General features: G+C 37.2%; 1 protein-coding gene across 2 annotated transcripts; it reads right to left on the bottom strand.

Moving 5' to 3' along the window:
• Positions 1-27,858: 27,858 nt before the first annotated feature.
• On the bottom strand, positions 27,859-46,265 carry LOC150079480 (pyridoxal phosphate phosphatase PHOSPHO2-like). 2 transcript variants are annotated; one of them, XM_090382852.1, is made up of 2 exons: positions 46,165-46,265; positions 27,859-28,799 (listed from the first exon to the last, which is right to left on the bottom strand). In XM_090382852.1, exon 2 carries the CDS (start codon positions 28,797-28,799, stop codon positions 28,080-28,082), a length of 720 nt encoding a protein of 239 aa, XP_090238978.1. In that variant the 5' UTR covers positions 46,165-46,265; the 3' UTR covers positions 27,859-28,079. The 2 variants fall into 2 exon arrangements, with proteins under 2 accessions (XP_090238978.1, XP_090238977.1); XM_090382851.1 differs by lacking the exon at positions 46,165-46,265 and adding an exon at positions 45,689-45,894.
• Positions 46,266-64,659: the final 18,394 nt, after the last annotated feature.

Raw genomic sequence — 64,659 nt, forward strand, 5'->3', positions numbered from 1 at the left:
AAATGCCCCTTTAAATCTAGAAACATTCCCATCACATATTTTTCTAAACTGTATTTTTTGCCATTCACCATTTCCTTTATGGCATCTTCAGAGGAGCTTCCTTTCCGGAAGCTACAGTCTTATGGAATATAGACCCATAATACACCTATTAGTCTTTCAAATGGTTTACCAATAATTGGCAAGAATAATACGGGTGTGTACGAGCCAGACTCCTCAACATTCTAACATGGACTTATTAGTATTTTAACTAATGCCTCTTTCCATCTTCCCGGGAACACACACACTTGTATGCGTGAGTTATATAGTCCTGTCCCAGTGCTTTCCTTTTCTCAATCCGTTTTACTGCTTTCATTTAACTCTATCCCACTGAAAGAAATCTGCTCATTGCTTCCTACATACACTTCATTCATGTCCAACTTCTTTTTTTGGCTTTCACTTCTTCGCTTTTATTATTATTATTATTATTATTATTAGCTATATGGTGCAAAGAAGCCTGAGGCTTATGCTGCACCAGCCAAAAAAAAAAAAAAAAAAAAAATTCCTCGAGTTACCCTTAGAGAGAGAGAGAGAGAGAGAGAGACAGAGAGAGAAGTAGAAGGGAATCACCAAGAAAGAGAAGGATGATGATATCCAGCTCAGGATCCTGGGTTTAGGGCTAAATGGATGTCAGATTAACTAATGAGACTTGTTTGTTATTTGGTTTTTAGGAGCATTAGCAACTAAGGCCATATTGCTCCGGGATATACGGTGGTCATTCCATGACCTTTCCGCATTCTCCATATTTGGTGGTGACGGGCTCGAACCCCGGTCTAATCAAGAAGCGTGTGCTACACACTGCTGCTCCTTCCCACCTGGCTACGGAGGCGCCTAATGAGACTTGTGCTGGAGAAGAAAAATGCATGGGATGCATATAAGTTATCAGGGGACACAGATGCCTATGGTAGATATAATATAGTCTGTAATCAAGTCACAAAGGATGTTACGTAAGGAAAGGCAGATTACAAGGAATCTTTGGCAAACGATGCAAAGAAAAACAGTAAAAACTTTATTACTTATGTAAACTCTAGAAGGAATGGGATGAATCGGATTGGTCCACTTGACATCGACGGTTTGATTGTTGATGAACCTGCTGAGGTAGCTGACAAACTGGAGTATTTTGCATCTACATTTACACATGAGGAAGTCTGTAGGAAGTGGAGGCCAGGAGCTTATCAAATTCTAGCAGGGAGCTAAATGATTTTGTAATAACTGAGAGCAAGTGGAGGAGAAATTGTTGTTGAAACTGAACATAAGAAAAGCACCTGGGGCGGATGGAATCTATCCAATTATAATAAAAAAGCAGCAAAGGAAGTAAGCAAACTCTTAGCCATAATTATGGAAACTTCCGTGGACTCAGGGAAGGTCCACGTGGATTGGAGATGAGCAAACCACGTGGACCTTCCACGTGGATTGGAGATGAGCAAATGTGTCCCCCAATTCACAAAGGGGGATCAAAGAGTGACACTAGTAATTACAGACCTGTTAGCTTAACCTCTGTTCCAAGGAAAACAATGGAGTCACTGATTATGGAAGCAATGCTTTCATCCTGCTCAGTCCTGAGGAAACAGATTACTTAATGTTCTATGTACACTCTCTTTCCAACCAACCAAAAATACACTTGCCTAGACGTCTTTATGGAAAAAAATATTTTGCCGTTTTATTTCATCTACTGCGATTTTATAGGGTAATGTATCTCTATTACCCACTTCTTCCACAAAATTTTTCCAGGTATTTTGTTTGCTACTACGTATTAATTGGACATATTCTGTTGAATATCCCTCTTAAATCGGTCTATTTCGTCTTCTATTCCTGCACGTCTAGCATTTTAAAACCGCCTTCTTAAGCTGCAAACCCTGCTGCTCTAGACTGAACTCTGCGTTCCACCACAGCACTGCATTATTATGTATTTTCTTCCTTCTCATAGCCATGCAAAGCATTATCAAGCATGTCATTTACAATCTTGGCTTTCTCCTCTGCCCCACTGCCATTCCAAATTGCTTCTTTTTCATACATCTCTTTCTTAATCAGCATTTCACTTATTCCACTTCATTGATTTAATACCATACCGATCCAACTGATATGTCGTGTGTCGACTGTCCACAATCCAAAAGGTGATACAACAATGATCACTAGTTGTCCACCCACATTGTACCTTCCAATTCTGTTTTTCTAACCAATGACTGTTACCCCGAGTAGTCTCTATAGTTTCTTCGAATAATTCACCTCTAGCATGTCTCAGGGCTATTCCATAAAATAGAATTGGAATTCGTGTCTGACGCTATAATCACCCTCTCCGAATCCAGGACAGAGCAAGCCCTTTATATATATCGCAGATACGGATCCACTTCACTAAACTGACAATATATGCTTTATATATATCGGAGATATGGATCCACAACTTCACTAAACTGACAATATATGCTGATTAAAAAAATTCTTTGTCGCATATAATTTCGGCACATACAATGTGCCGAAATTATATGCGGCACACAAATTCTGAGTTTCTTATAACAATGCAGCATGTGCATTAGATTCAACCTGCACAATCTTATAATTTAAAGGAAATCCTTTAACATCTTTCTTGACATATGGTTTCTGCATCAGAACATCGATGCAGAAACCATGTCCTTTTCCTCTATTATCTTTGTTAACTGCAAGGAGATCATACGGTCTTCTTGCATTAACTTGTAGAAATTCCACCTTTTCACTCATCGGTATATTCATCCATATTTCAATTTTTTTCTTCATAATTTCTAGCTACTTTACATTTTCAGGACACATTCTATCTTTAATAGAGTAGCGCAATCACTACTTTCCCCTTATTTTTGCAGTTAACACAGACTGACTCTCGTTCTTTTTATCACAATCTTTAAATACATGCTCCCTTCCTGTATTCTGTACGAGTATCAACATATGTATGCGCTCTTTTTGTACAGGGTTGTTAAAATTAAAGTATCCCTACGTAGAGGGCTCTGGGGCGAGTTCTAAAGCTCGTACTGAAGAAAAATTTGGACAACAGGTACAATAAAGAATGCGCTCACCATTTATTAAAAAAAAGTTACAAAATTTGCCACTGTATGGCGCGTAACTATCTTAGTTACGATTATGCAAATAACAAGTTATTTCCACAGCGCCACTACTCAGCGCTACTGTACTGTACAGGGTGATTCACTACCAGTGCGACAAACTTGCAGGTGTAGGGGGCACAAAGACAAATCGGAATCACATAGCATTGCAGGGTCCGAAATGCCTTCATCATGCAGTAGAGGACATTGAACGGGAGGTTGCGTCAACAGCGATCCCGCTGGAAGTCAGCATTTGCGAACCGGTTCCCGAGGCAGTAGGGTGGACGAGTATTTAAACGTTGAACTGGCCGACATGCACCTCACGTATGGAGCTGTGGACTGTAACGGGCGCACCGCTCTGTGCTTGTACCAGGAATGTTTCCCGCACAAGCGTGCTCCTCATATGATTTTCGCACGTGTGCACAGGTTACGTGAGAGTGAATTTCACGAGGTACCATGAATGGAGAGCGAACGACGAGGACACCAGACAATGAGGAGAATGTCCTACGTCTTGCAGAAGGCAATCCGAGTATGAGTACTTGAGCGATAGGCCATTGGGTATTTCCCAATCCACTGTATGGAGGATACTGTCAACAAACCAAATGAGTTCATACCATCTGCAACGCATCCAATCACTGGAGCTTGCAGATTATCCACTCCAGAGGACTTTTGCTACTTGGTTTCTTCAACAGAAATGGTTCGCAAATGCTGACTTCCAGCAAAATCGCTGTTCACGCGACCTCCCGTTTAACATCCTCTACCACATGACGAAGGCATTTCGACCCTGCAGTGCTATGTGATTCCGATTCATCTTTGTGCCCCCTATACCTCCTGCAAGTTTGTCGCACTGGTAGTGAATCACCCTGTATAAAAGCAAAGCAGTCTTCAAAATCATACAGTAGATGTTTGCCTGCACTACAGCAGCAATGCCAACAACATTGCAGGAAAAGGCACTATTAGTGAAGCTGTACTATCAGAACAGCAACAATGCAGCTGTGGCTATCAGAGAATTCCAGCATCAGAGGCGCATATGGCCCACATGGACCTATGACTTTGTGCTGTCTGCAAAATTTGAAGCAACAGGACATCTTGGTGTTCCACTAGGTAGACATGTATACTATCTTCTGTACAGTGGCTCCAGGAACATAAGTTCATCTCCGCCCTGTTACTCTATGATGATACAAAACTCTGTAGTGGCCAGAAACGTTTAGTGTTATGCGTATATTATGTGTTGTTTAGTTGTTTCAGGCCTCTTTACCACCGGGCAGGCAATCTCCTGGAAAGCGTGCCCGGTGCCCATCTACACGACAAGGAGGTGGGCCACAACTATATATGTCCTTAGCCAAGTGGAGATAGACCATTACAATCTTTGTCTGCCAATTTATTTACTTTCTTTACTTATGTAAACACTAGAAGGGTATGAATCATATTGGGCCACTTGATATCGATGGTTTAACTGTTAGTGATCCTTCTCAGATTGCTGCCAAACTAAATAGGTATTTTAACATCTAAATTTGCATATTAGAAATTATTTAAGGAAGGGAATGCCAGAATTTTATTAAACTCTAATAAGGTGCAAAAATGATTTTGTGACAAATGAGAGGAAAGTGAAAGAGAAATTGTTCAAGCAAAACAAAAAAAAAGTTATGGTTGGGATGGGAATCAGAAAAGCAAATGCTTGGCCATAATTATGAGAATCTTTGGATTCAGGTGAGTTCCCTGTGGATTGGAGGTGTGAACATACTGCCAATTCGTGAAGTAGAATGAAAGGGTGACATAAGAAATTAGACCTTCATTATTTTTTATTCCAGAGAAAATAACAAAATTACTGGCTGAAGACATAATGAAGGGCAATCCAAACAGGAGTGCAGTGATAGCATGGATTTGTTAAAAGGCAATTTTTTTTCTGACCAATTTGATTGGATACTATGATGCAGTAACAAAGGAACTAAATGCAAAAAATACTTTTGCTATTATATACTTGAATTTCAGGAAAGCTTTTGATACTACTGCACATAAAAGATTGCCCTACAAATTGATGCTGAGTACTATTAAGGGCAAGTTACTGTTATAGATAAGGGGATGGCTGAGTGGGGAAGACAGTGAGTTATCAATGGTCACTGCTCTTCGTGGACTTTTGTTAATAGTATAGTCCCCAAGGGTTCTCTGTTCTTTTCTGTATTCGTTAATGATATCGATGAGGGTATATCAGGTTTAATGTCTAAGTCTGCAGATAATACAAAGGTTGGTAGCGTGGTAAATTATAGTAATTGAAGTATGCTACTGCAACAAGATCTATCAATGTTAGGCAGAAAGGCTGGGAAATGGCAACTGAAGTTTAACAGGGAAAAATGCATGGTACTGTACATGGGTAACAATAAACCCAAATTAACAAACTGTGTGGTGAGACACTCGGGTAGTGGAACACGAAAAACAGCTGGGGGTAATTGTACAGCCAATTATCAAGTTTTCTGAGTAGTGCAGGCAGGCAGATAGGGCAACTCATGGGGTTTTTCAATATGAGTATTAGAGGAATTTTGTTAGTAGGGATAAAATGATTATCCCATTATATAAGTCAATAGTCAGGCAACACTTGAGTACTGCACTAATAAAATGAGGCTTGCATACAGTACCTGCATGTAGGCCTCATTTTAGGATGGAGAGCTGCTGGAATGGGTGCACAGAAATGCAACCAGTTGTATGGATTCAAGCTCATCAGCAACTTAGGCCATAATGTGCTGTATACCTTCCTGCCTAAAAGTCTGGAATTGCATTTTGTCTGACCAATTTGGGATACCATGACGCAAAAAATACTTTTGATATCATATTTCATTATGAATTTTCAGTTTTTATTGAAATAGGAGCAACTTGTTTATCAATTTTTATTAAAATATTTTCTATTATGTACAAAAATCAAAAAACTGAAATAACATTTAAGAAATATCTGGAATATTCAGTGGATATTCTAGAAAGTGGGAGTTTTTTTTTATGTGAAATACATCTATGGCAGCATCTACATTTTAGACTGAAATAAAATCAATTGGTAACGAAACATTTTCTCACAGAAATTAAGTCCCTTTCCATTAGGTGGCTGTTAGATTTTAAATGATGCAAATGACTTTACTTCCTAAATGGCACTAACGATGCTAACCAGTCACTAATGTTGATTCGGTATAGTAAGTAGCAGGCCTGAGAATAAAATATTGCATTGTTCATACTGAGACTGAAATGACGTCACTTCCTCAATGATGCTAACTCAGTCACTTATATAAGAAGTGTGTGGTAATATTATGCAAGAATCAAAGCTTCAAAGCCAACGAGAAGCCTTTCTTGTTGATAAAAGAACAAGTTCAAAAACAGAGAGTTTTTGAACTTGTTCAAAAACTGAGAGAAATAAAAAAAAAAAATGCAGTTTAATAAAATCTGCTTCTCAAGATGTTGATCAACATCAACCTTCTACTTGGACTTCTCGGCAAGAAGCTGGACATCACAAAATTGTATTCAAGAACCTCTTGAAGATTTTGATCCAGAAGATTTGAGTTCAAATGAATTACTTGAGGATTTTCAATTGAATCAGCTAGGCAGAGTATACTGCAACAACCAGCTCCGATTGCATCATTCAAAAAGAAACAAAATCATATTTCAGCTCAATCGCCTGTTGTAGACCCTCCACAGGTTTCATCAGTAGTCTAGCAGGAAGTTTTGTTACTTCTCTTAATTTCCAACTGCAGACATAATGACTATGAAGCCTTGTAATACTAGTCAAACAGCTCTCAAAAATGTTTCCATTCCAGCATTTTCAAAGAGCAATGGTTTCGTTTATCCTGCTATTACACCTCATCTGTCTAAATTGAATTTAGTCACCGAGCAGCTCATTTCTCCTCATATACCATTCATGCAAATTAGAAGACTAAGACATGGTTTCAGCCAATATGGAATTTTGGGCCAAATTATGTTCCTGTAAATGTTAGTTCGATGGTCAATCATTTTCCTCGGAGTATAGATGGCAATTATTGTGTTAATGTTCGTATCAAATGTAAGAAAATTCACAAATCGAGCATTTAATGGGCTTGGTTCATAAACGAGATGTAAAGGTTTGGTTAAGGTATCTACTTACAACTTCTTTGGTGTCTGTATGATATCGAGATTGACGGAGCATTCTTCGATAAAGACATTGGAACACGATGATGCTCCTACACGTGATGAAATGAGTGAAGCTATACCTATTGAAGAAAGATAAGTTGCTCAACAACAAACTTTTATGGAGTGATGACAAATATTTATGAATTGCTCCTGGTGAACGAAATGTTCTGCAAAGTTTACTTTTTGACGAACGTGTCGAAGAATTGTCCTTTCCTAGCATTTACCTTGGTCAGTATGGAGAGTTTACAGATAATTTAAAAGTTACACAGTTTATGATGGCACCAAGTGAACTTCATCGTTCAGAGTGTTATGGAGTGATGTTTTATCATCTCCTTTATATGGCCATGGAAATAATAAGACTAAGAACTCAATATTCATTAACAGTTGCTTTTCTTTTAAATACATCAGAAAGACATTAAGCTTACCAAAGAATAAATCCGATCTAAAGAATATTTCAATAACTGCATTGAAAATAATATAGCATTTTTGAGATTGATTCCTAATTCAACTTGTTACTAGACACAATGTAAGAGATCTCTTTGCGATGATCGGACAAATGGGTACAGTGAAACTTCTCCTAATGGACACCTCTTGTTAATGGACATCTCTCTACAACGGACATTTTCAAATTCCCCGACTCACCTCTATTGGTTTTAACGTGTTTGCAGCTTCTGTCTAGCGGACATTCTCTGTAACGGACGCGGACAGGCAATCTGCACTGTTTCGTTTAGATTAGCACTTAATTTGATCTCCCCATAAAGGACAGCGGGCAAGCTTACGGCCCTTTTTCTAGGAATTTTTCTTCCACGTATTGCCTCAACCGTGTGTTTATTTTCTATTTCCAATTCTCTGAATTTTATCAAGGTTTACGTCGCAGTTCTAAACCCTTTTTCAAGAATTTTAAGGCACGTGTAAAACTTCTGATGAATTCGGTGTGTGCAGAGGGGAAAATATGGTTGGCCTTTCGTCTTTTCAGTTCCAGTTTTGTTCAGTGTCGTGTGAAGTGCACAATGTCTTCTTGTAAACATTTAACTTTAAAAGATAAAGTCGAACTCGTTAATTCGTATGATCGGCAAAAAAATAGTGTTCGCAATCTCGCTGCAAAATTTCAAAATTGGGAAGACGCAGGTAAGCGACATCCTAAAGGAAAAAAAATGAACTGCTCAAACAATTTTGGCAACACGGAAATGATCAGGTTCAAAAATCATTCCCGAAAACTGTTGGACTTCAATTGACAATGTTACGTATGAATGATTTAGTCGCGAACGTGCTAAAAAAATTCCCATTAATGGGCCTATTATTAGGGAAAAGTCTTTGGAGGTTGCGAAATCTATGGGATGGGAGTAAATGAGTTCAAAGCTTCTGAGGGATGGCTAGACAAGTTCAAAACTCGGCATAAACTTTCTTGGAAAACCGTAAGTGGTGAAGGTGGATCTGTTGATACTGGGGTTGTAACAGAGTGGACCGTCAAATTGGAAGATTTATGTCGTGATTTTGAAGCTAAGGGCATTTACAACCGTGACGAAACAGGGTTGTTTTTTAAAGCTCTTCCTGAAAAAACAGTGTCTAAAAAACGACAAGTGCCAGGGCGGAAAAATTTCTAAGGAATGCTTGACTGTACTATTGTGTACAAATATGCTGGGAGACTTTGAACAACCTCGTTATAGGAAAACCACAAAATTCTCATTGTTTCAAGGGCATAAAGTTGAATCTTTTGAATGTTGACTGGAAGTCCAATAAAAAAGCGTGGATGACACGAGATATCATGAGCGAATGGATAAGTCACTTTAACCAAAACATGATTCGTCAAAACAGAAAAATTATTCTTTTCATGGATAATTCTGCATCTCACCACACATTGAATTGTCCAACATTCAAATCGTTTTTCTGCCGCCAAACACATCTACAGAGTGTCAGCCCTTGGATCAAGGGATAATAAAAAATTTTAAACTTCACTACAGGAAACGTGTTTTAAGACATCTCGTTGCAAACATGAACGATGTAACATGTGCGAGTGACCTTGCAAAGAAAATCAGCATCCTAGATGCAATTCAATGGATTTCCTCTTCAGTAAACGCAATTAGAAAACAAACTGTCGTGAACTGTTTTGTAAAGTCTGGCTTCTCAAACGCAAAAATTGAAGTTTTGAACAGAAATGTGGAGCACCAAGAAGAACAAGAACTTCAACATCTATCGATAATGTACGATACTTCAGCTACAAGTGACCCTGGCTACAAAGATATAGACTGGAACCTCACTACAGAAGATGGTGCTCTAGATATCAACAACATTATCATCGATATTTTTCAAGAAGTTCCTCATGAGGATGAAGAAATGGAAGGAGGTCATTCTGTCAAAGAACATATTAACGACCAATGAAAAAAGAAGAAGCGCTCATACAAATCAATTGTTTAAAAATGTTTTTAAAAAATATTTTTCACTCCAAACAAATGTTGAAAACAAAATTATCAGCCGGAAGAAGGTGCAGAAGAAAATAAGTGATTACTCATATGTATTTTTCTTAAGATAAAGTCATAATATGCATAGCACAATTGTATGTATATTATTTACAAAAATATTGTTCAAAATCTGTATATATTTTAATTTAATTAAACGTTTAATGATTTTTCTTTTTTTTCACTCCCTCAGACTTCTTGTTAGCGGACACTGCTCTCTAATGGACACATTTTTGTTCCCCATGGCTGTCCGTTAAAGGGAAGTTTCACTGTATATAAATGCTCAAAAAATAAATCTTTAAAATGTTAAACTTGTTTGGATTCTTTTCATACTAAATCCTTTTAACCTTGTCCAAGCCAAGGATGTTTTTGAATAAAATAAAACGTCTTTCCTGTGTATAGGGTACAACACGCCTTTCTTCCCCCCCCCCCCCCCCGATATTATCAATATTATAGAAGATTGCAATGATTCAAGTGCTTTCCAGTAATATAAATTGAGGAATAAGAGTCATAACTTATAAAATTGAACAACCATCATTCAGGGTGTTTGGCGGTTCATGATAAACATGGCAATAAATAAGGAACTGAGAGTTGAAAAAAGAAGTGCAGTTATAAGGCTGTATAAAAAAGGTTATTCCATGAGAAGCATTGGCAAAAGCAACACATTTTATTTAGAGGATACAAACTACCATTCGCGACTGGCAGTGTAAAAGATAAACCACAATCAGAACGACCGCACATAACAGTGAAAGTACGAGATAAGCCCATAACACTGATTTCTAAATGCAATCGACGACTTACTGCACCTGAAGTCTGAGCTGAGTTCAATAGAAACAGAGAAACTCCCGTGTCAACATCCACTGAAAAACTTCATCTTAAACAAGTAGGACTTGATGATGTAGCAGTCCAGAAACTCTTATTAAAAGGGGGAGAATCGAAACGGTTGGCTTGGTCTAAAAGCCATTAACTTTGGACAATTGAAGAGGTGGAAAAAATGCAGATTATACAGATAGTCAAACTCCCACAGACCTTAATGGCTGCCACTGGTCATCATGGGAAAAATGAGACCTGAATACAGGCCTCGTTTTTCCCATTTACAGTACTCATTTAAGTACTGCAGCCACCGCAGCACACTCAGACATTGCTGCAGTGCAGTTTGCAATGGCTACACAGTGAATGCATCGGCAATGAGCTACAGACTGCCGCAGTGCAGTTTGTTTGTCTTCTTGTACTTAGCATCTACTTAGTCAATATTCCTCCCACCACATCAATTGGCCAGCTGTTCCTGAGATATCACTCCCTTTTTTTTCAAAAATACACAGGGTAATTTATTCATATTTGCTAAATATACAATCCACAGATTAGTAAATGGGGAACAAAAGGGTGCTCCTACCAAGAAAGAGGGGCTTCAGTCCTGCAAACAGAAGCAGCTGGAAACTAAGCATCTACGAAGTGTTCTAATTGAGGTGTTTAAGGCTTTGAAATGATTGAGCAAGTTCAGTGCTGATGCCATTCTTCCTCTTACTGAGATTATGTACATGTAGGGGAAAAAATTCAAATTTAGGAAGGATGGTGCAGAAGGTTGGTTTCGGCCAGAAGGTAGTTGATTGTTGGAACAAACTTACATCTGTTGTGGAAGTGGACAGTTTGAATAAACTGAAGGTTGAACTAGACAAACAGATCAGATGAACAGGTGATGTGGGAAGGTTTTTTTTTGAGATGCTGTATAAACTTGCTTTCTTGCATCATTTTCCACTACTAACACTAATACACACCTGGTAGTTAAAATTTCAAACTAATTTTTTATTGATTAAAAAATCCCGTATTTTCTAGCAGAATCTCTTCCATTCAATATAAACTTCATATTTTTTATTGGACTGTACACAAAAATCAGATTCTGTTACCAGAGCCATGCCAACACGGTGGTGCAAGTTGTGTACTGCACCAGGGCAGCAATGACTAAGAGGCAGTAAAGACCAATGTTCTGTAAACACTAAAAGAGACAGCAAAGACTAAGGAGACTAAAAGTCCAACATATCGAAGAATAAGTTTTGTCGTATTTTTTATTAACAAATAATGAATTTTAAATTTAAAACTTTTTTTTTTTTCAATATTTCTCAGATAGTAATAGTGGCATGTGATGCAAGAAAGCAAGTGTATGAGCTTATGTAGCATCAGCCAAAAAAAAAAAAAGAAAAAAAAAAATGAAAAGCAACAAGTTCGATTACGAGGTTTCTGGACATCCAGCCGCAGCCAAGTCCATCAATGTCGATGTCCTCTAGCTTTACTACTATTGATGAAGAAACAGAAACATGTGAATTATCACCTGTCCAAGATGTTGACATTCCAATTCAACAAGAAATACTAGGTGCAAGTGAAGCAAATTCAGATGAAGAGGAAAGTGAACATCACAATAGTCGTATACAAAATCAACTAATTTCACTTAGTGATCGCGGTAAATAGCCAAATTTTAAATAATACAATAAGAATGATGCTAGTTGAAAACAAACCAGAACAATTAAAAAAAAATTAATTTTCCAAAAGATAAAGGTAATAATAGAAGAAACTTTTATACTGAATATTACACTAAAACATTACAAACCAGGGAATAACTTTCGCATAATTGGTTACTGTATTCAATTTTGCAAAATGCTGTCTTTTATTATAATTGTAAATTATTTTTAAATATACTGTTTCAGTTCCAATTCTAAATGGTGCATTCAAAGATTGGCAACATTTAACAAGACATTTTGAATATTCATAAAAAAAGCAATGTGCATGCTGAATGCACTAACAAATTAATTAATTTGTGTAAAAACTTAGAATTACAAAATACAGTAGATGTACATCTTCAAAGTCTGAAAAATCAATAAAAAATAAGATGGCAATCAGTATTAAAGAGAATTGTTCTTTGCATTCAATATTTGGAAAAACAAAATTTGCCTTAAGGGGTACTAATTCAAAATTATTCAATAACAGAAACTTTTTTCAATTAATACAAATGATTATGAAATATATTTGGATTGTGATAATAAATTTGATTTAAAAACAAAACAGTCTGTCATTGTTAAATAATATCAGATCTTTTAAATTTGTGTGCTATACTATTATTTAGTTTGACATTTTATCTAATGTAAATTTTGTGAGCAAATTATTATAAAATATGCAATTGGATATATTAACATCACTAACGCATTTAAAAAAATTAAAGGAAACAATTATAAACTTTAGGACAGATGAGTATTTTGTACGTGTACTTGAAAATGCAGCAAAAATTGATAACTACAAATTAACACTGATTTTCCAAAAGAAAACTTGATGGGAAGGAAACAAAAAATTATTTGATTATGAATCTGGAGATGAATTTGTGCCAACACCAAAAGATAATTTTAAAATAAACTTCTTTTTTGCCATTTTAAATATTACAAGAAATGCAATATATGAACATTTTGAACAACTCGAGGTTTATAATAACAATTTTAATTTTTTACAATGTTTTAGCGAACTAAGTAAAGTATCAAAAGATGAAATTTTAAAACATTATTCAGATTTATAATTACAGTTATCAGATGCCACCAATGAGGAATGTCCAAAAGATATTGTTGCTGTTGATCTTGCAAATGAAATATAAATTTTTCAAAATTATGTCCATGAATCAGACTCCACAAGAAATTTAAAGTTTTATATTCAAAAATAATTTAACCTCTACTACTTCCTGATATATTTATTTCATTAAGAATAATGTTAACAATGCCCGTATCAGTAACGAGTGGTGAGCGCTCTTTTTCGAAATTCAAATTAAGAAAAAATTAACTGCGTTTATCAATGCACCAACAAAGATTAAATAATTCAGCAATATCTATAGAAAGTGATGTTTGTGATTCTTTAGATATAAAAAATATGACTGATTTTACTACAGCCAAAGCAAGACAAGTTATATTTATATGTTTTGTTATTGTTTTATTATTATTATTTACATTTTTATTTTAAGTTTATATATAGTTTTATGTTATTGTCTGTAGCAAAAGCAAAATAAATATATTTTCATTTTTTCATTTTATTTTTAACATATTTACTTCATGTATCATATGTTATTTTGTGTTTAAAAAATAAAATTATATATTATTTTGAAAATATTTTTTTTTAAATTCCAAAAAAAAAAAAAAATATATGATACAAGAAAAATTACTGGGGGGGAGCACAGAAATAAGAAGTTTGCACCAGGGTGGCTATATAGTCTGGTGCAGGCCTGATTGTTAATAGTATCCATATATGTATAGTATACTAATAGACTGAAATGCAGGAATGGTCATTCAAATGATATGCAGAAACTATTAATTATACCAGTGCCCATCTCAACCACCTGCCTTATTCCACTGGAATCACACAAGTTTAATTCCTATAAAAAGTGTAATTTGTTCATTTATCAAATATATGTACTTAAGCCGTAGATCCTCACTTACAAAGTGGATTACCAGTGCAATTTATCAAGCCCAAAATGCCGTTTTTGGTCTGATAAATTCCACTGGTAATTAATATTTGGATTTTGGATCTGATAAATTGAACTGATAATCCACTTTGTTTACTTATAAAGTGATTACCCATGAAATTATCCCACCTAAAACTCAAATATTTATATTTAAAAAACAGCATTTTTAAATATTTAATTTTTATTTAAAAAAATTACAATAAGTAATTTTATTCAATTTTTTATTATTTATTTTACTTATTATTTTGTAATAAGTAATATTACAAATCCATTAAGTAATATTGTCTATACTCCAAGTGTCATTTAAAAAAAAAAAAAAGAGAAAGAAACCCATTTCCAAAAATTAAAAACAATGTTAGTCACCTGTCAGGTGCTGTGCTACCATTTTTGTTATAATTTGGCCATCACCTGCTGGCTTAAGACTGAGCATAACTTCTGTTTTGTCACTCACTAGATACATGCTCAAATCAGTCCAACAAAATGAAACTAATTCAAAATATTTAAGACAGGAAATACAATAACAAGAGTAGTGACATCCATCCCATAAATAAAGTTGGATCCTTTAAAATCTTCTCAATGTACGGATTAAAACCACAGCAACAAAGAAAACATTTCAAAGTTAACTTCATATTCACAATTAAAACAAATCTGCCATTCAACTGAAGAAGTAAATAACCAGATGGGGAGCCTAACCCAAAGCACTGCAAACACTTTTGGATAACTTGTCTTCAAAAAGGTAAAGAGAGATGCTCCATGGGTGTTATGCTCATGGGACATCTCATTGTAATGCTTTGGGCAGAATAGGAATAATAGAAGAAATGGAGACACAGGAAAAGAAAGATGGCTTTCTTTCCTACTAGCTTAGAAAGATAAATACATGAAGAGTTTAGTAAAGAGGACACAATCAAATAAAATATAAATTTTTCTCCTCATAAATCTGGGTGCATGTAGAGAATATTACTAAATCAAAAAAGTAAAAATGAATTTAATTTTTCAAGATTTTTTTAAATACCAATTTGTTTTTGCCAATAATTTCACTCTAATACTGAACAGTCAACTCAAACTAAGAATAAATTAATATTATAGTATTTATATAGTGTTAATTTTCACAAAATTCCACAAAGAAACTCCCTTCACAGAGCATGCCATCAATGGAAACTTGCTACTCAAACTGACAATCTCAAAAATCTCACTGCTGTGAGCCAAGAACTGTTCACCACTGGTCTATAAATGTCCAGAACTCATATGTAGAAGGGTTCAAGACTTGTAGGGTGGGGTATGAATTATAAATAATATATGTGCACCAATGGCATATTATAATTTGACTTTTTACCTGTTATGTATATTTTTCTGCAAAGTGCTCTTCTTTCTTAAGGAAGAAGGGGAAGATTTCTAGATGAAAAGCCAAACATTGAGGGAAAGAAAGATAACAGAAGATAAGTGAAAAAATACACACAGCTCATGAAATTTCAAACAATGAAAAACAGGATAAATTATTTAAATCTTAAGTAATAAAACTCATTTTTAATTTAAAAGGCTAAAAATTAAATTTTCATTAAAATAGCATCTGGTAAGTGCCATGTGATGGAGTTTGTTCCACTCAAGGCCATGATGCAAGATTAAATAAACTAACAATCTTAAGATAACAACATAGCAGCACAATGCAAAATGTTTCATGGGTTGCAACTAGCTAATAAATATTCTCATTGATTTTTTTGGAACAGCTTTTTAGAATGTTTTCTTGTTGTACCACTTTATGTAAAATAATTACTTAAATAAAAAAGATTCATATGTACATAAATGTTATTTTAAATCACCGTAACTATTAATGAATGACAATAAGGTGATGTCATCTACAAACTTGGACATTAAGCCTGATATACCTTCATCAATATCACTGATAAATATAGAAAACAACAATGGGACTAACACCAAACCCTGGGAGACTCCACTAATAACATTAGTAGACAAAGAGCAGTGTCCATTGATTACCAGTCTCTGTCTTCTCCCACTCAACCAACCCTTTACCCATAGCAGCAACTTTCCCTTGATGCCATACTGCTCAAATTTGTATAGTAGTGTTCCATGTGCAACAGTATCAAAAGCTTTCCTGAAATCCAAGTATATGATATCAAAATTATTTTTTGCAAACAGTTCCTTTGAGACTACATTCTAGTATCCGATCAAATTGGACAGACTCTGAACTATAACTAGTCTTGTCTAGATGGTCCTGTATTGCTTCTTTAACCAGTGACTCCATTATTTTACCCAGAAAAAAAGTTAAACTAATAGGTCTGTAATTACTGATGTCATCCTTTGATCCCTCATTTGTGAACTGGGGATTACAAAGCAGCCTTCCCCTGGTAAAAAAAAAAAAGGTAAAGTGCAGCCATTATCAACCCACTGCAGGATGGAAGCCTCCTCAACAATTCATGCTGAGGGAAATGGACCATAATTTGCCACGCTGGTCCAGTGCGGGTTGGCAGATCGACCATATTCAGCAGTCAGGGGCTTCAACCCCAGTCTACTCAAAGAGCGTGTACTACTGAACTCCCACTCCTGATCACTCAGCTACGGAGGCCTGGTACCGCTAGTTAAATTACACTATATACTGTTCTTTATGTACACACTGTACTCCCCAAATTCAAATTCTGCATTCCTTATATGTGTGACACCACACCTCTGATATCACAACAATATTCACCTTTGATGTCTTGACCAGCACTTCCAATTCATAAATTTATTTACTATACTGCTAGCAATGGTGTACATACACATATGCATGCACCTGTTCTAACTCCTAGTTACCCTAACACAACCCGTGTGTTTATTTGTTCCATGTTGACTCCCAGCAGTTCTTGAAATCCCCAGCACCTTGCTTTCCAGGCTGCTGCTCATTCCAATAGAAGCAGTGCAAGAATCACTTTCACCTATGCCTGCAGCTATTATTAATATATTAGTCTGTATATCCCCTCAAAGCTAGCAGTTTTCCGAGACACCTAACACTGCCTTGATAGCATCAGCAAATATTCTTGCACCCTTTCTATTTAAGTGTATCCCATCCCTGTAGAAGCAGTCTCTCCTATTAACAAGCACAGACCATTCTGTGAAAAATTCTACCCCATGATCCTTGCACAATCTCTCCAGGGTCAAATTGATTGACAAGACTCTCATCATGAACTCCCTCCTATTGTGTCTGGGGAGAATTGCAGACACTTTCAAATTTAATCCTAACTCGTAACTTTTTTCAACATTGACCTAGCATTAGGCAAGCTTATGCGGCATCAGCCAAAAAAAAAAAAAAAAAAAAAAAAACTTCCACTTCACCCCTCCATTCGTTCGAAATACCTGTCCAGCTGAGCCTTAAATTTATTTAGGCTATGAACTTCCACATCCCTTGTGTGTTCCACCAACCAACTACCCGTACTTGTACTTTTTAAGTCTGCAGATCTCCTACTCTTATTGTCATTAGTACCAACGTGTACAATATTACCTTTTCGCCCTTAAAAGATATCTGCACTACAACATCATCAACTTTTGCCCCTGGCATGCACACCCTGGTCTTATTCTAACTATCACTTTTGCACAATATATTTTCCATTTTCCTGACAACTGAGTCACCGACAATAACTGGATACTGTAGGACCAGTGCATTCTGCCTTGGGGATTGCTGCTTTGATGATTAAGTGTAAGCTCTGGCATTGATGTGGGCATCTGAGAGCTTGATGGGCCCCAAATTTAAATCCTTCAACGGCATCCACCCTGTTCTTCAAGCTCTCATAAAGGTCCATAACAACCCTGAGTTGGTACCTAACACTCTTTACATAGAGCAAGCAATTGTTGTCTGATACCCATAGTATGCTGGACCAGCAAACTGTCCTGTGATACACTGGACAGTGTGCCACAGGGAATGGTCCAGTTTTCTTGCAATTAGTATAGCACACCATGCCTAAGTTTTGAGTTGTGTTGTGTACCTGTTCCAAACTGTCTGCACCAGCAAAATTATTAATTACAGTAATTGCAGTATGTAATTTAATTAAGTATTATTTAAATTAATGAAATATGGGGTGAGAAAACACACAACTGATCTTTCATAATATTTTTGTAAAAGACTGGAAAATGTTCCACTTTAAAGAACCCAAAATTAGAGATGGTAGACAATGCATTATTACTGTGATTTATGCGATAAAGAAAGACAACATGAAACTCCAATCAGTGAATTCGTACAAGGAGCATCAAAAAAAGACCTTGGTCTTCCACCAAAAGATTGATGGTGCTGAAAGTATTATAGCAAGTGACAGATGGTTTAGATGCTAGAAAAATATGCCAAGGTATTCACAAATTGAATATTGGTGGGGAGAAATTATCTGCTGCTCTGCCTGCTGTTCAAAAATTTACAGAAGATTTAAGGTCATTTATATCAATAGAGAAGAACTGACTGGAGAAGAACTCTACAATATGGACAAAATGGGTCTAAATTATAAGATGTTACCAACAAAAATGATGGCAAAAAAAGTAGAGCCTTCAGTACTGAATACAAAAAATCCAAAGGGCTTTTGTAATCTGGTGCTAAAGGATACAAAATTGATCGATTCAACAATGTTTTCCAAAAAACAAAAGGGTAAATTTACATTTTACAATTTTAATTCACAAAAATCAGTGTGGATGGACTCTGCATTATTCAGAGAACAAGTTTTTCATGAATCTGTATCTTCTGTAAAGAAACATTTGAAGAAAATAAAATTACCTGAAAAGGCTATTCTTTTTCTGGATAAAGCTCCTTCTTAACCCCAGGGGTTCACATCTGGTGAGTATGGGCTTGGCACACCAAGGATCCTGAGATGGATATCACATCATTCTTCTCTTTCTTGGTTCTCTTCTATTGTTGACACACTCACTCACTCTCTCTCTCTCTCTCTCTCTCTCTCTCTCTCTCTCTCTCTCTCTCTCAGGGTAACTCAGGAATTTTTTTTGGCTGAAGCATAAGCCTCAGGCTTCCTTGCACCATATAGCTAATAATAAAATAAAAATATTCCAACTGTGAGGAACTCAAAGAAGTGGACATAAAGGACATGTTTTTATCACTGAAAGTAACATCCTCAATCCAGCCTAGGGATTGAAGTATTCTAGAATATCTAAATAGAAAGGGAGAAAGTTTGAGTTCAATTTTGGCAAAGAGTATAAAAACACACATATGGGTTATATAATCATTAAAAGTTGTCGATGTCCAAGATGTGCTTACAATACAGCACTAGCATGGAATGAAATTCCAAGTTCAACATCAAAAAATTTACTAAATCTTGGAGAAGACTGGCCCAAGACAGAGAGCTATGAAAAGGCCTGACCTACACAAAGATAATGAAGAACACAGTTTATTAACTGATTTCAGTTGAAGATTCCAACTGATTGAACATTCCAAAGCTTTACAACAAATAGATATAACAATATTCAAGAATTAAACAATATTTTCCAACAAATCTTCACCAATATTTGGAAAATGAAATTATGAATGACATAGATGTAACAAAAACTGATAGATCTACATATCAAGATGAGATTGATTCAAATCCAGGGCAAAAAAAAAATTGACTCAGTCGGCAAAAGTGCCCTAGGCAGAATTTTACATTATATTGAACAAATTATATTCAACAGTAAAACTATGTGCTATTTATAAAAAAGTGGAGGAACTATGCTGCAAAACATCACATTTCATCATCCAATCAGGGGAAAATTATAAATTTTAATAAATGAATGTACAAGTACAAGCAAAAGTAAAATTCTTATGGCATTATAAACTATATTATTTATTATAAACAATAAAAGGAAACCTTATACTTTTATGTAGGAACAGAATTCTCTCAACACTCACATTGGAAGGATTATGCGATTATATAATTATACAAATAAATGTCTCATATTTAATATTAAATAAAATCAATTACGAAAATTACATTAAAATTATATAAATAAATACTTATTAAAAGATTGTCATGAATTCAATTCTCATCCCCAACATAACACATCAGGAAAAGCAAGAAGTCGACAAACCAATGTGTGAATTACCGTTCGCAAATGTGCATGAACGGTAATTCACGCATTGGTGTAGTAAAAATAATTTCATATTAGGTAGTCGATAGGTTTAAGTATAAAAAAGGGTAGGTATCATTCACAAAAAACACTTTACTTCTTGTGAGCACGGAGTGTATCCGGATAAGTTTGGTCCCTTATAAGAAGTTTAGACAATTTTATGATTTTAGATATTTTAACCTATGTTTTTTAAGGATAAATCCGACAATTGTTTTCAGTTCTCATCTTAACATGCGGTATCGGTTTTGGTTTTTCGGGGGTGTTGATGGCTGTCGACTTCTCCTGGCTTTTCCTGATGCCATGTTGGGGATGAGAATTGAATGCATGACAATCAGGGCCGAATTTATAAATAAGCTAAACAAGCTAGCTTAGGGCCTCTCATTACAAGGGGCCTTGCTCTCTTAAAAAAATCCTTTTTTAATATTGTCACAGGAGAAAATCTGTAAGAGAGAAGGGCCTCATGCATGTTATAGCTTAGGACCACAACAAGTTTAATCTGGCCCTGATGACAATCTTTTAATAAGAATTTATTTATATAATTTTAATGTAATTTTTGTAATTGATTTCATTTAATATTAAATATGGGACATTTATTCGTATAATTATATAATCACATAATCCTTCCAATGTGTGTTGAGAGAATTCTGTACCTACATAAAGGTATGAGGTTTCCTTTTATAGTTTCTAATTAGGGTTCAGATTTTTATGACCTTAAAAATGTAAAAACATGATGAAAATATGTCATTAAATTTAACCAAATATGACCTTAAATATGACTAAATAATTTACCTTTACATACTGTATAAATAATATTTACTTTTTTTTTATTCTTTTAAAGTTGTACAATGACTTGTTATATGAATTTCTAAAAGTAATATAATGAAAATATCACAATTAGCAAGTTCTTTTTTGAATTATAAACATTAAAATATTTTCTTTTTAAACATACAAAACTCAAAATGTATAGGCTAAAGTACAAGGCTACTAGCACTTAAGTTGCTAAGTACTTTCCATCGCATTGCAATACCTGTATCCACTAACAAACGTTTTGGAGTTAATCTCCTATCATCTTCTAATATTCGCTTGTAAGCAGAGAAGGACCTCTCAACGTCACAAGATGTGATCGGGGCAAAATTAAATGCTTAATGACATCGGGAGCTAGAAGAAGTCCTTCAACAGCCGTATCCTCTAAAACCTTGGAAATTTTGCATATGCGAAAAGCATACCAAAGGAACCTCGTGAGGTACAGAAATTATGAAGGAAACAACACTGAAACAACAACGGAAACAAAATGGTACAGAGGGACTTTATTCAAAAATGGCAACATAGCACTGGCTGCCACGATACAGATGCATCACTGCAAAGGTGAATCTAGCAATAGTTGCGTGATTAGTTTTATCCAGAACCTTTGATGCAAGGAGATATGATTTAGATGGTTCATCTGAATCAAGCATTCCAACAATAAAATTAGCTATATCGTTCACAATCCGTGGTTTCATCAACTGAACATGGCACACTGCTGATTCCAATATGTTCGCGAATAGAATAGGTGGAACAGGACCAGAGTATGTCTGCCAGGTGCAAAGGTTGATGATGTTGTGGAGCAGATATCATCTCTTAAGGGCACAAAAGGTGATATAGTTGTACACGTTGGCACTAATGATATTAAGAGTAGGAGACTGCCAGAATTACTTAACAAGTACAGGTCACTGTTGAAAAAGAGCCAAGAATTAGGGTTGAATTTGAAAGTGCCTACAATTCTGCCCAGACACGATAGGAGGGAGCATATGATGAGAGCCTTGTCGATCAATTCGTCCCTGGAAAGATTGTGCAAGGCTCAAGGGGTAGAATTTTTTCAGCCTAGTCTGTACTTGTTAACAGACGGTACTGCTTCGACAGGGATGGGATACACTTAAATAGAAAGGGTGCAAGAATATTTGCTGATACTATCGAGATAGTGTTAGGTGGTTCGGAAAACTGCTAGCTTGGGGGGATACAAGGACTAATAGATTAACAGTAGCCACTGGCAGAGGTGAAAGTGATTCTTGCACTGCTTCTATTGGAATGAGTAGAAGCCTGGAAAACAAGATGCAGGATATTTCAGAGACTGCTGGGAGTCATTGCGGTACAAGTAAACACATAGGTTGTGTTAGGGTAGCTAAGAAAAAAAACAGGTGCATGTATACTTGCGTATACACCAATGCTAGGAGTTTGGTAAATAAATTTGATGAATTTGAGGTACTGCTCAAAGCATCAAAGGCGGATATTGTTGGGATATCAGAGACGTGGTGTCGCACAGATATAAGGAATGCAGAACTGGAATTTGGGGAGTACAATGTCTACAGAAAGGATAGACAGGATAGGAAGGGAGGAGGGGTTATGCTGTTAGTTAAGAAACACATAAAATCCAAGGAAGTGAAGACAGTCGACATCGCTGGACAGTGCAGTGTAGTCAGTTTGGTGTGACATAAGCACTGGGAGATCAAAATTGAGAGTAGGAGTGTGCTATAGGCCTAATGACTCTGATGAGTATAATAAGAAACTGTACAGGGAAATAGAGTGGGCCAGTAAATCAGAGAGTCTTATAATGGGGGATTTTAATTTCCCAAATATTGACTGGAATTTGTGGGTTGGTCACTCACACACTAGCAAGGCTTTTGTGGATTTATTGGATGATAGTTTTCTACATCAACATGTTCGGGAGGCAATTAGAGGGAGTAATACTCTTGATTTGATTATAAGTAGTGATTCTTCATGCATTAAGAATCTGCAGATAGAGGAACCACTAGGTGACAGTGATCACAGTGTGCTGAAGTGGGATTTACTCAAAGAGGTAACTACCTCTTTGAGTAAATCTTTACCATCAGGGGTAAAGGGAAGGGTTATTGCTTTCGTAAAGGCGAAAGCAATAACCCTTCCCTCCCATCGAAAGCATTCAAAGAACTTATCTTGGAAGCTACTAGGCTTTACATACCAACTAAGAAATATTGTTCAAGGTTTAGGCCTAAATGGATGTCAGATGAACTAATGAGACATGACAGAGAAGAAAAATGCTTGGGATACATATAAATTAACACGTGACACAGAAGCCTATGATAGATATAAGTTTATCTGTAACCAAGGTACAAAGGAGGTTAGGCAGGCGAAGGCAGATTACGAGAAATCTGTGACAAAGGATGCAAAGAAAAACAGTAAAGAATTCTTTTCTTAAGTAAACTCTAGAAGGAAGGGGATGAATCAGATTGGTCCACTTGACATCAATGGTTCAACTGTTGATGATCCTGCTCAGGTAGCTAACAAACTAAATGAATATTTTGCATCGACATTCACACATGAGGAGTTATTCAGCGAGGGGAATGCCAGAGATGTATTCAACTCGGGCAGTAAGCTAGATAATCTTGCAATAACTGAGAGTAAAGTGGAGGAGAAATTGTTGAAGATAAACACAAGAAAGGCATGTGAGGTGGATGGGATCTATCCAGTTATATTAAAGGAGGCAGCAAAGGAGTAGTGCAAACCCTTAGCCATAATTATGAGAGCTTCCTTGGACTCAGGGGAGGTACCCATAGACTGGAGATGTGAAAATGTGACTCCGATTCACAAAGGAGGATCAAAGGCTGACACAAGTAATTATAGACCTGTGAGTTTAACTTCTGTTCCAGGAAAATTAATGGAGGCACTGGTTAAAGAAGCACTGCAGGATCATCTAGACAAGACTTCAGTTACAGCTAGAACACAGCATGGTTTTGTTAAGGGGAAGCCTTGCCTGACCAATTTGATTGGATACTATGATGCAGCCACAAAAGAACTGGATGCATGGAATAACTTTGATATTATATACTTGGATCTTAGAAAGGCTTTTGATACTCTTGCACATGGAAGACTGCTACACAAATTGGAGCAGTGTGACATTGGAGGCAAATTGCTGCTATGGATAAAGGGGTGGTTGAGGGGGAGAAGACAGAGTGGTAATCAATGGACACTGCTCATCGTGGACTAATGTTATTAGTGGAGTCCCTCAGGTTCAGTGTTGGGTCCATTATTGTTTTCTGTATTTATAAATAATATTGATGATGGTATATCAAGCTTAATGTCCAAGTTTGCAGATGATACAAAAGTTGGCAGGATTGTTAAAGACACTACTGATGCTATGCTGCTGGAACAGGATCTGGAAAGGTTGAGCAGATGGGCTGAGAGGTGGCAAATGAAGTTTAACATTGACAAATGTAAAGTACTACATATGGGAAACAGGAACCCCAGAGTAACGTATCAACTCTGTGGTACTACACTGACAGTGGTAGAGAATGAAAAGGACCTGGGGGTAATTGTGCAGGCAGATATGAAGTTCTCTGAGCAGTGCAGACAGGCTGCAAGAGTAGCTCATGGTGTCTTATCAATGATATACAGGAATGTTTCTAGCAGGGATAAGGAGATTATTATTCCCTTGTATAAGGCAATGGTCAGGCCACACCTAGAGTACTGTATACAGGTCTGGAGGCCTCATTTCGAGAAGGATGTAGAGCTGCTGGAACAAGTACAGAGAAGGACAAGGTTAGTAAATGGAACAAAAGCCTCTCTTACAAAGAGAGGCTTAAGTTTTGCAAATTACAGTGTCTGGAGACTAGGCACCGGCGAGGTGATCTGATAGAGGTGTATAAAGCTTTGAATGGTTTGAGCATGCTCAATGCTGATGGGATTCTGCCCCTTGCTCAGAATAATCACCTGGGAGGGCATAAATTGAAATTGAGGATGTAGGATAGATGTCCGGATTCAAACAGATGTAGGATAGATGTCCGGATTCAAACAGATGTAGGATAGATGTCCGGAAATTTGTCTTTAGCCAGCTTGTAGTTGGTTGGTGGAACAGACTTCCATCCTTTGAAGTTGATAGCCTAAATAAATTAAAGGGTCAGCTGGACAGGTATTTTGAACGAACGGAGGGGTGAAGTGGAAATTTTTTTTTTTTTTTCTGGCTGATGCTGCATAAGCTTGCTTTCTTGCATTATATGCCTCTACTAATGCTAATGCTAATATATTTTTTAGACACTGCAAATAAGTAAGTAAATAAATAAATAAACTAATTAAAATATAGCCTACACAGCGTTCAGTCTTTTGGATTTTATTAAATAATAAATTATTTAATAAAATCAATAAGAGCATACCGATTTATAGCAGTCCTCAAGGTAATTTTTCCATAACATTGATTCGTCAGGAATTTTTCGGGAGCAGTATTTTCCCAAAAAGCTTTTGAAGACCCGACTGTTCACTTTGTTCCAAGGAATGTTTGATGTAACCATTGCTTGGCATAAATCGGCAAAGAATGGATCTAGTGTTTTTTGGTTTTCTGCAGTAAGCAGCAGCTTTGCAGTACGCACACCTGAAATTCTCCTTACGTTTGCTTCATGCAAAGCAGTAACGTTATACTGTTGTAATTGGGATACTTTCGCGCACAGAACCTTAAAAATGTATTTATATATTTATTTAAGATTATTTATAAAAATTATTATTATTTTCTGATTTATACGAAAAATTGTATGAAAAAACTAAATATGCATATGCATTAAATTTGGAATGTCCATAGATGGAAGCATCCAAAAATAAAAATTCACATTTTTACATGATACATCTATTACCAGGTAATTAATTAATTTACTTAAATAAACTAAATGCAACAAGGCATAATATTGAAGAGTTTAAGATTCTATATAACATCAGTGTAGATACACCATAGATAACTCTTAAAGAACAACTACGATAGTAGTGCAAAAGGCATCATTTCGTCTGTATCTCATATTGTGCTCTTCTTTCACGAGTTGCCATGTATTGCACTACCTGGAAAGAGTAATGCTTAACTAATAGAGAAGACTGTTGCTTGTCTTACCACCACCCACCGATGAAAAGCCAACTAGCTTTGAAACGGTGCCATCTGGGTGGTGATACTCACTGAGAATAAGTAACAATAGTCGTCTCTATTAGTGAAACGTTACTTATTCGAGGTAGTACAATACATGGACAACTCTTGTGAAGGAAGAGCACAATATGAGATAGAGATGAAATGATGCCTTTCCCGCTACTATCATAGTTGTTCTTTAAGAGTTATCTATGGTGTTCCTACACTGATATTATATTTATTAATTAATTTCCGTACCTCTTTATTGCACGCATTGCAATATATTATTTTTCCATCTGTTTGGTATGTGTCTTTAGACTCTTCTACAGAAGAAATCCATTTTCTAAAAAGCTCAATTTTGGCTTCATTTCGCCAACAGCTGAAGTTTCTACTGTATAAAATAAGTTAAACGAATAATTAGTTGAACTCGGTATAAGGCGAAACTACTGTAAAGTTTTAAATATAAGCTAAGATTACACTACTATGTGGTTGTGAGTGAGTAAAGAGCCAATCAAAATAACTTCGGGATTTAGTTGCTCATGCCCGCCTACGCTGGAATGTGAAATGATTAAATGTAAATTAAATGTAAAATGTAAAATTTTAGAAATATATTTTAAATCAATTTGATAAATAATTTGTCGATTATTGTAAGACGAAATATGAAAGTTTTATGTCAACAAGCACTGCACTGGTCTATAAAATATGCTATTGAATATGATATTTCATATTTTTTTTGAAATTATGACCTAATGTGTAAAATATGATGAAATATGAAATTATAAACATGCTTCTTTATGATCCTCAGACCATGTAACATGGACACACTAAGTTTCATGCCGTTATGTAAACGAAAAATGAATATGATAATACATAAACATCCAAACCCTATTTATAATAATAACATTAGTAGGACACATTGAGCTCTATCGCTCTTACAATCTTAATAATTACGGTATATACGCATACTTCTTTATGATTCCTCACTTAGCCAACCAATTACTATCCAAAATCATCGGATAAAATTAGGTTTTTCAAAAGTGAAAAGTTACATTTTAAAAATTAAGAAACAAAATTTAAGAGGGGTTTTCAAAATGAATCTAAAACTGCTTCTAAAATAATAATACATAGCCCATTTTTCTGTTACAAGCAAAACGTTGCATCATTGCATAATATGCATGGATATGAAACAGAAATTTCATTTGCCAAAATAGTTCAACGAAAAGATGAAACAGTTCAATTAGCAAATTAAGAAGCACACAAATTTTAATCTGCATAACGTTTAATGTCAATACAAATTCAAATTAAATAATTATCATTAGAACTTTCAAACAAACAAGTATAATACAATACCTACCATAGTTAACACAAGGGCTATTATGAAAAATTTTGAGCTCAACTGTCCAGATTAGAAAATGCAATTTTGCACTCCCCACACACTGCTCCTAAATAAACTCAAAAGGAAATTAACAGACATACATAATATATTGTCCTTTGCTATGAGAATATACTTTCATTCACATTCAATATGTATAAAAAAAGAGTAATATCATCTCGTTTCAAGTTATTCTGCTGGGTTTCCCCAGTGTTTCAGAAACTATATTTAGATAGAATATATTTTAGCATTTACCTATTAAACTTCTACTTAAAGAGGTTTATCAGACAAATTTTTGTTCATCAATAAGACGGCAAACTATGAAGCTGAGTATTTAATGCCATTTTGAGAAATAAGCCTAAAAATATAATATATAACATAAACAATAACCTTGAGACAATAAGCTCGTAGCACATATCACCGAATATAACATTTGATCTCGTAATTTCACAGTTAAATATATCCAATCTTTAAATCTTTTTAGAAACTGAGCTCATATAAATACTATACATCATAAGTTAAATTAATTTTTAAAAATTTAGAGTAAAATATTTACTACATCAAAACCAGTCTCCCATGGAAATACAGTAGCCTTCACATCTTTTCGATTCTTTTCCAACTTCTTTAATAAGTTAAACCCTTTACGAGGAAACACATAATCTTGTAAACTCAGTTTTAATGATGGGCACAGATCATTACTACCATCACCTACATATGATGTTCTTGTAAAGTGTACACCTTCAGTTTTTCGAGTCTGCTTGTAAGACTCTAAAACCCAACCTTTACAAATATTACGAGCACATATCGAACACCAATCCTGAAAGTGAAATTCTTTTATCTGCAAACACCCATCTGAATTAAAAGTTGCACTATTTGTAAAGACTTTCTTTACTGTTTCTAAAACTCCTGCATTTTTCAAAACATAATTTATAAACACAGAATTGGCATCTGATAGAATAATCACTTCAAAATTAGGCCTTTTGTGTAAAGTTAACAGCAATTCCTTCATTCCAGAAACAAGAGGAAGTTCTGATAAACACTGAAAATAATCTTCTGCAGTTATTTTATGTTGATGAAGGTAACTAAAGATACTTCTCATATATGATGTCCATCCATCAGGATCATCAGCAAGCTGTTGTTTTATATGTTGTGGAATTTTCTTTTGAGGGGCAAGCTTAGTAATAAAAGTATCACTATTACCATCTACCAGAGTATGATCAAAGTCTATAACTACCAGCTCTTTCTGTATGAGAGACATCTGAAAGGACAACAAATACAGGTGAGAGAAGCATACTTAAATTTTATTCATTTTGGTATACACATATACAGTAAAAGCTCATATTTTCTGACTTTGGATACAATAGACAGCATCCATTGAACCAGACTTTTCATCTGTAGAGGTCTCTATGGCATGACTGTTGCCTCGATATGATGGTATTTCCCATCACTTAAAATATTTTAACCATAAGTCAAATTTAACTCATTACTAATGACAAGGATAGCCTTAACTTTTTTTTTATTACAACAGTATCAAACGGAAAAACCAAAATACTGTATAAACCACTTCTGCTCTTTTTTACAAGCACTGAAATAACTTGTAGATCAAATACTATACCTAGCTCATGTTGATAGTTCTTACTGTGAAGAAACTGTAAACAAGTCGAAATTCATGACATGAGAAAATATCCCATTAATAAGTGAAACTTGTGCACAAGTTGAGTTTTTTTCTTCCACGAGTGTGGTGTAGAATTCTGTCCAATACACCATCTTCAAGCCAAAACTATTAAAGGTCAGAGTCACTGGATACAATCATACTTCATTAGTTTGTCTTCGTATTCTTAATTACAACCTTATTAACTTAAAACACTTTCCTATAGATTGGAAACTTTTCCATGTCTATAGCCTTTATAATATCTACTTGACTACTGATTCACATCAATACTGAGTGCCAGGTAGACAGAATTTTCCTTACCACTATTACCCTTTATCAGCCTAGCAAGCATGTCAGTCACAGTAAGGTGTCACTGAACTTCCAGAGAGGAGCAAGAACTTGCCAGACTCTGAAGACTTGGAAAGAATCACCACAATGCAACAAAGCAAAATTTTAAGCTCTTTAACTCCACACAACTGTTAAGTGCAGTAAAATACAGTATTACATTTTTAATGATTTTTATTTCACAGAATAGCAGTTTATCCTAATATTCTAGTAACTTCAGAGACCAGATGTATTTCTTTTGAGTTTAATGGACAATTAGCATTAGTGGATACTTTTTACTCTTATAGTCTGTTAAATTGAGATTTTACTGCATATAATAAAATTAATATTAAAAATAATTCTTTATAAGCATTCATATTTACAGAGGTTTGGGAAATACTACAGTTTTGATACTTCAAGTAAAGCTCTCATTGGTCAGTTGCTAAACGATACAGTAGTTCTTTGAAAGCTGAGCAATGAGAGCTCTATACTTGACGACATACTTAGATTTCAGTGAAGCTTTTGATACAGCACCATATTAAAAATTGCTGTTGACTATTGATCCACTTTCATAACAGATTGAAGTCTGTTCCAACTAGCTCTAGCCGAAGGCAACCTTCTGCACATCTATCCTGCAACCATCCTTCCTCAAACTGAATTTATGCCCCCTCACTTGTGTATAGTGTCAGCAGGAGGAGGAATATCATGAACATTGAGCTTACTAAATCCATACAAGGTCTTAAATACCTCAATCAAATCTCCTTGCAAAGGATAAAGATTGCTGTAAACACTGGAACAGTGTAGCATTCGTGGAAACTTACAACTATGGATAAAACAGATTGTTTGAGTAACAAGAGATAGAGGGTGGTTATTAATAGGACCAGAGGCTCACATCTGATGAGTATGGGCTTGGCACACCCAGGATCCTGAGCTGGATATCATCATTCTTCTCTTTCTTGGTGATTCCTTTCTACACTTCTGATTTTCTCTCTCTCTTTCTCTCTCTCAGGGTAACTCAGGAATTTTTTTGGAAGGTGCAGCATAAGCCTCAGGCTTCCTTGCACCATATGGCTAATAATAATAATAATGTGTCAGGGGAAAAACAGGGTGGTGATATTGTAAAATAAAAACTATCATCTTTTAAGGACACAAAGATGAAATTGTTGTGCATGCTGGTATTAATGATGTTAGACAGACTCAGATGAGGCTTTATTTAATAAGTCTGAGACGTTGAGAAAAAGCCAAAAGTTAAGGCTGAATTTCAGAATATCTGGAATTTTGCCACAACACAAGAGGAGAGAGTTTATGATGAGAGACTTGCCAATCAAACAATTCAGCCATGCCATAAAGAGATTGTGCAAGGCTCAGGGACTAAAATTTTTCATAGCACGGTCTGTTCTTGTTAACAGGACTTTTTTTTATAGGGATGGGATACACTTAAATACAAGGGGGTGTCAGAATATTTGTTGATGCTACTGATGTGGTGTTAGGTTGGAAAAACTGCCAGTTTGTAGGTGGGATACACAGACTAAAAATTTAGCAGCAGCCTCAAGCAGAAGGGGGAAGCATTACACGGACTGCTGGGGTATCAATGTGGAACTATTGATACCCCAAACAGGCACATGTTTACTTAATTGCACAGTAATTCTAGGAGCACAGTAAATAAATTTGATGCTTGAGTCTGTTAAAGGCCAAATGACTGCAATGTACTGTTCTTGATGTACTGTACCAACTTGCAGCCATTGTATAGCATCGATACGGAACAGCATTACGTATATCTCGAACTTGATAGTGTAAGGCATAACGTAAAACTAGATAGTGTAATACATAGGACTGTAGTAGAAATCTGTTAGCTTAGTATAGTATTGGCAATTAATTAATTAAATTTATAAATCCTTTTAATTTTTATTGTTAACTAAATTGTATTTAAACGGAAATCATGCCCCAAGACTAGAGCAGCAAAGCAACTTGCGCTAAGTAGCGAAAGTGCTGTGGTTCGCGGGAGAACCATAGGGGACGATTCTCCAACGCATCACAGTCTAAAAAAATATGCAAAATGCGACATGTTTACGGATCTCTCTCTCAAACAAGACATGATCTAGCCAAGGAGGACGTCTCTGTGTGTGTGTGTATGTGCACTAGGTGCAGAGAATGTGAAGAAATTAGGCGCCAACTCAGCATTCTGATGGGCATCTATGAGAGCTTAAAGAGTCCAGTGGATGCACTCAAAGAAATTAAAATGGGGGCCCATCAAGTTCTTAGCTGCCCAACTCAATGCCAGAGCACACTCGTATGCACCAGGCAACACAGTGGAAACCTTCAGGGCAGAATGCGCTGGTCCCAAAGGAGCTAGTTATTGTTGGTGACTCAATTGTCAGGGAAATGGGAAATATACTGTGCAAAAAGGATAGGTGGAATAGGACATGGGTATGTCAGCCAGGAACAAAAGTTAATGACATTGTACAGCAGATATCTTTTAAGGGCACAAAAGGTGATATCGTGCACATTGGCATTAATGATATTAAGTGTAGGAGATCTGTGGATTTACTAAGCAAGTACAGGTCAATGCTAAAAAAAAGTCGCAAGTTAGGGTTAAATTTGAAAGTGTCTGCAATCCTGCCCAGACACGATAGGAAGGAGTATATGATGAGAGCCTTGTCAATCAATTCGGTCCTGAAGAGATTGTGCAGAGCTTATGGAGTAGAATTTTTCTCAACATGGTCTGTGTTTGCTAACAGGAGAGTTGCTTCTACAGGGATGGGATACACTTAAATAGAAAGGGTGCAAGAATATTTGCTGATGCCATCGAGGCAATGTTAGGTGGGTCGGAAAACTGCTAGCTTGGGGGAATTCACAGACTAATAGGTTAACAGTAGAGGCAGGTAGAGGTGGAACTGATTCTTGCACTGTTTCTATTGGAATGAGCAGCAGCTCAGAAAGCCAGTTGCTGGGGACTTCGGGAACTGCTGGGGGTCATGAAACAAGTAAATACATCAACTGTGTTACAGTAACTAAGAGTAAGAACAGGTGCATGTATACTTGCATGTACACCAATGCTAGGAGTATAGTAAACAAATTTGATAAATTTGAAGTGCTGGTTAAGACATCCAAAGCAGATATTGTTGGGATATCAGAAATGCCTATCCTCATTTTTGCTTTCCCAGTGGTTATGCTGTTAGTTAAGAAACACACAAAAAAAATCTAAGGAAGTGCATCCAGTTGACATAGATGGACAGTGCAATGTTGAGTCAGTTTGGTGTGACATAAGCACTGGGAAAGCAAAAATGAGGGTAGAAGTTTATTATAGGCCTAATGACTCTGATGAGTACAATCAACAATTATACAGAGAAAAGAGTAGGCCAGTAAATCAGTGTCTTATAATGGGAGATTTTAACTTCCCAGATATAGACTGGAACTTTTGGATTGGTCACTCATACACTAGCAAGACTTTTGGGGATTTATTGAATGAATGTTTTCTACAGCAGCGTTAGAGAGGCAACAAGCGAGAGTAACACTCTTGATCTGATTAGCAGCAGTGAGTATTCATGCATTAAGGATTTACAGATAAAGGAACCACTAGGTAGCAGTGATCTCAGTGTACTGATGTGGGATTTACTTAAAGATGTAACTACCATCAAGGGTGAAGGGATGGGTTTTTGCTTTGGTAAAGGCGAGTACGGTGGTCACAGAGATTTTTTAGGTCCTATACAGTGGGACCAACTGACGATGTTACCAACAGCAAATTCTAAATGGGAAGCATTCAAGGAAGTAATCTTGGAAGCTACTAAGCTTTTTGTTCCAATTAAGAAATACTACTCTAGGTTCAGGCCCAAATGGATGTCACACGAATTAATTGGACTCGTGGCAGAGAAGAAATCTGCATGGTATGCACATAGATTGTCAGGCGACACAGAAGCCTATGCTAGATACAAGCTAGTCTGTAATCAAGTCACAAAGGAGGTTAGGCAAATGAAGGCAGATTATGAAAAATCTTTGGCAAAGGATGCAAAGAAACACAGCAAAGACTTCTTTACTTATATAAACTCTAAAAGAAAGGGGATGAATCAGATTGGTCCACTTGATATCAATGGTTTGACTGTGGATGATCATTCTCAGATAGCTGCTGAACTAAATGAGTATTTTGCCTCTACATTTACACATGAGGAGTTATTGTAGGAGGATAGGGCCAGATGTTTATCAAACTCTAAAAGGGAGTTAAATGATTTTGTAATAAATGAGAGCAAAGTGGAGGAGAAATTGTTGAAGTTAAACATAAGAAAGGCATCTGCAGTGGATGGGATCTATCCAGTTATATTAAACTGGATAGATCCCATTAAGGGGACCTACCTTAAATAGGAGGCAGCAAAGGAAGTAAGCAAACACTTAGCCATAATTATGAGAGCATCCTTGGACTTGGGGGTGGTCCCCGTGGACTGGAGATGTGCAAATGTATCTCCAATTCACAAAGGGGGATCAAACGGTGACACAAGTAGTAGTGGCATGTAATGCAAGAAAGCAAGTATGAGCTCATGCAGCATCAGCCAAAAAAAAAAAAAAAAAAAACATCACACCATTCCCTCCAAATATTTGTACAGTTCCTCCTTAAATTTATTTAACCTATCAACTTCCACAACGACAGATGGAAGTTTGTTCCAGCAATTAACCACCCGCTGGCTAAAAGAAAAATTTCCACACATCTATTCTACATCTGTCTTTTCTTAATTTCAATTTATGCCCCCTTGGGTTCGTAATCTGAACAAGTGGAAGGATCCCATCAGAATTCAGCATGCTCAACCCATTCAAGGACTTATACACCTCAATCAGATCACCGCACAGGTGCCTAGTCTCCAGCCACTGCAATTTGCAGAACATAAGTCTCTCTTGGTAAGAGGATCCCTATATTCCACTCACCAATCTTGTTGCCCTTCTCTGTACACGCTCAAGCAAATCTACATCCTTCCTAAAATGAGGCCTCCAGACCTGTACGCAGTACTCAAGGAGTGGCCTGACCATTGCCTTATACAGTAATTACAGACCTGTTAGTTTGACTTCTGTTCCACGTTAAATAATGGAGTCACTGGTTAAAGAAGCATTACAGGATCATTTCGACAAGGCTGCAGCAATAATTCAGACAGACCGTGGATTTGTTAAGGGAAAGTCTTGTCTGACCAATTTGATTGGATATGATATGATGTGGTCACTGGATGCAAAAAATAATTTTGATATCATATAAGTTGGATTTCAGGAAAGCTTTTGATACTGTTGCACATGGAAGACTACTGTACAAATTGGAGCAGTATGGCATTAAGGGTAAGTTGCTACAATGGATAAAAGGATGGTTGAGTGGGAGAAGACAGAGTGGTGGCCAATGGGTACTGCTCTACATGGACTATTGTTATTAGAGGTATCCCTAAGGGTTCGGTGTTGGACTCATTGTTGTTTTGTAGATTTATCAATAATATATATTGATGAAGGTATATCAAGCTTAATGTCAAATTGTGCAGATGATACAAAGGTTGGCATGGTTATTAATAACAGTAATGACAGTATGCTGCTGCAACAGGATCTGGAAAAGTTGAGCAGATGACAGGGCCGTGCCGAGCCATTTTAGTACATGAGGCAAGAACAAAAAATTGCGACCTACTGTTAATCATGGCAACGTTGGCAATTATTTAATCTTTCTTTTGGCGTCCCCCTTTCAGCTTTTAATCTGAGGTGGGAGCCTCGTTCACCTGACCCTCAGCACAGCTCTGACAGATTAGCATTAGTAGCATTAGTAGAGGCATACGATGCAAGAAGGCAAGCTTATTCAGCATCAGCCCAAAAAAAAAAAAAAAAAAAAAACCCTCTCCCATTTCACCCCTCCGTTCGTTCGAAATACCTGTCCAGTTGAGCTTTAAATTTGTTTAGGCTATCAACTTCAACAACAAGTGATGGAAGTCGGTTCCACCAACCAACCACCTGCTGGCCAAAGGCAAATTTCCGCACATCTATCCGACATCCGTCCTTCCTCAATTTGAATTTATGCCCTCTGAGGTGATTATTCTGAGAAAGATGAAGAATCCCATTGGCATTGAGCATGCTCAAACCATTCAAGGCCTTATACACCTCTATCAGATCACCTCGCCGGTGCCTAGTCTCCAGACTCTGTAATTTGCAAAACTTAAGCCTTTCTTCGTAAGAGCAACCCTTTGTTCCATTTACTAATCTTGTTGCCCTTCTCTGTACCCGTTCCAGCAGCTCTACATCCTTCTTGAAATGAGGCCTCCAGACCTGTATACAGTACTCAAGATGTGGCCTAACCATTGCCTTATACAAGGGAATAATCACCTCCTTATCCCTGCTAGAAAAATTCCTGTATATCATTGACAAGACACCATGAGCTACTCTTGCAGCTCGTCTGCACTGCTCAGAGAACTTCATATCTCCCTGCACAATTACCCCCAGGTCCTTTTCATTCTCCACCACTGTCAGTGTGGTACCGCAGAGTTGATACGTTGCTCTGGGGTTACTGTTTCCCATATGCAGTACTTTACATTTGTCAATGTTAAACTTCATTTGCCACCTCTCAGCCCATCTGTTCAACCTTTCCAGATCCTGTTGCAGCAGCATAGCGTCAGTAGTGTCCTTGACGACCCTGCCAACCTTTGTATCATCTGCAAACTTGGACATTAAACTTGATATCCCATCATCAATATCATTCATAAACACCGAAAACAACAACGGACCCAACACTGAACCTTGAGGAACTCCACTAATAACATTAGTCCACGTTGAGCAGTGTCCATTGATTACCACTCTCTGTCTTCTGCCACTCAACCATCCCCTTATCCATAGCAGCAATTTGCCTCCAATGCCACACTGCTCCAATTTGTGCAGCAGTCTTCCATGTGCAACAGTATCAAAAGCCTTTCTAAGATCCAAATATATAATATCAAAGTTATTCCCTGCATCCAGTTCTTTTGTGACTACATCATAGTATCCAATCAAATTGGTCAGGCAAGACCTGCCCTTAACAAAACCATGCTGCGTCTGAGCTATAACTGAATTCTTGTCTAGATGATCCTGCAGTGCTTCTTTAACCAGTGCCTCCATTAATTTACCTGGAACAGAAGTTAAACTAACAGGTCTATAATTACTTGTGTCAGCCTTTGATCCTCCTTTGTGAATTGGGGTTACATTTGCACATCTCCAGTCTATGGGTACCTCCCCTGAGTCCAAAGAAGCTCTCATAATTATGGCTAGGGGTTTGCATACTTCCTTTGCTGCCTCCTTTAATATAACTGGATAGATCCCATCCACCCCAGGTGCCTTTTTTATGTTTATCCTCAACAATCTCTCCTCCACTTTCCTCTCAGTTATTACAAAATCATCCAGCTCACTGCCAATGTTTACTTTACCTACATCATTCTCCTTCCTGAATAACTCCTCATGCGTGAATGTAGATGCAAAATACTCGTTTAGATTGTTAGCCACCTGAGCAGGATCCTCAACTGTTGAACCATCAATATCCAGCGGACCAATCTGATTCATCCCTTTCCTTCTCGAGTTCAAGTATGTAAAGAACTCTTTTCTGTTTTTCTTTGCATCCTTTGCCAAGGATTTTTCGTAGTCTGCCTTTGCCTGCCTAATCTCCTTTGTGACTTGGTTACAGACCAACTTATATCTATCATAGGCTTCCATGTCACCCATTAATTTATATGTATCCCATGCATTTTTCTTCTCTGCCACATGTCTCATTAGTTCATCTGACAACCATTTAGGCCTAAACCTTGAACAATATTTCTTAGTTGGTATGTAAAGCCTGGTAGCCTCCAAGATTAGTTCCTTGAATGCTTCCCATTTTGAGTTTGCTGTTGGTAACATCATCAGTTGGTCCCACTGTATAGAATTTAAATACTGTCTCAGACCATCATAGTCGCCTTTACGAAAACAAAAACCCTTCCCTTTACCTCTGATGGTAGTTACCTCCTTGAGTAAATCCCACTTCAACACACTGTGATCACTGCCACCTAGTGGTTCATTTATCTGCAGGTTCTTAATGCATGAAGAGTCACTACTGATAATCAGATCAAGAGTATTGCTCCCTCTTGTTGCCTCACGAACATGCTGGTGTAGAAAACAATCATCCAATAAATCCACAAAATCCTTGCTAGTGTGCGAGTGACCAACCCACAAATTCCAGTCAATATCTGGGAAATTAAAATCCCCCATTATAAGACTCTCTGATTTACTGGCCCACTCTATTTCCCTGTACAATATCTTATTATACTCATCAGAGTCATTAGGCCTATAGCACACTCCTACTCTCAATTTTGATTTCCCTATGCTTATGTCACACCAAACTGATTCGGCACTGCCCTGTCCATCGATGTCGACTGGCTTCACTTCCTTGGACTTTATGTGTTTCTTAATTAATAGCATAACCCCTCCTCCCCTCCTGTCCTGTCTATCCTTTCTATACACATTGTATTCCCCAAATTCCAGTTCCGCATTACTTATATCTGTGTGACACCACGTTCCTGATATCCCAACAATATCTGCCTTTGATGTTTTGAGCAATACCTCAAATTCATCAAATTCATCAACTCATCAAGATGTGCTGAGAAATGGCAATTGAAGTTTAACATTGACAAATTCAAAGTACTGCATATGGGTAGCAGTAACCCTAGAGAAATGTACCAATTATGTGGTGTTACACTCAGGGTAATGGAGTATGAAAGAGACCTTGGAGTAATTGTGCAGTCAGATATGAAGTTTTCCGAGCAGTGCAGACAGGCTGCCAGAGTAGGTCATGGGTCTTGTCAATGACATACACGAATTTTGCAAGCAGGGATAAGGAGCTGATTATCCCCTTGTATAAGGCAATGGTCAGGCCACACCTTGAGTACTGTATACAGGTCTGGAGGCCTCATTTCAAGAAGGATGTAGAGCTGCTGGAACGAGTACAGAGAAGGGCAACAAGATTAGTGAATGGAACAAACGGTTGCTCTAACGAAGAAAGTCTTAAGTTTTGCAAATTACAGTGTCTAGAGACTAGGCACCGGTGAGGTGATCTGATAGAGGTGTACAAAGCCTTGAATGAATTGAGCAGGCTTAATGCTGAGGGGATATTTCCTCTTGCTCAGATTACAAAACTGAGTGGGCATAGATTCAAAACCAAGGAAAGATAGTTGTAGAAGTTGATAGCTTAAAAAATTCAAGGCAGAACTAGACAAACATTTGGAATGAATGGATCAGTGAAAAGGGAAGGGTGTTTTTTTTTTTTTTTTTTTTTTTGGCTGATGCTGTATAAGCTTGCTTTCTTGCATCATGTGCCTCTACTAATGCTAATGAGTATAATGAATAACTATACAGACAAACAGAGGGAGCCAGCAAATAAGAATGTCTTATCATGGAGGATCTTAACTTCCGAATATAAATGGTAACTCATTGGCAGTTCACGTATAGCAAAACATTTCTCAATTTGCTGGATGACTTACTATACCAACATGTCACAGAGGCACAAGAGAAAGCAATATTCTTGATCTGGTTTTCAGCAGATTCATCATGTATTAATAATCTTCATGTAGAGGAAGGAACCTTCAGAAAGCAGTCATCATAGTGCATTGATGTGGGTTTACCCAAATAAATAACTAATAAAAAAAAAGGTAAACTGCAGCCATTATCAACCCACTGCAGGATGGAAGCCTCCTCAACAATTCATGCTGAGGGAAATGGACCATAATTTGCCACGCTGGTCCAGTGTGAGTTGGCAGATCGACAGTATTTAGCAGTGAGGGGCTTGAACCCCAGTCTACTCAAAGAGAATGTGCTACTGCACTCCTGCCCCTGACCACTCCACTACAGAGACCTTATCAAGGATTAAATATGTAAATACCAAATGGATAGTGTTCAGAAAAGTCATAGTGGCTACTAGGTAATAGCATTAATATTAGCATTGGTTGAGGCATATGATGCAAGAAATCAAGATTATACAGCATCGGCCAAAAAAAAAAAAAAAAAAACCTACCCATTTTGCCCAACTGGACACTCCAAATGTTTATCTAGTTCAGCCTTAATTTTATTTAAGCTATTAACTTCCACAACAACAAATGGAAGTCTGTTCCAGCAATCAATTACCTGCTGGCTAAAGGCAAACTTCCACACATTTATTCTACCACTGTCTTTGCTCAATTTGAATCCATGCCCCCTCAAGTTCTTAGTCCGAACAAGTGGAAGTATCCTGTCAGCACTGAGCCTGCTCAAACAATTCAAGCCCATATACATCTCAATCAGGATCACCTCGCAGGTGACTAGCCTCCAGATTCTGCAACTTGCAGAACTTAAGCCTTTCTTCATAAGCGCATCCCTTTGTTCCTCTCACCAGTCTTGTTGCTATTCTCTGGACTCGTTCTAGCAACTCTACATCCTTCCTAAAATGAGGCCTCCAGACCTGTACACAGTACTCAAGATGTGGCCTGACCACTGCCTTATACAAAGGGATAATCACCTCCTTTTCTCTGCTAGCAAAATTCCTATATATCAGGAGTGGCCAACTTAATTTGTGATGCAATCTACTTTTTCCTTCAAAATGTGCCACGATCTACCATCTCAAAAATTTCATTGCACAAGGTGCACAAATCGAGGGATGACTGTATATTTAAAATTCGTCGTGATCGGCCGAAATTAAATCTGCGATCGACTGGTAGATCACGATCAACTCGTTGGCCACCCCTGCTATATATCATTGACAAAACTCCCTCAACCCGTCTACACTGCTCAGAGAGCTTCATATGTGACGGCACAATTACCCCCCCAGGTCTTTTTCATTCTCCACCTCCCCGAGTGTAGTACCACACAGTCGGTACATTTCTCTTGAGTTACTGCTACCCATATGCAGTACTTTGCATTTCTTAATGTTAAACTTCAGTTGCCACTTCTCAACCCATCTGCCTAACTTTTCTAGATCCTGTTGCAGTAGCATAACATCTTTAGTGTCATTAACAACCCTGCCAACCTTTGTATCATCAGCAAACTTGGACATTAAGCCTGATATACCTTCATCAATATCATTGATAAATACACAGAACAATGATGGGCCCAACACCAAACCCTGGTGGACACCACTAATTATTATTATTATCATTAGGCATATGGTGCAAGGAAGCCTGAGGCTTTTGCTTCACCAGTTAAAAAAAAAAAATTTGAGTTACCCTGAGAGAGAGAGAGAGAGAGAGAACAAGAGTCAGAAGTAGAAGAGAATCATCAAGGAAGAGAAGAATGATGATATCCAGCTCAGGACCATGGGTGTGCCAAGCCCATACTCACCAGATGTGAGCTCCTGGAACATAAAATGCTTGGAAGATGTATTGAAACAAGAACTCTCCTTATGGCATACCAAAATACCTCCCTAAAAACAGTCACAAATATAATAACATTAGTCCACAAAGAGCAGTGTCCATTCATGATCACTCTTTGCCATCTCCCACTCAACCATCCCTTTATCCATTGCAGCAACCTGCCCTTAATGCCATACCACTCCAATTTTTACAGCAGTCTTCCATGTGTAACAATATCAAAAGCTTTCCTGAAATCCAAGTATATGATATCAAAATTATATTTTGCATACAGTTCTTTTGTGACCACATCATAGTATCCAATAAAAATGGTCAGACAAGACTTTCCCTTAACAAACCCATGCTGTGTCTGAACTATTACTACAGTCATGTCTAGGTGATCCTGTATCACCTTTTTAACCAGCAACTCCATTATTTTCCCTGGAATAGAAGTTAAATCAATAGGTCTATAATTATTTGTGTCACCCTTTGTGAATTGGGCATATATATATTTGCACATCTCCAATCCATGGGAACCTCCCCTTAATCTAAGAATGCTCTCATAATTATGGCTAAGGGTTTGCTAACTTGCACTGCTGCCTCCTTCAATATAACTGGATAGACTCCATCCACTCTGGGTGCTTTTTTTATGTTTAACTTCTACAATTGCTCCTCCATTTTGCTCTCAGTTAATACAAAATCACTTAGTTCCCTGTTAGAGTTTGATAAACCTCTGGCATTCCCCTCCTTGAATAACTCATGTGTTTTCTATCAGTTATGAAATACTGTTCAAGATTTAGACCTAAATGGAAGTCAGATGAACTAGTGAACTTAGTGGCAGAGAAGAAAAATGCACAGGATAATTATAGGACTCTGTATCCCTTACAAGTTATAAGGAATATAAAGTTTTACACTAAGTACAAACTAGTGTATAATCCAACCACACCTTGCCTGCTGTATAGAGTTGGCATGTTGATCTGTTGGAACGGGGGTGTAGTGAGGGGAACAAAAGGGTATTCATACCAAGAAAGACTTTGAATTTACAAATTGCAGCATTTGCAAACTAAGCACTGACTTAGTTTCCAGATGCTGCAATTAAGCACCCATTCTTACTCTTACCCTTACTCAACCACACACACACACATGAATTTAAATTGAGATAAGATGGTTGCAGGATAGATATGTGGAAATTTGCCTTCAGTCAGTGGTTGACTGTTGGAACAAACCCATCTGGTGTTGCAGAAGTGGATGGACAAGTGATGTGAGAAGTATTATTTGTTTTTTTTTTGGCTGATACTATACAAGCTTTCTTCCTTGCATCATTTACCACTAATAATACTACTACTCAGGTTACTACTACTTATGATAATCTTTTCTTTTTTAATTAAGTCAATATTAAAGCCCTTAGCAACATAGTTTTGTATTCCTATTTTTATAGAAATTAAAAGGGAAAAAAAAACTGATATAATTTGTATACACTATTATTAAGTAATTTTAGCATTACTATTGGCAAATGATGCAAAAAAGCAAACTTATAGAGCATCAGCAAAAAAAAAAAAAAAAAAAGCTACCCACTTCACCCATCCATCCCCTCCAAGAATTTCTCTAGTTCTTCCTTGAATTTATTCAAACTATCAACATTCAACAGATGTCTGTTCCAGTGATCACTGGCTGAAGGCAAATTTTGCACATCTATCCTCAAACCATTCTTCCTCAAATTGAATTTATGCATATTCGGGGGTAGGAAGAAGGAGCATATGCCCCTCCTTATCCAAAAATTTGAAATTAAAGAAAAAGAATGCAGGAGGCATCCTAAAAAAAACTCAAAAGCATGGTTGCCATGGCCCCCTTACGATGATACCTGGACCTGGTCGCCATGCACCCCCATACGACGATATCTGGATACACCACTGCCCCCTCGTGTGTATAGTGTCAGAAGAAAAAAAAATTTCACACAACAATTCCCTCTTAAAGTTTGTCCAGTTCCTCGAATTTTTAGACTATCAACTTCCACAATGACAAATGAAAGTTTGTTCCAGCAATTAACCACCAACTGGCTAAATGAAAATATCTATTCTACAAATGTCTTTCCTCAATTTCAATTTATGCCCCCTCAGGTGCATAATGTTATAGATTATGCACCTGATGTTATAGATTATGCACAATTTTATAGATCCTGCTGCAGTAGCACGCTGCCATTACTGTCATTAACAGCCCTGCAAACTTTTGACACTAAGCTTCGACACTACTGATGAAGGAATAACATCAATATCATTGATAAATATACAAAACAAAAGTGAGCCCAACACTGAACCCTGTGGGACTCCACTAATAATATTAGTCCACGAAGACCAGCATCCATTGATTACCACTCTCTGACTTCTCCCATTCAACAACCCTTTTAACCATTGTAGCAACTTACCATTAATACCATACTGCTCCAATTTGTACAGTAATCTTCCTTGAGCAACAGTGTCAAAAGCTTATCTACAATCCAAGTACACGATATCAAAATTATTTTTTGCATTTAGTTCCTTTGTAACCACATCATAGCATCCAATCAAATTTGACTTTCCCTTAACAAACCCATGCTGTGTCTGAATTATTGCTGCAGTCTTGTATAGATAATCCTGCAGTGCATCTTTAACCAGTGACTCCATTTTTTTACCCGGAACAGAAGTTAAACTAACTGGTTTGTAATTACTTATGTCACCCTTAGATCACCCCTTTGTGAATTGGAGATACATTTGCACATCTCCAGTCTATGAGGACTTCACCTGAGTCTAAGGATGCTCCCATAATTATGGCTAAGGGTTTTCTTAGTTTCTTTACTGCTTCCTTTAATATAACTGGATAGATCCTATCAACTCAAGGTGCCTTTCTTACGTTGAACATCGACAATTTCTCCTCCACTTTGCTCTCAGTTATTACAAAATCATTAAGCAACCTGTTACAATTTGATAAACTTCTGGCATTTTCCTTCCTTAATAACCCCTCATGTGTGAATGTAGATGAAAAATGCTCATTCAGATTATCAGCTTTCTGAGAAGGATCATCAATATCAAGTGGCCCAATCTAATTCATCCCCTTCCTTTTAGAGTTTATATAAGTAAAGAAGTCTTTGAAGTTCTTCTTAGCGTTCTTTGCCAAACATTTCTCTTAATCTGCCTTTGCTTGCCTAATCTCCTTTGTGACTTGACTACAGACTAGCTTATATCTGCCATAGGCTTCTGTGCGCCAGATAATTTATATGCATCCCATGCATTTTTCTTCTCTGCCACGAGTCTCACTAGTTCATCTGACATCCATTTAGGCCTAAACCCTGAACAATATTTCTTAATTAGTATGAAAAGCCTAGTAGCTTCTACGATTAATTCCTTGAATGCTTCCCATTTCGAATTTGCTGTTGGTATCATAATCAGTTGGTCCCATTGTACAGAATTTAAAAATTGTCTGAGACAACCGTAGTCACCTTTACGGAAGCAAAAACCCTTCCCTTTACCCCTGACAGTAATTATATCTTTAAGTAAATCCCACATCAGTACACTGTGATCACTGCCACCTAGTGGTTCCTTTATCTGCAAATTCTTAATGCATGAATAATCACCGCTGATAACCAGATCAAGAGTATTACCCTCTCTGGTTGCCTCTCAAAGATGTTGCTGCAGAAAACACTCATCCAATAAATCCACTTGCTGGTGTGCGAGTAACCATTCCACAAGTTCCAGTCAATATCTTGAAATTAAAATCCCCCATTATAACACAATCTGATTTACTGGTCCATTCTATTTCTCTGTACAATTGTTCATTGTACTCATTAGGCCTATAACACACTTCTACTCTCATTTTTGCTTTCCCAGTGCTTATGTCACACCAAACTGACTCAACATTGTACTGTCCATCTAATTCAACTGGATGCACTTCCTTAGATTTTATGTTTTTCTTAATTAACAGCATAATCCCTCCTCCCTTCCTATCCTTTCTGCACACATTGTACTCCCCAAATTCGAATTTTGCATTCTTAATATCCATATGACACTACGTCTCTGATATCCCAACAATATCCACCTTTGACATCTGACTAGCACCTCAATTCATCAAATTTATTTACTATACTTCTAATATTGGTGTACAGGCAAGTATAGATGCACCTATTCTTATTCTTAGTTACTCTAATACAGCCCATGTATTTAATTGTTTCATGATGACTGCCATCAACATTGAGCTTATTCAATTCATACAACGCCTTAAACACCTCAATCAGGTCTCCTTGCAAGTATCTAATTTGTTACTAAATGAATGTTGTAGAAGCTTACATAATGTACTGATAAGGAAATTTTGTACGCCTCTGAATGAAATCGTTCAGACCTTTTTACTGACACCCTATATATATTAATCCCCAGGGGCTCACATCTGGTGAGTATGGGCTTGGCACACCTAGGGTCCTGAGCTGGATATCATTATTCTTCTCTTTCTTGGTGATTCCCTTCTACTTCTGAGTCTCTCTCTCTTTGGGTAACTCAGGAATTTTTTTTTTTTGGCTGGTGCAGCAAAAGCCTCAGGCTTCCTTGCACCTTATAGCTAATAATAATAATAATATATATATATATATACACACACACACGTAAGTTTTGTCTCTATTACTATTCTTGTTAGACATAATTATACTTTACTGGAAAATTTATAAAAATGCATACACGTTAACGCTAGAGCTTGACAAACGAAATTACAAACAAATTACAAAAAAAAAAGGAGGCTACTCAAAGGTTCTGAATACCAAGAACCTCTACCTGGATAAAAACAGCTCGGCACCGAAATAAACATACTATGATAAGCATAATAAACCCAACTTACCACATTTCGATTAGCCAGACTTCTCAAGAATCCCATAAAGTATGATGTGCTCAACTGAGTATTTAATGTTTACTGATTGACATATATTACTTTGCATTATAAATTAAACATAATTTTATTATTGTTTTGTTTTTTTGTCAAGCTAACGTTTGAAATAAAATTTCAAAAATAATTTTTTTTGAAATAAAATTTCAAACCTTAGAAACTCTTCTCATACTACCTAGCTATTCAAAAGTAACTAACTTCCGAAGATTAATTCCATTCTGTGGTTAATTCTTTCGAAGGCCACCTTCTGGATGAAGCAAAAATTCTAAAATTTAAATAAAATGAATGATATAGAGCAGGGGCAATATTTAAATAATTTAGGGAATTGATTCGTATCTAATGATTTTTATGTTGTCCTCTTGTGCATGTGATTTTATGGCAGGAATTCTCAGTTCAGGATCGAATAACAGTGACATAAAAATCATACTAACCTGCGAAGCATTTATATAAAATTTCAGACAATTTAAAAAAATATTGAAATAACATCCACATATAATAGACTAGCTGTGACAAGGGCGGACGTAAACCTCTAGGCACAATAGGTGATTGTCAAGGGCACAAAACTTATGGGGACGCCACAAATTCTATAAAAAAAAAAAAAAAACTTAGATGAAATTACCTAATCTAAGTGAAAATTGCGAAAATTTAATGAAGGAAAATAGCTCGGACTAATGAGAGTTATATTTCAAAAACAAAACAACAACAAAAAAAAACTTTAATGGGTATTAGGGTTTTAGGCCATTTAGTTCCGGGTATATTGTCTGTAAATCGCGTGAGTTCTGAAGTCGATTTTCTGTTTGCTGGACGAAAAACCCGAAATTCCGGGAGAAAAATCCATTCTACCCTCGTCTGATACTGACTAACTCAGCCATGTTGTGAAAAATGCTTAAAAAAAACTGAAGATTATACTGAGGTCACAGACCTCTGTATAAACTTTAGTTCACCACTACACTCTGTAGTTAAAAAAAGAAAACAAAAGTCACATTATGATATTATGTTCGTGAATTGTTTTTGCTAGAAGAAAAAACCCGAGTTTTGGGGAGGAAACCTTGCCATCTACCACTGAGACCGACTAACTCAGCCACGAAAATAAAAAAGCCCACAAAAGTTTCTCGCGCCATTGACAGGATTCGAACCCTGGCCTTTTCACCTGGTTTGGGAAAGACGACAATGATGCCACTGTGCTACATGTGCAGACACTTTGTAGTCAAAGTGAGTATCTGTGAAGTGGAAACATGTGACACAACAACAATAAAGAAATTCAAGGCAACACCAACTTCAATCATACTCACTTCTGCCATCGTTGGGGATTGTCCTTATCGGATTCATTCGGTGTGGGACTACCATCAATCCTAATTACAATACTGCGCCACGTTGCGTAATTGAAACATCAGATCAAAAGGCAATGCCTCATGCCAATACTCCATGCCATGATCTCTTGAAATGTATACTGTCCAAAGATATGGCTGTAATCACAGAAAAAGAGGAGAGTTTCAATTTCAAGAGAGGAAACTATAATGGACTAGAATATTTTTTTGGCTGTATTAACTAAGAGAGAGAGAGAAAGAGAGAAAATATATTGCCCTATAAGAATATTGTGCTATCGGATAAGAGTTTACCATGGAAAGTATTCAAGCGATTTATCCTGGAAATTGTGTGTTCCAGGAGAAAAGTCGCAAAATAAAGATGCCAAAGTGAATTACCAGAAGAGTTAAAAGGTTTAATTGAGTAAAATAAAAAAAAAACAGCTAAGACTGCTACAAACAATCCAGATATTGATTTATATAAGTATTATAAGCGTATAAATAACAAAACCACCGATCGATAAGACAATTTAAAGTCAAGTGTTAAAAATCACCTGCAGAATGAAATAAAGATGGGGGCAAAGAGTTTTGCATTAAAATACAAAGAAATAGAATAAAGTGAATCGGGCCCCCTACTTTATACACTGGAAAAGTCATAGAAAGCTTAACAAATATGGCAGACAAGTTGAATAAGTACTTTGTATCGATCTTTACAGTTGAAATACCGGTCCAACGTTGAGTCTGACTGCTGTAAATTAAGTGATATATATAAACCTCAGGGAAGAAGCTATGGGAAAACTACAGATGCTTAGTGAAGAAAAGGCTCAATGAGTGGATGGAATACTTACTCTTATACAAAAAAGCAGCAACACAGCTGACAATTTGCTAACAAGGAGCACTCTCGAGAAGAATGTCAGCTAACGATCAACAATGGTTAAAACAGTCAGTTAAATTTTATCAAATTAATTTTTTTAAACAAGACGGCTCGGATAATCAAAAAAAATTTTAACAAGTGGGCTGCACGAACCCTCTCCTCCCCTCATGATAATCGTCAGACTCTGGGACAGTCCTTTTGTATTGGAGAAATTAGCATTAGAAGTGGCAATTGATGTCAGAAAGTAAGCTTATGCAACGTCAGCCAGAAAAAAAAAAAAAAATGGACAAGTTCCATTTCACCTATTCATTCCCTCCAATATTTTGTCTAGTTTTTCCTTGAATTTATTTAAACTATCAACTTTCACAACAACAGATGGAAGTTTGTTCCAGCAATCAACTACCCGCTGGCTAGCAGTAAACTTCTGCAACTGTCCCTCCTCAATTTGAATTTTTCTCCCCTCATGTGTGTAGAACGAACAAGAGAAAGAATCCCATCAGCATTGAGCTTGCACAATCCCTTCAAAGCCTTAAATACCTCAATCAGATCACCTCGCTTGTGTCTAGTCTCCAGACGCTGCAATTTGCAGAACCGAACCCTTTCTTGATAAGTGTACCCCTCCGTTCCCCTCGCCCATCTCGTTGCAGTTCTCTGTAACCGATCAGGCAGCTCCACATTCTCCTAAAATGAGGCCTCCAAACTTGTATGCAGTACTCAAGATATGGCCTGACCATTGCCTTACACAATGCGATAATCACCTCCTTATCCCTGCTAGAAAAATTCCTGTATATCATTGAAAAACCTCATGGGTTACTCTGACAGTCTGCCTACATTGCTCAGAGAACTTCATATCAGATTGCACAATTACTTCCAGATCTTTTTCATTTTCCACTGTCCTGAGTGTAGTACCACACAATTGGCATGTTACTCAGGAACTACTGCTACCCATTGGAGTATTTTGTATATGTCAATGTTAAACTTCAGTTGCCATTTCTCAGTCCATCTGCCTTGCTTTTCTAGATCCTCTTGTAGTAGCATACCGTCATTTCTCTCATTAACCACCCTGCCAACCTTTGTATCATCTGAAAAGTTGGATATTAAACCTAATATGCCTTCATCAATATCATTGATAAATATAGAAAACAAACAATGGCCCAACACCGAACCCTGGGGGCTCCACTAATAACTTTAGTCCACGAAGAGTAGTGTCCATTGATTAGTGTCTGTCTTTTCCCACTCAACCATCCCTTTATCAATAGCAGCAACTTGCACTTAATGACACACTGCTCCAATTTGTACAGCAGTCTTTTATGTGCAACACAAAACTACTGCTGGACAAATTATAGTGCTGACGTCTCCCCGATCCACAAAGGAAGTCGAAAGAGTGACAGGCAATTATAGACCAGTGATTTTGGCTTCAACAGTGAGAAAGATCATGGAGGCTGGTTAAGGATGCAATACAGAAGCATTTCATTAGGAACGATATCCTTAATGGATCTCAGAATAGGTTCCTGAAGAGGAAGTCTTGCCTGACGAATCTACTTAATTATTATTACAAAGTCATAAAACACTTGGATGTAAGAAACAACTTTTATATTATTTACCCTGACTTCAATAAAGCTTTTGACACGATTTCCCATGAAAGGCTACTACATAAATTGGAGAAATTGGGATTAATGACAAGAGCCTTCGTTGGATCGAGGACTAGCTAAAAGATAAGAGACAAAATAGTAAATGGACATTCCTTAAGGTTGACTAGTGCTTCAAGGACCTGCACTGGGGCCAATTCTGTTTTTTGTATCTTCCTTATATTCAATGATGAAGGAATGCAGGGGAAGTTATCCAAGTCTGCTGATGATCTAAAGTTAGGAAGGGTGGTTAATGACCACAACTAGCCCATTTTACTTCAAAACGATTTCGATCAGTCTGAAATAGCCTGAAAAATTCTACCTGAACATTACTCTTTCTACTTCTGTTTGTTGTCTGGAATAACCTTCGTTTATATGTTTTAACCTCGTAAATTAGTCTACAGAAATTTAAGTGGAATGTCAAGAAGTAAAAAAAATTAATTAATTAAAAAAAGTTACTTCGTACAGTTTCAAAGAACAAACTGTTACATTCATTTGACTACGGAAATTGAAAATTTTCAATTGAAACAATTAAGACTATTGTATTTATTGAAAAATAATTAAAATTTTATTATTCTTACTTAGTGGGAATCGAGACAATAAATTTGAGCAGAAAGTAATATTTTACTATTTCTTACCTCTATAATAGCAATACGTGGAGACATTTCACTGCAACATGTTTGGGCATGATAAAAACTAAAAATAAAATATAATCAATTACAGCCTAAAAATATGGGCAGGTGATATGGGAGATGTTGGGTTATTTATTTTTTTTGTTTTTTATTTGCTGATGTTGTATATAAACTTGATTTCTTGCATTGTTTGCAGGACAAATACTAATATCAACTGAATAAATCGTTGATGTAAAACATTTTTCAAAAAAAAAAAAAACAGGAAAACAGGATTTCCCTTTTCGGATTCCTCCTAACATCCTTTTTTTTGTTTTGCGGGGGGAAAGAATATATCCTCCATATGACCTTGTTTAATAATTTGAAAAGTACTTTTCATTAAAATCGGACAAATATATCACTTATGGAAAAAAAAAACGAAAAATACAGTATTGTTTAATTATTATGTCACTTTCTTTTAGAACAGTATAATATTTGGAACATTTATATGCTCCAGGGTCTCCACCACACCTAAATCGAATATAACTGTTTATTCACGGGCCGATTTGTATGTTGCATTGGCTGATTAAAAGGGAATAACTCACAGGGACAAACCCTACTATACTCCCTCCTCCTCAGATCGGCTAACTATAGCATCGATTGAAAAGGACTTTAGAAATTCCTTCACTCGTCAAAGGAGATGAAACCCAGACCTCTCCAAGCGAGTTGACAAAATCTCTGTACTGTCACGGAAGATAAAATTAATAATTAACTGGACCATAATTACGTGTATTAAAATATATAATAATAATATAGTAATATATTAATATATTGTATATATAACTAAAAATATTAAAAATTACTCCCGGATCAGGTTAACAGGCCTGAACACGGGAAACAGTTCTCGAAATGTAGTCATAAATTGTTAAGTATTTGGGATTGAGGCGGTTCAATTCCTCTAAATCCTCGTAGGTAGCACAGCTGGTAGGATCGCCGTACTCCCCAACCGGGTGGAAAAGACCAGAGTTCAAGTCCTGTCGGTCAATTTTTATGGGTATTTTCACGTGACTGAATTAGTCGGCCTCAGACGAGGGTAGTGTGGATTTCTTTTCTGCCAGAAACTCGGTTTTTCGTTCAGCAAACAGAAAATCAACTACAGAACAAAAGGAGTTTATAGACAGTATATAGGAGAAATATGGTCTTAGTCGCTGATGCCCCTAAAACCCTACAACAACAACAACAAAGTTCTTTAAACTGTATTATGTCGATAATAAATTATTTAATCTACCACGTATTAAGTATTTATTAATTTGTAGGCAAGACCTGATACCTCCACACCTTTACCCCTCACTTTAAAAAACCCATATAGCTTTGAAAAATAAATTTAAATTGAGGCTCATGTGTTGATCCTCAAGTCCCTAAGATGCAGACGAGCTTGAAATTCGCCTATTTCATTTGCATCAGATATGACATGGATCGGTGCACTAAACCAACACTTTCCTAACAGCTGATCCAAAGATCAGAGTTAATCTTTTAAGATGTTTCATTTGGTACTGTAAAGTCTGAGTTGTTCAACCTGTGGGAACATTTATGACCGGTGCCCCAATGCCTAACGCCTCCATCCTGCAGTGCCATAGACAACACGTTGTTAATTTTGTAGTATACTACCTATTGTGCAGAAGCGTTCCCGGGTAGGGTCTAGAGGACTATAACCACTGTATGATTAAAATAATTCAGATTTAACTGCTACATGATTATTAAAGCTTAATTATTCCTCAGAATGCTGTTTTAGCTATCTCCTTTAACTGTTTTAGCTCCTCCCCCTTTAGAAAATTCTGGGGTCACCTCTCAGCTGTGTATAGTCGCGCATCATTTAGACTGGTTTAGTAAAATGGTATTTCATATGAATGAATCAGTTATTCTACGCCCTTCGTTTTTGTTTTCTGGGATTTCTCCTATTATCATAAGTTCGTCGTGACCAAGACCACTTATCTAAGTCAAGACAAACGAGGTCTCCCTGTGTTACATAGGGATCCACCAGCTGTGAATGGCATAATGTTTATCGTAATTACATAGGACGGTAGACGAATGTTCAAGGTAAAACTACAATATGACAGTTGTAAACGCATGCGTTCGAATCAATTTGATGACTTCAGTTGAAGTTAGACATAAGCAAGGCACCTGGGGTTGATGGTATCTATCCAGTTATACAGGGTGTCTCAAAAATATTGGTACAAACTTTTAGGGGAGGTAGGTAACATCTAAAGGAATGTGAATCGCATAGGAACCCATAACCGGAAACGTCACGGGAAAGTAGTAGCAGAGGCACAAGAAGCAGAAATGACACAAGACAGTAAATAGTGGCAAACATTTATTTGACATAATATTAACAGTGGAGTACGAGATGGATACATTTCATGATGTTACAACAGATGCACGAAGGTTCCACCATGAGACGCGATGCATGCGTGACACCGACGCAGCATGGATTATCGGACACGGTCGAACACACCTGGAGTTTCTTTGACAGTAGCAGCAGCGCAGACGAGTCTCGCCACGAGATCCATTTCCGTCTCCACAGGCGATTCAAACACGATAGATTTGAGGGCCCCCAACAGAAAGAAATCAAGGTTCAATAAATCAGGTGAGCGCGCGGTCCAGGCAACGGGTCCACCACGGCCAATCCATCGACGCCCAAAACGCCTGTTCAAATGGTCACGAAAACACCTTCCATAATGGGCAGGCGCCCCGTCATGTTGAAACCAAATGTTGCGTCTCACATTTGCTGGAACATTGTCAAGTAATCCTGGTAGAACTTGTTCAAGAAAGATCTGATATTTAGCGGAGTTCATGCGGGATGGTAACAAGAATGGGCTGACTAAGCAGTCACCGGCCATACCTGCCCACACATTTATTGTGAAGCGATGTTGTGCCGCATGGGGGCGCACACCGTGTGGGCCCTCTGCTAATCCATACACTAGGTGCATGTCTGCCAGCTCACAGTTCGTATTTATCGATGCATGCACTTCGTGCGGCGACTACTGCTTGAATGAGTAAACCAGAAATTTTCCCTCTCGCCAACTGATGAATAGCGCCGTGTACCGTCTTACGGTGACGTTTCCGGTTATGGGTTCCTATGCGATTCACATTCCTTTAGATTTCTGAGACAGGGTGTCTGAAAAATATTTGATTCACATTCCAATATTTTTGAGACACCCTGTATCAAAGGAGGCGGCAAAGGAACTAAGCAAATCCTTAGCCATAATTACGAGAGCATCCTTGGACTCAGGTGAAGTCCCCACGGATCGGAAATGTGCAATTGTATCCCCAACTCACATAGGGGCATCAAAAAGTGACAAGAAATGACAGACCTGTTAGTTTAACTTATGTTCCGGGTAAAATAATGGTGTGTCATTGGTTAAAGTTGCATTGCAGGATAATCTAGACAAGACTGCAGCATTAATTCAGACACAGCATGGGTTTGTTAAGGGAAAGTCTTGTCTGACAAATTTGATTGGATACTATGATATAATTTTGATATCATATACTTGGATTTTAGGAAAGCTTTTGACACTGTTGCTCATGGAAGATTACGGTACAAATTGGAGCAGTATGGTATTAAGGGTAAGTTGCTACAATGGATAAAAGGGTGTTTGAGTGGGAGAAGACAGAGAGTGGTAATCAATGGAGGCTGCTCTTTGTGGACTAATGTTATTAGTGGAGTCCCACAGGGTTTGGTGTTGGGCCCACTGTTGTTTTGTATATTTATCAATGATATTGATGAAGGTATATCAGGCTTAGTGTCGAAGTTTGCAGATGATACAAAGGTTGGCAGGGTTGTTAATGACAGTAATGGCAGTGTGCTACTGCAACAGGATTTAGAAAATTTGGGCAGATGGACTGAGAAGTGGCAACTGAAATTTAACATTGACAAATGCAAAGTACTGCATATGGATAGAAGTAACCCCCGAGGAACGTACCAATTGTGTGGTATTACATTTAGGGTGGTAGAAAATGAAAAAGCCCTGGGAGTGATTGTGCAGTCAGATATGAAGTTTTCTGAGCAATGCAGACAGGCTGCCAGAGTAGGTCCTGGGGTATTGTGAATGTTACTATGATACACAGGAATTTTGCTAGCCGGGAAAAGGAGGTGATTATCCTTTTGCATAAGGCAATGGTCAAACTACGCTTTGAGTACTGCGTACAGGTCTGGAGGCCTCATTTTAGGAAGGATGTAGAGTTGCTTGAGCGTGTACAGAGAAGGGCAACAAAATTGTTGAGGAGAACGAAGGGGTCCTCTTACGAGTAAAGGCTTAAGTTCTGCAAATTGCAGCGGCTGGAGACTAGGTATCTGCGAGGTAATCTGATTGAGGTGTATAAGGCCTTGAATCGGTTGACTGAAGTGGCGACTCGTGACTCTGATGTCTCTTAGTAGACAACCGCTCGTAAGGTTGAATGGTATTTCCTTACAGCAGGTGTTAGTGATTAAATACTTTGGAATGTATATTGTTAGTGGCTTGAAACTTATCTTGCATATTATTTATATATCAGAGAAAGTGAAGAAATTTATTGAAATGATCTGAAGTATAAAGCGGATGGAATGGGGGATAAAGGGGATAGCACTTCATTTGATTTATGATTTTAATTTTTCTGCCGATTGTTATGTATGGTGCATCAGTCTGGGTTGGCCATGCAATCAAAGTAAGCAACACCAGAAAGCTCTATTCTATGCATCAAGTTATGTTATGATACGTTACTCAAAATGGTTATGGCCTGAGAACGGTTTCCACAGAAGCTTTGCAAGTGTTAGCTGGCAAAATGCCACTTGATTTGCAGTTAGTGTTTAGAAGCCTGTCCTTTTATTTGAGAAGAGGTATAAAATCCGAGTTGCTAGACATCGAAATTAACACTTTAAATGACTTGAGAAACGAAAAGAAGAGGATTTGGGAGTTCCTTTTACAAAAATGGCGAAACAGATGGAATTGTTCGGAAAAAGGTAGAATAACATTCAAATTTTTCCCATATGTTAATGGTGTGAATTATATTAAACCAATCTGGTTAGTACCAAATATACGTTGTACATTCTTACTAACAGGTCACGGATCATTTTTTGCTAAACTGAATGGTCTTGGAATCGTAGCAAGATGTAACTGTACGTCTAGTGATCTGGCAACATGTGTTTTTTTGTTTGGAATATGTTGATTTGCGTTTGGATTTACTGAATAATGTTGATAATGTAACTCGTCTGGTGGATTGGATTGAGCCATTACTTATTAAAACAAGGGGAAATTTTATTGCCTTTCAAAATTTTGCAAATTCAGTTTTCATGAGAAGAAATATACTTTTGCAATTGGAAGAGTTAAGGTTGAATAATGGATGAATTGGTGGATTGTACCCTCTTCTTTACATGGAACAGGGTGTCATTTTTTATATAGAAAAGAGAATCTTTGCAGAGGTGGACAGGACGTTGGTACATTGTTTCCTTAATGGGTGGGTGTCCACTTCTGCTCCTGCCAACGCAATTGGCAAGAGGCCTTAGTTGTTTTTCTTGGGTTCGATCCTGCAATAACACCTTCTTCCAGCTTGGTTTTGCTGGTTAATATGAGTAACTTCTGTTGAGCTCTCTGGCTGCTGATAGATGGCTGTGCATTGAACGCTTTGTCTTTGGAGAATACCGGCGATGATCAATCTCTAGGATGTGATGCTTGTGCTCATCTGTGGACAGTGTCTCTTCATCGGTTTCTGCTGTAGCCCACTTGCTAGGTTGTTGCGCTGTAACTGAGGGGATGACTATTGCATAGTACAGTTTATTTGTAATGTGACTGTGAAATTTGCATTCTTAATAATTGTATACTATACTATACTATATGTATGGCGGATTTGCCAGATTTTTTTTGGCTAGGGACTGCTTTACTCAATAAAAGAAAATGAATGAATGAATGTATGGGGATGCTGCTTTTTAAAGTTACATTAAATTGCCTTGGTTATAAGGCATCTAGACATAGGTGGTAACAATAATAAGCAAGTTAAAAATACTACAAAACATTAACTGGACACTTACCATTAACAAACTTGGGTAATCTCGATTATTTTATTTAAAAAAAATCCATTATTCGGCTTTCATTTGTTGAAAATAGATTAATAACTTTTTCATTCAAGTTTGGTGCACTGTTCAAATCGGCACTGCTCGCTCGCTCCGCAGTTCCTTTGACTCGTTTTATCATCTCTAAAAAATGCGTATTGGCAACCTGCCAACTAGGCATTGACTAGACCACTGGGGCCAAAATGTGGAACTGTATAGCAAACAGTTCCCCCTACAGTTAAACTTCAAAGTTGAAAACGATTTCTTATTTTTATTCGTTTATTATTGAAATGATTATTGGAAATAGAAGATGAGTATACTACACTGGTGTGCAAAATTTAAGGTCCAGTCAGGTTTTCACCTGTAGCTTCTCATAGGAGTGGCCTGGATATGGGAAAAGCATACCAAAGAAACCTCATGAGGTACGGAAATGATGAAGGAAACAACAATGACACAACAACGGAAACAAAACGGTACAGAGGGACTTTATTCAAAAATAGCAACACAGCACTGGCTGCCATATAGATGCAGCGCTGCCAAAGATGGAACAAAGGGAAGAGGTGGTCCTCAGTAGGAGATATGGCCACCCCTAATGTCGATGTAGGCTTTGCACCGCCTGTCCATACTTAGAACAATGTTGTTGATAAGTTCTTGCGGTAACATCGTCCATTCCTCTGTCAGCGCCATCTTCAGCTGGTGAACATTTTCTGGTGGGTGTGGATGTGCCGCTAGGCGTCTCCCCAAGAATGTCCCATATGCATTCAATGGGATTTAGATTGCTGGAACGGGCAGGCCAATCCATACGAACAGTGTCCTCACTTTCCAAAAGCATAAAATCAACAGCAGTGCGATGAGGTGTGGCGATATCATCCATAAACACAAACTCGGGACCAATGGCACCTCGGAACAGACGCACATGGGGAAGGATTACCTCAGTACAGTAGCGTGCACCAGTTACAGTACCGCCTTCCAGTATCTGGAGTTGTGGACGTCCATCCAAGATAACGCCTCCCCAGACAAGAACACCTCGACCGCCATATCGATTCCTTTCAGTGATGTTTGTGGGGTGATACCGTGTGCCAACCTCTCACCACATTAGCTGACGTCCAGAATCGCTACTGAGACTGAATCTACTCTCATCAGTAAAGAGTACCTTAAGTAAAGATTTTGTGGTTGTAACCTTTAGAAATAGTGTTGGTCCTTAAGTTTTGCACACCCGTGTATTATCGGGGACCTGTTAATAAAAATATTATTGCGTTGCATTGTTCTTCACAAAATTTCATATAACTCCGTTGACTGTACATTTAGATTTAAAAATCTGGGGTGCTGCAGTTCCGCAGTGGCTACCAACGAGCCGCCCTTGTGGTTGAGCACGCTGAATTCTGATGGGATTCTTCCGCTTGCTCGGATTACGAACCTGAGAGGAAATTAATTCAAATTGAGGAAAGACAGTTGTAGAATAAATGTACGGAAATTTGCCTTTAGCCAGCTCGTGGTTAATTGCTGGAACAAACTTCCATCTCTCGTTGTGGAAGTTGATAGCTTAAATAAATTCAAGGAGGAACCGGACAAACTTTTAGAGGGAATGGTTGTGTGCATTTTTTTTTTTTTTTTTGGCTGATGCTACATAAAAGTAGCATCAGCCAAAAGTAAAACTATTTAAAAAGTAATAGTAATAGAGGCAAACATGCCTCTATTACTCCAATAAATATCACCGAAAATTTATATCCTTTTTATTTATTATTAATGCATTAATTAAATGTGAATAACACTAGTTTAAACCACGTGAACTATGGTTAACTGAATTTTTTATTTTACTCAATAAAATAAGTTAAACTCTACACAGTGGAACTATTGGTGACCATTCTGGCTTCCAAATTGAATCCTGCCATCAAATGTGGTCGCTGTTTAAAAGAAGTATTCTACCCTATAAAGTTAGAAACATCCACCAAATCTTTCCTGATTAATAATGGCTGGCTGTTACCCCAGGGGGCTAACATCTGGTGAGTATGGTCTTGGCACACCCAGGGTCCTGAGCTGGATATCATCATTCTGCTATTTCTTGGTGTTTCCCTTCTACTTTCTCTCTCTCTCTCTCTCTCTCTCTCTCTCTCTCTCTCTCGGGGTAACTCAGAAAATTTATTTTGGCTGGTGTAGCATAAGCCTCAGGCTTCCTTGCACCATAGGGCTGATAATAATAATAATAATAATAACTGTAGTACTGGATTCAGAAACGTTGCTTTTTTTTTTTTTTTTTGGTAGTTGTTGGCGCATCGGCTTCTGTTGCCATAGTGCACCTCCCAAGGTTTTTTTGCAGTACTTTGATCCAAGCCCGAGGCGGGATACGAACCAGAAACGTTGCCAATTTTTAAATAGTTGTGTCTTGCGGAAGTGTAATACTTAATGCGATACCTTTTTAAACAGCGTTGATAACAGCAGTTAGAGTGGTTTAATTAGTAGTATTTATATTTTATTAGTTAATTTTGAACAACCACATTAAGTTCTCCTCTCCAAACATTATTTTTTATTATTATTATTTTGAGCACATTCCCATTTTTTGTCTGTGTGGTGTGATTAAAACTAATGAAATTACCCTTTCTGTATAAATTATTATCACATATTTAGTGCTTTACAGTGGTGTATCCGGGTATCATCGTAAGGGGGGGGGACACGGCAACCAGGTCCAGGAAACGTCGTAAGGGGGACATGACGACCAGGCTTTTGAGGGTTTTTTTAGAACGCCTCCTGCGTTCTGTTTCTTTAATTTCAAATTTTTGGTTAAGGGGGACATATTCCCTTTTTGCCCCCCCCCCCTTTGAATACGCCGCTGGTGCTTTAGCTTCTAAGGCCATATTGCGCTGTGTGCATCACGTCTGACGGGCCGATTTACTGCTGCGAGGACTGAAAAACCAGCAATAATTCACTGGGGCGAAGGAATCCTACTTCTTCCGCCTGAGATCGGCTAGCCACAACCCCGATGGAAGAGATCTTTAGAAATTCCTCCAGGGATTCGAACACATACTTCTAAAAAGGAGTGACAAGTGACAAAACCACTATACTGTAATAGAGGGCTATAAAATTGTAGGTTCAACTTTATATGTTATTATTATCTTTCTATACATAATCTTCCTCCTACAAATACAAGTACAAAAATACGTAACAGAAGCTTGTAAAACAAACTTCTGTTTAAGCGTGGTCACGGGCTATGTTTATCTAACTGTTTCTAACATGACCACGCGGGCTTTACTTCCATATGTAACGTATTTAATAAACTAAATTAAATAAACTAAATTCAACAAGACATAATATTTTAAGAGGACTGAAATTTTAAGATTCTATATCTATATAAGATCGGTGTAGATATACCATAGACAACTCTTAAAGAAAAACTACGATCGCAGTGCGAAAGGCACCCACCGATGAAAAACCAACTAGCTTTGAAACGGTGCCCACCGAGAATAAGTGACAATAGTCTTCTCTATTAGTGAAGCGTTACTTATTCGAGGTAGTGCAAAACACGGTAACTCGTTGTGAAAGATGAGCACAATATGAGATACAGATGAAATGATGCATTTCACACTATAATCGTAGTTTTTTTTCTTTAAGAGTTGTCTATGGTGTATCTACACCGATATTATATAGATATTATTATTAGCCATATGGCGCAAGGAAGCCTGAGGCTTATGCTGCACCAAAAAAAAAAATAAAATAAAAATCCGCGTTACCGTGTGTGTGTGTGTGTGTGTGTGTGTGTGTGTGTGTGTGTGTGTGTGTGTGTGTGTGTGTGTGTGTGTGTGTGAGAGAGAGAGAGAGAGAGAGAGAGAGAGAGAGAAGTAGATGTGAATCACCAAATCATCAGGAAAGAGAAGAATGATGATATCCAGCTGAGGATCCTGGGTGTGCCAAACCCATACTCACCAGATGTGAGCCCCTGAGGTTATGTGTTTAATTTTCCATTATTTAATCCCGAAACGGAAACACACACACTTAGGAACACTTTCAAAGGTCGAAGGAAATGACAGAAAGACAAAAAATATTGCTTTAAAGATATTAACTTAATTGCAATTAATTTTATCTAATAAGTATTCTTATTGGCAGTTTATCATTATATACAATCATGATAGTAAAATTTAAAACAACTATAAAGACGTACACGAGCTGAAATTCTTAGATTGAAGGGATGCACTGGAGGTGTACAAATTGCAGATTGACAGAATGCTGCTAATTTGGTAACAAGGGGCTCGCTCGAGAAGAATTTCAGCTAAGGGCAGGAGCGGATTAAGGTCGATTGACGCCCCGGGCGCAGAAGAAAATATTGGGTCACTTAAAAAAAAAAGAGAGAGACAGGGAAAATAAAAATACACGTTCACCATTTTTTTAAATAAATAAAAAATATTATGTACTATTAATGTTTTATTTCCAATAAAATTTGAATATAATATATGTATAATATAATTAATAATAGCATAATAATAATCACAAAGTTGAACTAATATGTTCAACTAATTTGTTGGGGTTTTGCGTATAAAGTTGGGGTTTTGCGTGGGCCCTTCAGAAATCGGGGCCCAGGGCGCGCGCCCGGTGCGCCCGCCGTTAAATCCGCCTCTGGCTAAGGGCCATCCCTGGTCAAACCCCAGGATGCACTTGTTAAAGTGGAAACTTCTATCTACCTTCACTGATGTTTCCTCGATAAAGCCGTGCTTTGTTCTAAGTAATTCAACCATTCATATCAAGTTAGTTTTTTAAAAATAATATTAAATTAAAAAATGTAATATATTATGTTTAAAAAGTATATGAGGTACAGCTGAATTTCGGAGTTAGTTAATATCTGAGAAATATTGAAGCTTATCGGCTATTCGAGTGAATTTCCTTCGAAGTAGTTAGTCTCCTTGACATTGTACACCGATTCCAATGGTTCTGCAACTTCCGAAAGAATTCCTGAATAGGCTTCTTTCAGAATTGTTAATAATTTTTACGTTGGTTCCAAATAATTTCTTCAGTCATTGCGAATTTGCAACCTTTCAAGGAGGATTTAAACTTGGAAGACAAGAAAAATAAAATTCGGAAGCATGGCGGATGGGAAACCATAATGATGAAGTGCTTCTCAAAAATCCTTCATAGAAAGTGCTGAGTGTGTAGGGGCTTGTCAATCCCTGAAGGCGGTTTTTCCAGCTGTTTTCTCTGAAAAGCATCGCGCTATCGCCGTAGAACTGTTTTGTAGTATCTCTAGTTCACTGTCTGATCATGCGGAACAAATTCATAATGAACAATATCCTGTGAATCAAAAAATACGATAAGCATGTTTTACTTTTCTCTACATTCGTTCGACATTATCTTGCTTTTTTGGTTCTTGGAGAATACGAAGACTTCCACTGAGAGAACCGGGCTCTTTGTTTCTTGACCATACCCAAACACCCACAATGTCACTAATAACAATAGGAAAAACTGTTGTCAGTGTTAAGTGGATATGTAATATCTCCCTCCTGAATTTGCCCATTCCGAAAACAGATAAACTGGACTTAGAACATACAGCATTTTCAGACATGTAAGTCTTTTTCAAGGTAAAAAAAAAAAACATCTGGTCTTGCATCGTTTAAATTGTTCGACCTTTGCTACTTCTTGCACATTCTGCATTTATGTCTGATTCTTCTTCACTTACTGCATAGCACTCGTCTGTTTCGTTTTCTGAATCAAGCAATTTTATAAAATATCCCGTCCAATTATGGTCGCCTTTATTACTCAGTCTTCTTCTTCCATCATTCTTCTACTCCTCCTCTCGCTCTCTCTTTGTCAATTTTAGTACTGCCAGCCTTAGACATAGCGGGTCCGAGAAAAATGTGTATTTGTATTTGGGAAGAATGAACCGAATATGCTATTAGCCATATGGTGCGAGAAAGCCTGAGGCTTTTGCTGCACCAGCAAAAAAATATATATTTCTGAATTACCCTGAGAGAGAGAAATAGAAGGGAATCACCAAGAAAGAAAAGAATGATGATATCCAGCTGAGGATCCTGGGTGTGCCAAGCCCATACTCACCATATATGAGCCCGTGGGGTTATTTTTCTGTAAGAGCATATAGAGGCATCGGTGGCAAAACTAAATTCTGCGGCCATTCCCCTCCCCCAATACTTGAATGGACCCCCTTTGTGCACTTTAACAACCATACGGGACCAATCGTAAGACACCTTGAAAACGTTTATTTTGAGGCTCTTAGTTCCCCACCACTCCTCCATAATCATTCTGTATCCCTGTTTTCTAATATTTTATTTACAGTATATTCTACTCACAATATATTTAAACATATTGTGTATAATTTATGCATATATTGTTATTTTTATTGATGTACACAAAGTGTGTAAGATGTTCACTCTTCTAATCAGTGGTCTGAGTCGGGATAAAACCAAGCGGTTTGGTTCATTAAACTGATAATTATGATTCATTCATAATCATAAGCAGAGACAGCCGATTTCATTTGCTGCATACTAACGAATTAATCCCGGAAACTGGTTTTTCATCTTGCTAAACAAGCAAGTCAACAAGATATACTGTTGTCTCATCCCCTCCCCCCCAAACTCCCAACCCCGAGTTCTAACCTTATTTTTCAAAAATAGCCAATTTTCCTTTAGGGAAGCTCCTTGATGACGACACTCAGTGGTTATAACTGAGAACTGCTTTTTCTGCTAGATGGTAGGCAGGAAAGGAGTGAATTTTTTGATGGCCAGGAGAAAATTAGCTTGCACATTCCACGAGACCAAAATTATGAATATAACTTTAGATATAAGTCATTTTCATAAATATGCGAGGCCATAAATCATGTGATGCCTGTGCCAAGAGAATCTTACATTATTTTTTTGCCTACCCTAATGGCATGAATACCTCGAACAGAAAGGTGCATTGTAATAAATTCGTTCTTAGTAGTAGTACTGTTTTTCTATATGCAGGGCAGTGACAAACCTTCAAGTTTATCACTGATAAATAAAAAAATATTTCATAAATAAGAAAATGTCCCCCTATCTGATATGAAAGGGTTTCAGAGTTTTTTTTTTTTTTTTTTTTCATTTATTTCCCCACAACCATGAAAAGGAATGTGTACATCAGTTTTCATTCCATTCTTTTCCGGAGAGCTAGTACCTGGAAGTGATCAACTTTCATGGTTAACACGACCCTGTGGGTATGACACGGGCAGGAGTTAGTTGGAACCGGTCCGACTCCGACTTACATGCGGCATACAAATATTTTGTGAATTCTTGTCGAAAGTTTAAATTTTACTCCGTACAGTCCGCCCTCCCCCCCAAAAAAAACAAGAAATAAATACGTTCCGACAAAATTAAAACCCATAAAATGTTTATGATGTTTTTTCAAATTTTAAAACTAAATTCAAGAACATATTTTTATCTTACGTATTTTTAAGGGGAAATTTTTTGACTTTTTTCCTATAAATTTTTAAAAATATTTCCAGTATTTTCGAATCTCAAGTGAAAAGAGGAAATTTTTACGAGTGAGGTATGAAGTGCAGAAGGAAACTTTTATTTGTCACCCTTGGAGTGTCATCACAAGCTTGGCCCTGGTGCAATGTACATGCATTTATTTTTTATGTAACTTTATCAATTTTTTTCCCCTTTTGGGCACACCCAATGAGTCCTGAAGCAACTGCACTATCTGCACCCCACTGACTATCAATATTGTTTAGCGAGAAATACCTAGTTGTATTTATTTATTTATTATTATTTCAGTATTTTATAACGGGTTAGCTGGTAACATCACAAAGCATATATTCGATTGCTGATCTTTATTATAATAGGGTATTATTGTTGACCAGTTAAATATTATTTATATTATATATACTGTACAGGTGCATGTATTTTTTTTTTCACGATGGGGATAATTTTTATTTTTAGAATCAATTTAAATAACGTTGTTTTATATTTGACTGCAAAATATGGTTTGAAGCATTGTTAATTATATTATTTATTTATTTTTTATGATGAATTAAATAATTTATTTCGGCTTTTATTTTTAGAATTGATTTAAATAATACTGCGTTATTTTTCTCAAAGTACCATATGTTTGAAAGATTCGAACGTAGACTGGCTTGTGAGGGATATAAACACAATACAAGCCATTATCTCTTCTGTGAACGAATTCCCCCTCCTCTCCGCACCATTTGTCAAATAATTGCGAATCCCTTACACCGTCGCGTCCCCTGCGGCCGCAGGTGTGACAGTTCACATTGGGGTCAGCCCTCGTAATGATACCTGTGCGTTGGTTACGAAGTGTTTAGTCGAAATGCTATTCGCTATAAATCCTGTTAACGCGATAAAACTCGTTAGTAACCGGAAGACAGATAAAAACCAGCGCATAAAATATACCTAAGAATTTATACATATATGTGACGTAATCGCAGATTTTGATAAAAGTAAAAATTTTCTT

Source organism: Mastigoproctus giganteus, chromosome 10 (assembly GCF_048544385.1).
Source record: "Mastigoproctus giganteus isolate SK-2022 chromosome 10, ASM4854438v1, whole genome shotgun sequence".
Lineage (NCBI taxonomy): Eukaryota > Metazoa > Arthropoda > Arachnida > Uropygi > Thelyphonidae > Mastigoproctus > Mastigoproctus giganteus.

Bases quoted from the DNA above. Each gene is read 5' to 3' on its own strand.
- LOC150079480 (XM_090382851.1), bottom strand. From the start codon at position 45,724: ATGGGATTCTTGAGAAGTCTGGCTAATCGAAATGTG. The intron at 28,800-45,688 runs GTAAGTTGGGTT...TTGTCCTTTCAG, and splicing joins GTCTGGCTAATCGAAATGTG to ATGTCTCTCATACAGAAAGA.